Raw genomic sequence first — 72089 nt, forward strand, 5'->3', positions numbered from 1 at the left:
GATGCCCTGGAGTAAAGAAACCTGATTAATTTCGGCAATTGCCAAACTTATTTGACCCCAGCATCTTTTCCCGCCAGTCACGATATTTGCTATTTCACTGAATCAGTGCTCCAAGGAACCCGCTCTGGGAAATACCTGATGAGGGTGTAGCTATTCTTCCCTCCTATTTAGGTAGTTTCTCTGAAACTCCAGTTCTTCTGGCTTGTATGGAGCACTTAGTGCTGGTTTATAATCTGATGTACGTAAATCCAGTCTGGTCTAAGGAGGGCCAGCCTTTTATTCCTCAGTGGCTTGTGAAATTCTTGACAGGCAGGGAGGAAGTCTGGGGCTCTTTCTCTGCCTTTCTCGGTTGCCAACTGCGGCTACAGTGCTGGGCGCTCTGTAAGTTCTCAAAACACGGGGACAGAAGGTGGTGATCTGAGCATCGGAGGAAGAATACCGAGGGCTTTCCTGCAGGAATTTGGCGTTTGGAGTCTTGTGTTCAGGGGTCTCTGGTTGTATCCAGTCTTGTTGGGAATAATATAGAGAACACAGCAGATGCCTGTTTATCAAGTTGGGACCAGGGGACAGACGGCAGTAAGGTTCCTCAGTGATGGTCTACTGGGTTATGGGTGGATCGATCCTGCATTGTGTGGAACTTTCCCGAATATTGCAGGATGCCTAGCATCCCTGGTTCCCGCCCCCAAATGTCAGTCTTGCACCTGCCAAAAGTGCTCTCACGCATTTTCAGATACCCCCGTGTTGTGTACTGCTCTCAGCTGCCACTCAGATATCTCTCGTCCACGGTTAGCGTGGGTCCTAAGCCGAGGGGCCGGTGTGAGCCCGGGTCTGTAAGCCAGTTGGCATTAGCCGTAAGGAGACGGAGTGTACAGAGGCAGGCCTGAGAAGTACAAAATACTTTGGTGGTTGTTTTATTATCAATAAAAATGGAACTTCTTTTCCAGATCTTCCGTGTCATAGTTCATGTAGGGTTGCCTCCGTTCCCCCAGACGTCTCTTCTCTCTTTTCCTTCCTCTCCATTTTATTCTGTTTTCTCCTTTCCGTGATCACCAGCTTTGCCGAAAGTCACCAGCCCTGGTGATTTTCTTTCATGATGTTCGGAAGAGCCGCCTACATGGCCATCCTTTGTCCTGCTCCTTCCCTCCTCTGAACACCCTACACTCGCCTTCCAAAGCCTCCTTTAAAGCTCACCCCCGCTCATGCAGCTCACCAACCACTTAGTGAGCCTTCTGGGGTCCCCACGTGGCAGGTGCTGAAGAGCCGCAGCCAGCCGTGCTGGGACAGTCCTCCAGCTTTATGTCCCCGCTCTACCGGCTAGGATTCTCTCGGTTTCGGGGTATTCGCTCCATCCTCACGCTTGTTTGGGCCACCGCTGTGTCATTAAGGACCAGTTCAGTCCCCTCCCTTTTATGCCTCTACCTCCTTGTAGGAGCCGTTCAGCTGCGCTTGTCTCCATGAATGGGTACGGCATACTGGGAAATATGACAAGATTTCACAACAATTTTTAAACCATCCCATTATTGAAGGTCGGTTTCAAACATAAAAGCGCTTTGTTTCTTGTTCAATGTTTCTTTTCTTGAACCTTAAACTGTCAGGTTCTCTAATATGGAGCTATTATCGGTGATGATGAATTAATCCATGCCAAAAAGCGTTGATGGTCCGCCTGTGGGATTTCTAGCCCAAGAACATTTGATAAAAAAGAGAACTTTGCTGCAATCAGCTGAAAAAAATCTCAGCGGATGGATAGGGGCGCCTGGGTGGCTTCACTGCCTTCAGCTCAGGTCATGATCCCAGCATTCTGGGATCGAATTCCCCCTGCTTCTCTCTCTGACTCCCCCTGCTTGTGCATGTGCGCTCTCTCTCTGACAAATAAATAAAATCTTTAAAAAAAAAAAAAAAAAATCTCAGCAGATGGATAAACCCAGTCTGAACAGCAGAGGGCTCTTATGTACATAACAAAAATTCGAACTGCTTTTGAACAGCCCCACAAGCCCAGGTGTACAAAGCTTATGTCATCTTCTGTGTGCTTCTGCAGGTGTACGTTTCAACAGGTCTGATTCCTGCGCTCCTGGCCGCCATCGCCCACGTCTTTCTGTTTCCTTGTGGCCTTGAAAGGAGCAAAATGGGGGCAGAGACAGCCTGTGGGGAAGTGTTGTAGCAACTCTAAGGAGATACACAAGCGAAATGTGGTTATTAATCAGTTCAACGAGAAATAATAACGACCTCATGAGATTGCTGGGAAATTGAGGAGTCAGGTGCCCTGTGAGCCATGAGATGCGGCACAGCCGTACCATGATGCCCCCTTGCAGGGACATGCTCTGCCCTTCCTCTCTAGAATTTCAGCCTGTCTGCATCCCTAATGCCCTGCGTGGAGTTCCTCCCCAATGCGGAATAGGCATTTCGTAATTAATGAAACAGACCGAACGCTCGATCCACTCCCTACCCCGTTTCTGACAACGCAGAACGAAACAAACCCGATCGCGCCAGCCCTGGTTTTCCTTACTTCCGTAAGTGGCCCCAGTATTCACCCAGCTGCTCAGGCCAAGAATCCAATCCTTGATTCTGCTTTTTCCTGTTGCTCTAATCTAAAGGAGGTCCTGCCTACTCTCCTGCTGAGACTCTGCCCATCTCTCCCGCCCTCTCTGCTTCCAGTCTAGCAGGAGTCCCTGCGCTGGCTGGTCTGGACTTCCGCCAGGAGCCTCCTTCATGGTCTCCCTGGTCCCTCTTTCGTTCTTTTCAGCTTATTCCTCAAATGCAGCAAGTGTTTTTCTCTTAAATCACATCAGTTCCACTCCCCTGCTTAATCCCCTACTTTCCCTTACAGACTTCTTCACTGTGCGCGAACACAAAAGCCAAGACCCTTCCCTGGCTTTGTAGGACCCACCTGGTCACACCTTTCCTGCCTCTGCAGACTCATCTTTCATACACTCCTTCCTACATCCCACGACACCGCTTTCTTTCCATGCTGTGGCCACTGTGCACGCGGGCTCCCCATCCTCTCATGGCTGTCTCCTTTGATGCATCTGATTCTCAGCTTAAATACCATCTCCTCCAGGAAGCCACCCCTGATCCCCTCAATCAAACATGGTGAGCCACTCCCTCTTTTTCAAACCCACCCTACTTCAACTCTGTGAAATACTCACCATTAGCTGATTATCACTTACAAAGCACAGCACGTCCTTAATAAAGCATGCATATTCAAATCCCAACTCCTGACGTAATTCTATTAACCGTATCCACGCAAAAGCATATGCTTTTTTGTAACTGAGATGTCATCCACAAATCCTTCCCATTGTCATCTGCTCAGAGATGCAGTGACTTCAGAATCTGGGGGAGAATCCAGGCGAAATATGGCTACAAATGAGTTACTTAGGGAAGCTAGCGGGTGCTGGCAGTGACGTCACCAATGTTGAGCAGAAATATGCCTGGTATCATTCATGTATTCATCCCTTTAGTTACTTATCAGCAAACACTTACTGAGCATCTCTGCCCTGCCAGTTGCTGAGGAAGTCATGATAAGTAAAATCAGGGCCAGTCTCCCTGCACTGGCTTCTCCTTCCTCCCAACCCTGTCCCCTCTTCCTTTTGTTAAAGCTCAGGATGTGAAAACATAAAATCCTCTAAGCCTATTCCTAAATGCATGTTTTGGTTTTAGGGGGAGGCTGCTGCAGATATTACTAGGTGGATGAAATGACCATGGCAGTGATCTCCGGGGACAGTTGAACCAATGTGTGGTCTTGGGGAAGTGCTATAACCAGCCATTTAAGGAGTGAATCCAAGAGAGTCTGAGAAGAATTAATCAAGGCCATACATGCCACTGGCAGTCTCCTGGGAAATTCACGAGGCGCATAAGCCTCGTGCCTGCAACTCCCCCCACCTTCAGACATCCTATTCCTGACTCAAGTGTGTCTGCTTTCTAGCCAGCTGCTAGAGACAACTACAGCGACTCGCTCCCCCCACACCTCTTTTCCAGTGCCACTCCTCTGTTCCCACCTTCAGGGAGAACTCCCAACTATTTGGAGTAATGTTTGATGCACATGTGTGAATGACGGATAGCCTTCACTTACCAGGTTGTACTTTTCCTTTGAAAGAGAATCTTAATGAAACTCCAAATAGAACTCTTGTTCCTATTTAGGAAAATTTGTTTGTCAATACGTTAGAGCAGGGTGTTGGTGGCCTCTCCATTTCTTTCTTGGCTGTGTTACTTTGGGCAAACAGCATACCCTTTCTGTGCTTCAGTTTCCTCACATTTAAGTGGGGATCATAAAAGTAACTGCCCCGTAGATTAAATTAAGGAATGCATGTAAAGCATTTGTAGTAAAGCCAGGCATAGGGAAGGGTTACATATGTATTACATATGTCTGCCGCCAACATCACCACTACCACCACCACATCATCTCCACCATCATCATCATCACCATCACCATTACCACCACCTTCACCACCACCACCATTACCACCATCACCACCACCTCTATCAACTTCACTATCACCACCATTACCACCACCATCACCATCATCACCGCCACCATTACCACCATCATTGTCATCACTACCACCACCACCATCACCATCACCACCACCATCATCGTCATCACCATCACTACCACCATTTCCACCACTGACATCATCACCATCACCATCACCACCACAATCACATCACCTCCACCACCACCATCATCACCATTACCACCACCATCACCATCTTCACCATCACCACCATCATCAGCTCCACCATCACCACCACCATCACCTCCACCATCACCACCATCACTGCCCCCCCAGCGCTGCCACCATCACCACAACCATCATCACCACCACCATCACCATCATCTGTATCACTACCACCATCATTATTATGACTACCACTTCCACCACCACCATTATCACCTCTGCCACCACCGCTGTCAGCCACAACCACCATCATCATCATCACTGTCATGCCCACTAGCAACCACAGCATTATTATTTTTCCTCCATTATCAGGAGGTCTCGGGGTGGCAACCTGACTCTGCTCCTTTTCCCTCAGTCAATTCAATCCCAGACGAGTTTGCTGCTTGCTAATGTCACCAGAGGGCAGACTATGCATAGAAGGAAAACATGGTCAAAGTTAATAAATACAAGAATTTTATTCAATTCTTGAATTTGGGAGCTTCCTGTGTGTAAATTCCTCCAGACTGCTCCACAAACCATACTCTATGTGTCTCCTAAGCAGTTCCATTTTTTAAAAATTTCTTTGTCACAGGAAGTCTCTCTCATTCAGTGAAATATATTTTGAGTATTTGAGTATTTGAACCCAATGTTTTCCTCTTTGCTCTAAACTCTGAAACATTTTGTGAAATGTGGGAAAATAAAGCTTGGTATGTCCATTGCATTTTCTTTTTTACTGCTAGAAAGCTTTTTTTATTTTAGGCTTCAGTCATAGGAGAAAGATGTCTGGAGTAAGAGGGTTTACATTTCTAGGCACAGGTGGCCCATGGGCCATCCTTCCCTCCTCTCTTGCCCGTGGAAGACACTGCTGATGGATTGTTCTGTTCTTCCTTACTGACTTCAAAGGTCACATTAAATGCTTTCTCAACACAGCCCTCCAGCCACTTCCAGTGGCACTTGAGATAAAACCAATATGGCATCCCTGAGATGTTCTACTTCACACTTCTCTCATCACTCCCCATTCCAAGTACAGGATTGGGCCTCTTGTTTTAAGGAACATATTCATGCAATAATGCTTAATCGGGCAGTTCCACTGGAGTATTTCGGAAGTCTGTGAAGAATGGTTTTTTTTTTTTTTTTTCTAAGATTTAATTTATTTATTTGACAGAGAGAGACACAGTGAGAAAGGGAACACACGCCGGGGAGAGGGGGAGGGAAAAGTGGGCTTCCCGCAGAGCAGGGAGCCTGATGTGGGACTCGATCCCAGGACTCTGGGATCATGACTTGAGCCATAGGCAGCCGCTTAATGACTGAGTCACCCAGGTGCCCTGTGAAGCGTGTTTTTCGGTGGTGTTGATTTTTTTTGTCCTGTTTTCAACTCTTCCAGTTTTTGTGGTTTTTTTTTTGTGGTAAAATATACACACCATGCAATTTACTATTTTGCCATTGTTCAGTGACAGTTCAGTGGCATTCCCATTGTTGAGCTTTCCCCAAAACTTTTCATCATCTCAAACTGAAGCTTTGTATCCATGACACATTAACTCCCTGTTCTACTTCCACAGCCCTTGGTAATCACCATTTGATTTTATGTTTCTATGAATGTGACTACATTTAGACAACTCACGTAAGTGGAATTATATAGTATTTGCCCCTCTGTGAATGGCTTATTTCCCTTAGTATAATCTCTTTAAGGTTTACCCATGTTGTAGCATGTGTCAGAATTTCCTTCCTTTCTAAGCCTGAACAATATTCCAGTGTATGTATGTAGCTTATTTTTTTATCCATTCATCTGTTGGTGGACACTTGGGTTCTTTCTACTTTCTGGTTATTATTAATGATGCTGCTATAAACATGACTGTACAAGGATCTGAGACTCTACTTTCAATTCTTTTGGGTATATACTCAGAAGTAAAATTGCTGGAAATACGGTACTTCCATGTTTAGTATTTTTTGTTTGTTTGTTTTAAAGAGCAGGAATGCGCATGAGTATGTGGGAAGGTGGGGGGCAAGGGGCAGAGGAGAGAGAGAAAGAATGTTAAGTAGGCCCCATACTCTCTGCAGAGCCTAACACAGGGCTCCATCTCATGGCCCTGAGATCATGACCTGAGCCAAAATCAAGAGTAGGACGCTTAACTACCGAATCACCCACGCGTCCCACCATGTTTAATTTTTTTAAGGAACCACCTTATTGTTTTCCATAGCGACGATACCATTCTGCATGGGTTCCAATGTCTTCAGATCTTTGTAGGACAGGTTCTGCAGTCAGAGTAATTACAGGTGGGAGCCTGGATGGCTAGTCATCCCAGTGTGTGGAGTTTTCTCGCACAATGAAGAGGTGGCCCCCGGCCTGCCTTACTTTTGAGTGTCTTGTTGGTCATTCATGTAAGTGAAACATGCATTGATAGTGATCTAATCCTCGACCCACGCTCCACTCTCTATTTTATTATTTTTATAAACTTTTAATATATAATGAACCCCGTTGGGTAACAACCATATACATTGAAACAACATGGTATTCCGTTTTCTGGGAACGTTGCTAAGGGCAAAGGTGCTCATGGGATTTGAGTTGCCAATGCAACACCCCCATTTTAGTCTGAAGTTGTAATTGTCCTGTTGCTGGAGTTTTCCAGGGAAGGCAAGGACGTGATACCCACTGATGTCTTCTATTGTAGTCACACACGAGCATTTACATGCATGTGGTTTGGCCGTGCTATGTATGGATTTCATTTCAGAACAGTAAGGTAGATGACTCAAATATTTGGTGTAAAGATGGTCCACTGCTATGGACAAAGGGTTGCTTTTCTTATCTCTGTGGAAGAGGAGGTTGGAGGCTGCAGTGGACTCAATGTTTGGGTTCTCCCCAAGTTCATATGCTGAAACCTAACCCCAGTGGAATGACATTAGGAGGTGGGGCCTTTGGGAAGTGATGAGTCACAAGGGTGAAGCCCCCTTGAGTGGAATTAGTGCCCTTATAAAAGACACCCCAGAGATCTCTCCCTCTCCCGGCCATATGAGGTTATAATGAAAAGATCTCTGTCTAGGAAGCAGACACTGAATTGGCCCTCACCTTCGTCTTGGACTTCCAGCCTCCGGTACTGTGAGAAATAAATTTCTGTTGTTTATAAGCCACCTAGCTTATGGTATTTTGTCATAGCAGCCTGAATGGGCCGAGACAGAGGCATGATTCGGTGTCCTTGTGTGAAAAGTAGAGCTGGGGTGGGGTGCGTACAGGTGAGTGTGTGTGTTTAGTGTTCAATTTTTTTTCGAATAGTGGCCACTGATTTAGTCTGACCCACTAACACTCTTTTCAAGTGCACACATTATCAAAAGCACAGATTTAAAAATAAATATTTTATTTACTTATTTTATTTATTTGAGAGAGGGAGAGCAAGAGAGAGCATGAGTGGAGGGGAGCAGCAGAGGGGAAGGGAGAAGTAGGCCCCCCTTGAGCAGGGAGCCTGATGCGGGGCTCGATCCCAGGACCCCGAGATCATGACCTGAGCTGAAGGCAGATACCTAGCTGAATGAGCCACCCAGGCGACCCCAAAAAGCACAGATTTTTTAGAATGATGTCACCTGGGAGAGCCATCGCTCTGGTTCAGGTACCAGGGAGGAGCCACTGATGTCCATGCGGTTGAAGGCACCTGTGGGCCCTATTTTTACCATTATCTGGCTCTGCACTCAGCGTGGAGTCTGCTTTCTCCCTTCCTCTTCCTCTGCCCCTCCCCACCATGATCACGTGCTCTTTTTTTCTCTCAAATAAATAAATATTTTTAAAAATAAAATGAAATAATCTATTTATATGCATATATTTTTGCTTGGAAAACATTTTATACATTTAGACAGATTCCCACAATGTCACTGGTGATAGGAAGAAGACCCAAACACATGCCTGGAGAGCAGTTTCTCCCCCCAGTAGTTCACAACTCACAAAGTTTGAACCAAATCATGCTTTCTTCATTTGAAGCCAGCCATTAGCTAATCCACATTTACTGCACGCCCACGGGGTACAGCACATTTTTCTAGGTGTGGGGGTGAATAAAAATAAATAGAAGCTCAACTCATGCCTTGAAGGAGCTTTTTAATTTCTGGGGGACACGGAACATTCCCAGTGAATGAAAACTCACTAATATTGAGGAAGCGTTTCAAGCAGGGTTTCGAGGCCAGCGACCTAACTTACTTTGTGGAGAGTGACATATTTTGTAATTAAGTGACCACAAAATAGCAGGATAAGCTGGGACTTGCCCCTAAGCCTCTTGACTCCCTGCCCAGTATTTTTCCCATCGGATCAGCTGCCACCGACCCCAGTAAGCGCCACCACCTACAGTACAAAATTGTACACTAGATGCCTCAGGGAGTTTTGAGGTAAGAAAACAAAATCAGATGTTGGTATCAGGAAGAGCATTTCCAGTGAGTCTTGGAGGAGGGGAGAGACACTGACCGAAAGGAAAGGAACAGAGGGGCGTCTGGGTGGCTCAGTTAGTTAAGCTTCTGCCTTGGGCTCAGATCGTGATCTCAGGGTCCTGGGATCAAGCCCTGTGTCTGGTTCCCTGCTCCATGGGGAACCTGCTTCTCCCTCTCCCTCTGCCTGAAGCTCCCCCTGCTTTTCCCTGCACAAGCATGTGCTTGCTCTCTCTGACAAATAAATAAATAAAGCCTTTTAAAAAAAGGAAGGAAAGGATCAGGGAGAGTAGTTTTCCGGCCTGGCTATCCTCATGGTCTGAGGGTTTTCTACGTCCAGTGGGAGGGAGATGGGCAAGGCCTGGGAAGGAGAGATTCTCCAGTGGGAGAAGGCAGGGCTGCGTGGAGTCACCACTGGACTGTGACGAGGGAGGCCACGGGTGAGTCTGGCTGAAGTTGGGGTTGTCAGAAGCTCCCCTCACATTCCATGGCTAGTTTCATTGTAAATTCTTTGTTTGTACAGTCAGGAGAGTTAAAGTTTTTTCTTGGGAATGATAAAAAGTCCGTAGATATTACCCCATACAGCCCTGGACTGTTGAATGAATTAGTTCTTTTTCTTTTTTTTTAAAGATTTTATTTATTTATTTGACAGAGAGAGATCAAAAGCAGGCAGAGAGGCAGGCAGAGAGAGAGGAGGAAGCAGGCTCCCTGCTGAGCAGAGAGCCTGATGTGGGGCTCGATCCCAGGACCCTGAGACCATGACCTGAGCCCAAGGCGGAGGCTTTAACTCACCGAGCCACCTAGGAACCCTGAATGAATTAGTTCTTAAAGGCATGTGAGTGCGTGTGTAGGTCTGAGTGAGTGTGCATGTGTGTATGTGAATGTGTGTGACAGTACATGAGTGTGTGTTTTGGTGGACTGAGTGTACGTGTGTGAGTGTGTGTGTCTGGGAAGTGAGTGTTGCTGTATATGTGAGGGTGTGTTTGGGGAGCGAGTGTACATGTGTGAGGGTGTGCATCTGGAGAGTGAGGGTGCATGTGTGTGAGTCTGTGAACGTGTGAGAGAGTATGTGTCAGTGTACGTGTGTGAGTGTACCTGAGTGTGTGTGTCAGAGAGTATGGCTGAGCGAGGGTATGTGCGGGAGTGTGGCCACAGGAGTATGTGAGGCTGTGTGTGAAACAGTGTAAGGGATTGTATGTGAGAGTGAGTGTATGTGTTCCACATTGGCCCCTGAGGTTACTGCATTGGTTTCCTGTTGCTGTTGTCGCAAAATTACCACACGTTTAGTGGCTTGAGACACTACAGATCATTATCTTCTTTTTTTTTTTTTTTAGAATTTATTTATTTATTTGACAGAGAGAGATCACAAGTAGGCAGAGAGGCAGGCAGAGAGAGAGAGGAGGAAGCAGGCTCCCCGCTGAGCAAAGAGCCCAATGTGGGACTCGATCCCAGGACCCTGGGATCATGACCTGAGCCGAAGGCAGTGGCTTAACCAACTGAGCCAGTCAGGCGCCCAGATCATTATCTTCTATTTCTGAAGGTCAGAGATTCCAAATGGGTCGCACTGGGTTCAAATCACGGTGTCAGCAGGGCTCTGCTCCTTCTGGAGGCCCTGGGAGGAAATCTGTTTCTTCCCTCTTCCAGTTTCTAGAAGCTGTCCACGTTCTTGACTTGTGGCCTTTTGCCATCTCCAAAGCCAGCGATGGCAGGTGGAGTCCTCACCTTAGACCTTAGACTGCCCACCCTCCTCTTCTGTCACCCCCTTCCACTTGTAAGGATCCCTGTCATTCTCCTGGCTAATCCAGTATCCTTTATCTTCAGGTCAGCTGGTGAGGAATCTTAATTCTAAATGCAACCTCAATTCCTCTTTCCCCTGAAACCTAACATATTCACAGGTTCCAAGGACTTAGAAGGGGGACAATTTCCTACCACAGTTGCCATCATAATCACTAGACAAGCTTTCATAAGGTCTCCAAATGTCCTGGTGCCCTGGAGGGTCAGCAGGAGGCCAGCTGGAGAAGCAGGTGCATGTCACGAAAGTGCTGCAGGTGATTCGAATTCAGCCCCATTCGCACTGAGAGCCCCTGTGTGAGGTGTGACCCTGCGGCAAACTTTGCCTTTCCCCAAATAGCAGTGATGGGAAGGACTTTTGTGATGACCTGTCTAACCCCCTAGTTTTTATTCATAAGGAAACGGAGAGCCAGGCTGGTGGACTGCCTTCTCCAAAGGCTCCAAGCTGGTGGGGTCAGAGAGAGATCGCTAGCAAGAACTTCGCAGCTCCATCCGCTGCCCTCCGTACCCCCATCCTCATCATTTTCCCCAAGATCATTGCCCTGCATTTTCTAACCCAAAGGGATGTGGCTTTTTGACCTTCGGAAGGTGTTTAATTCTCTTGACTAACAGAGTATATCTGTCTCTGTGTGCGTGTGTCTTGAAAGCAATTACAATAATTGGATAAGATGCTTACATGGTTTTGCTGCATTTGCTGCCTGGGGCACATAATGAGACGAGGAGGTGAAAGCCTACATAAATGCGCCTGGCGTTCAATCCGGAGTGCCGCGGTATCAAGAAGATGCGGATAAATTGGCAGAGGTTCAGGAGAGATCAGCTAAAATGATGAAAAGAGGGAAGATGGAAGCAGCTAAGCAAGGAATGCTTCACTAAGTAGTCAGTCGGCTGGAAGAAAGCAGGCTCCGGGACTTCTGTGAATGTCTTCAAGCTACGGCAGAGAGGGAACATAATTACTTTAGCATTTTGGCAGGTCTAAAAAGATGCTCTGTGTGTAGATACCAAGAAAGAAGACTGCTTTGTGCCAACGTTAAGGGCATTGAATCATTTTTGCCTTAACCTGTGGCCGACCTCAGCTTGTGGACATTCTTGATTTCATGTTGGCTGATTGCTAGGGTGACCAGTTGTCCTGGATTTCCAGAGACTAAGATTTTCCTAGGAGGCTGCACTGTCAGTGCTAAGACCAGAATGGTCCTGGGTGCTATGAACAGGACAGTTTGCCTCCCCACAGACTGTACTGATTGTCTCAGTGCATGTGAGAGTCATAATCTAGGCTCACCTGTCTACCCTTCTGAAGACACGGGGATTCTAGAAGGTTACCAGAAGTCCTGTTTGCACGAGGACTTCAAGTCTGCTTGGAGAAATGGGAAGATCCGTGGGACTCATGGTCGAGCCTCAGAATCCCTAATTGAGCAATTCTGCTCAAATCAGGGGAGCAAAACCTGACCACCTTGGGTTGAATAACCTCTGGCCCAGTAGGAAAGATTGAGGCTACCGTTTGGAGCCCTGGAAATGTATAACCACTGAGGTAGGACAGCACCAGTATGGAGGGCCCTGAGAAGTGTTTGGATGCTAGCACAGGTAAGAGGAGGGATGGCTAGGCACTTTTCAGTAGCAAGAACTGTAGGCATCAAGCCAGGTCATCAGATAATGGGGTAAAACAAGAGTGAAAGAAAGAACAAAAACAGCAAATGCCAGAAAGGGAGGACATTTGGTGGAAACTTAGAAGCACAGTAGTAGGACTTGGTGAGCCTTTTTTTAAGCCAAATACAATCCCTATTTTTACCCAAGTTGTCAGAGTCTAAAAGTCCTATTTTTCCAGGTGCTCTGGGGCCCTGGAATTGGATGAACCTCTGTAAGGATTGGCCAAAGGGGCCTAGCAGAGGCAAGGATCAGCATTGAGACAGGTGGCTGAAATGTGAAAACGAAAAGAAGGGAGAAAGACAGGTTAATTCAAGGCCATCGAGTCATGGGCCTTGGGACTGAGACCTGGGTCAGGTTATAGAATGGGCATTTGATGATCAGTCTCACACGTGCTGAATCAGTTAGTATTCTCAGCTGTGTGCAAGACAGAATGACTGGTGGATTTAAGCAGAAAAGGAATTTGTGGCAAGTTAAAGCAGGTATATCTCATGGAAACTTCTGGAGACTTCAAGAACTAGGCCTGGAGCCAGAAAATGAAGATGGGGGTAGGGTGCCTACAACTACACCACACAGGGGAGAGTGTGGAACTACAGCCTGCCCAGAAGCGTGGCTCCTGTGGCTGACCCAAGACCTCTATGCCTTCAGTCACCGCTCCTTTGGTACTTCCGCTGCTGCTCCCACCTCAACCTTCCTGCCAGGGCAACACACATATCCAGAACTCGCTGCCATTCTAGCCTCAGGGAAGCAGTTATTCCTCGTTGGAGGAATCAGCATGGCTGATGTAACCCTAGGATCTGCACAAGACAGTCTCACTCTCTGACAACATTCTAGATGTGGTTTCAAAGGACTTTATTCCAATGCCTGGTTGGCCAAGAAGGGCATGAACATAAGTAGCAGGTGGATATTTTCCTCTTAAAACAGTAGTAGGATGTCTACTCCCAGTTGGGAACCACAGCAGCCCCTAGTTATTTCAAACAGGTTGAAAGATATTGTATGATTTCTGGGGAAGAAGAGCTTCTTGACAACCAAAAATCATTGAAATTCTATGTGACTCCTTCCTTCGGCTCTCTCTCAGCCCTCAATTGACTTAGGCTTCTTATTTTTCCAGAAGAGCAAGGGGTGTCATTACAAGTCTTCATTTAATGGACTCCCCAGTTCAATGGACATTTCCATAACCTCCAAAACACACACAAGTCAATGCTCAGGGCAAGCTACATGTTCACAGCTGGTTGACCACTCTCTCGCCCACTTGCTGATTTATCTACTGTGCCTACTGAGTCTCATGTGTTAGCTTTGGAGCCTTTTTATGCTGGTTGTACTATTACTGTAATTAATTAGTCTAATTAAATATTATGTTACCATCTTTTTAAAAAAGATTTATTTATTTGAGAAAGAGAGAGAGAACGAGTGGGGAGCGGGGCAGAGGGAAAAGGAGAGAATCTCAAGAAGACTCCACACTGAGCACAGAGCCCAACACAGGGCTTGATCCCACAACACTGAGATCATGACCTGAGCTGAAACCGAGAGTCAGATGCCCAACTGACTGAGCCACCTAGGTGTCCTGTCATGCGTCTTTAAAATAATAATAATAATAATAAAATATATATATATATATATTTTTTAAAGGTTTTTAAAATTTAATTTTATTTTTTCAGTGTTCCAAGACTCATTGTTTATGCACCACACCCAGTGCTCCATGCAATATGTGCCCTCCTTAATATCCACCATCAGGCTCACCCAACCCCCCCACCTGCTTCCCCTCCAAAACCCTCAGTTTGTTTCTCAGGGTCTACAGTCTCTCATGGTTCATCTCCTCCTCTGATTTCCCCCAGTTCACTTCTCCTCTCCTTCTCCTAATGTCCTCCATGTTATTCCTTATGCTCCACAAGGAAGTGAAATCATATGATAATTGACTTGCTCTGCTTATTTCACTTAGCATAATCTCCTCCAGTCCCATCCATGTTGATACAAAAGTTGGGTATTCCTCCTTTCTGATGGAGGCATAATATTCCATTGTATATATGGACCATATCTTCTTTATCCATTCGTCTGTTCAAGGGCATCTTGGCTCTTTCCACAGTTTGGCAGTTGTGGCCATTGCTGCTAAGACATACAGATGGCTAACAGACACACGAAAAAAAGTTTATCATCATTAGCCATCAGGGAAATTCAAATCAAAACCACATCGAGATACCACCTTACACCAGTTAGAATGACCAAAATCAACAAGACAGTAAATGACAAATGTTGGAAAGGATGTGGAGAAAGGGGAACCCTCTTACACTGTTGGTGGGAATGCAAGTTGGTGCAACCACTTTGGAAAACGGCGTGTAGATTCCTTAAGAAATTAAAAATAGAGCTTCCTATGACCCTGCAATTGCACTACTGGGTATTTGCCCCAAAGATACAGATGTCATGAAAAGAAGGGCCATATGTACCTCAATGTTATTATTATACATTTTTTAAGATTTTTAAAATTTATTTGACACAGAGAGAGCATACAAGCAGGCAGAGGGAAAAGCAGGCTCCCTGCTGATCAAAGAACCTGATGTGGGACTCTATCCCAGAACCCTGGGATCATAACCTGAGCCAAAGACAGACACCTAACTGACTGAGCCACCCATGCATCATCTTTTTAAAAACAAATTGAATACTTGCAATGTGCCAGCCTCTGTTCTTCATGCCCAGAATAAACTGGTGAACAAAGTAACAAAGATTTCTTGTTTCATGTAACTCACATTCTGTGCAAAAAGATATAACCTACCTCTTGGAGTTATGTCTCTGAGAACTGAGTTGCATACTGCCATGAGACTCAATGAATGTGAGTTGCTTAAAAGTTTTGCTTAATTTGATATGGCTGCGACAACTGTAAGGAGATTTGAAAAACCATTGCAAGGATCTGGAAGGATTCCACACTCAGAACACTTCACCAGTATCTTTATAGTTTCGTTCTATTTTAAAGAAGTCAAAACTAGAAATGTATGGACGTGATTTATACAAGAAAAATAATGAAGCCATCCAATCAGCAAACCCATACCCAAGAAAGGCTTTAGGCATTCATCAAAAAAATAGAGGAAGGAACGGACATTTACATATTTTAAAGTAAACTGAAGTGTTTAAGTGTTTTCCTTTTTAATGTGGATTTTCACTGTAAGTGGTCTTTTTTGATCAGCAACCCACAGCTAGTCCCACCTGTGTTCAATTAAGGAGTTTCAACTCTTGTTTCTCAAGGGCTGGTGGAATCAAGCACCATCCGGGGAGCTGCAGGAAGAGGCTCTGGAAATCTGTATTACATAAAACTTATAGGGACTGACTGAGAAAGGTTGGCCACTGAGGGCTATCCTACTAATCAGGGCAAAACCCCTAGGTCCTTCTCAGTCTGGACCTTCAGCCTTGACGATCAGGGCTCAAGTCACCATCTGATGGGAAATCTCATCCTGTCTTTAGAGGGGAAAAACTTTTAGGGGTCTTATTTTGAACTGTGTCAAAGCAGAGACCTAGTATTAAAAGAGATGAAGTCAACGGGCAATTCTTGGTGCCTAGATTAAGCATACCGAGGGGATTAATAGAAGACCCTTGACTTGAGTAGTTTATTATCTTGGGACAGACTTAGTCTATATCAGTGGGTTATATTGCTAAACAGTGTACAGTATGATTAAGAGCCAAATCACATGCTACCGATCCTGTAGGGCTATGAGAGACTCAGGGTGGCCGATGGTCTCCGATAGCCCAGGATTAAGGGGTTTCCTTACATGTAGCACTTTCAGTGCTGAAATGGAGACAGCCCCAGGCCAACCGGGAGATCTGGTCCCTAAAGAGAAGGATCCGAAGGATCCCTTTGCTGGCAAGCACAGCTGGGGAAGGCTTTGCAGAGGAGGAAGATAGCTGAGTGGTGTTGGAGACTAGAAGAATGCATGATAGCCCCGATCTGGGTGGGGGGTAGGGAGAGGGAGAAAGCTCTTGCAGATGCATGGACGGCTCAGAGGTCCCAGTGCTGTTGGTTTAAATCCGGGTATTTTAGACCCAGTGTGTGGTTAGCAATTACCTGGCATGTTGCCACAAGAGGTGTGACATGTTGCTACAAGAGGGGATCTGCAAAGCTCAAGTGTTAACAGTTCCTATGTGCACCCACCTCCGAGTTCAGGTTAATTAGCTCATGTCTGCAGAAGCTTCGAGTGTGTGCAGCACACCCCGAAAACCCGATATTATTAGCTGGTTAGCACCAGCTAAAAAAAAAAAATTAAAAAAAAAATTAAAAACGTAAAATTTAAAAATTAAAAAATCAAAATTAAAAAAAAATGAAAAATTAAAAAAAAATCACATTTCTGCTGTTCCATCATCCGTTATTTCTTCTCAGTTCCTTGGAAAGAGCTGGACGCCTGCGGGTTTCAGCACGAGGCTCTCACTGGAACAACAGGGGCCGCAGGGCCTGACGCTGGGGGCAGTGGGACCACACAGCAGCCCGGGGCCCAGGCCGGTTAGCGGTTGGCTGGTGGGTCTGTTTCTGAAGTAGGTGGTCGCCCTCCTCTTAGAGTGCTTTGCATTCCTCCTCCCCGCCTCTTCTCTGGTTGTTGGCCTCTCCGCAGATCTCTCTCTGCAGGTGCCATCAGCCTTGTCTATACCAGAGCTGCAACATCACAGACCATAAGATGTTCTAGCCACAGATATGATGTATCTTAATGAGAGCTGGGCTCATGTGGCAGGTACAGCAAAAACACTGAACCACGGGCCTCTCTCCACACTGAGCTCAGGCCAGTAGCTCCCACCCTCCTGGGTGTCCAGGCAAAAGCGCTCTGATGAAGGCTGAACTCTCAGAAGTACATATATGTGTATATGTGCATGTGGTATGTATGTGAGTGTGTGTGTTTTCTGTGTGTGTGTCATATGTCGTCCATGTGTGGGGTGAGTGGGTGTATATGTGGCTGGGTGTGTGTGTGTGTGTGGGAAGGGTGTATGTCGTATGTGTGAGTGTGAATGCGTGTGTGTGAAGGTTGTGTGTGCATGTCCGTGTCCGTGTCTGTGTGTGCACACACGAGCATGCATACAGCCTTCTTGGGGGATCCGTGGGAGTCGGTGGTGAACGAGCACGCCAGCTCCCGAATGTGGGTGCAGAGACGTTCCCCTGCTCCTCATTCTGGTGAGAGGGTAGTGACAGCGCAGGGAGAGGCGGGCAGGGGAAGTCAGCAGGAGCAGCGCCCAGGCGGGCGAGAGGATACCCATATCCAAGCCTGGGCTCCAGCGCCGTCATTGTCCCTCTCCTGGGCAGAGTTAGGGCAGCAGGATTTACAGGTGGATTTCGGCAGGGACAATAACCAGCCTCAGGCAGCCTGGCAGTCTGTGGATCTCCTGGATACAGTTAGCCAGGCCATTGTTGCTAAGCAGTCAGTACAATACCTGCCTTCTTGGTAACCGCCCTTGGCTAGGATTTCATGAATGGTCGGGTCTCACTCCCGTGAGCGGTCCTGCTGGCTTCCAGATCTTTTTTGGGTAATTCCACACTTTGGCCAGCCCACCACACAGGGTGGCTGGAGTGAGGAGTCTGCAAAGCTGATTTGATTTGCTTCAGATGTTTTGTAAAGCCCAGAAGTCAGGGCTACTCCTGCAGGATGGCTGTTAAGAGGTCTTGAAAAATCCACGTGGTGGTAGAATGCACACTGGGCGCTTTCTACGCGACCGTGGAGAAAAGAATAAAGTCTTATTGAACGGAGCAATGGTTTTAAAACCCGGAGACACAGCCTGGGAAGCAGAGAAGCCAAGAACATGGACGTGCTTTCATTGTCATAAGCCCCAGAATCCAAATACCGCTGCCTTGTTGGGATTGCAGACCTCTGGGCTTTCTGTCCCAACAGGCTTAGGCAGGTGCAGCCTGTTCCCTAGCGGGTGAATGCAGGCAGGCATCCAACATACTCTGAAGAAAAGGAAGCCCTGGGGGCTGCCTGGGGGGCTCAACTGGTTAAGGTTCTACCTTTGCTCAAGTCCTGATCCTGGGCCTGGCATCGGGTCCCAGTCCTGGAGTTGGGCTCCCTGCTCAGCTCTACTTTTCCTCTCCCCTGCTCCTGTGTTCTCTCTCTCTCTCAAATAAATAAATAAAATCTTAAAAAAAAAAAAAAAAAGGAAAGAAAAGAAAGAAAAGGAAGTACTACGTGAATAGGGGTTAGGTGCTGTCTAAAGGTGACATCAGGAGTGCCTGGGTGGTTTAGTTGTTAAGCGTCTGCCTTTGGCTCAGGTCATGGTCTCAGGGTCCTGGGATCGAGCCCCACATCAGGCTCTGTGCTCGGCAGGAGGCCTCCTTCTCAAGCTCTCACTCCCTCTGCTTGTGTTCCTGCTCTTGCTTTCTCTGTCAAATAAGTAAATAAAATCTTTAGAAAAAATAAATAAAGTTGACATCATTCTCCTCTTTCATATTGGGTCTTTTAAAACACCACATCAAACGCCTACGAGACGCGTGACCCATGACCCGAGTCTGTAGGATGACACAGAGACATTCGAAGCCACCTTTTCAGATGGGAGAGTGAGTGCCACCTCCCGACAGGACTTCAAACAAGTTGGCCTCTGGCCACTGGCTCTCTCAGGCTGGAAACACGGTGGGGTCTCTTGATCTCTCTGATCTGCAGGGACACTCCTTAGCACTGGTAACCGTCTGACTGTGACTCACTGGTAACCGACTGACTGGGACTCCTTTCTTCTCTCTGCCTTTCATTCTTTTGTCTCCAGAGAAAAATCATGCTTCTGGCAGTCACCAAAGTTCACTCCCGCTTTCCCAACAGTCATTTCAGCAGGAGGAACTTCACGTTGTGGTATTCCTTGTAAATAGGACTTAGCATTTACGTCAGAGCTGGGGCAAAGAACTTTCCGCGAGGACAGACACGTTCTCTGTCTGCGCCATCCAATACCGTAGCCACTACATGGGCCTTTGAGCCCTTCAAATGCGATTTCCGTGACAGAAGAACCTTTTATGTAATTTCAATTGATTGAAATTTACCTCGCTCCCAGGGACTGTGGGCTACACTACGAACCAGCGCCCTTACAGAGCTGATCTGTATACCTCCTGGGCTTTCCACCTCCTTGGGACCCTTCAAATCCAAGTTCAGTATTTTTATTTTTAATTTTTTTTGACCATAAGTGATCCAGGCATGCTTCAGCACCCTTCTCTAGGCTCCTTGACGTGAGAGGAAGTAAGGAAACACTCAGCTCCTTGCCCTGTAATTTCTGCAGCTCTCAGACTCTTTCACGCAGAGGGTGGGGGGGGGGGGTGTGCTGGGCAAGGCTTACTGAAATGTCAGGAGTGTGGTGAGGAAATTTCAGTTCTTTGCCAAGCATTTTGTTTGTTGACGTGACAGGTTTCTTTTTCTTTTCTTTCTTTCTTTTTTTTCCTGCATCCGTGGAAGGAGAGCCATGGCTGACCCCGAAACGGGGAGCCTGAAGTCTCAGGTGGGTGATATTTTTCATTTCAGCTTATATATGTTCGAACTCATCTGAGCGACTAGAGTTAGGTAAGCGTGAAGGTATTGCATTATGAACGTCTTAGGAGAGAGCCTGTGGAAATTGCAGTTACGTAACCCGAGAAGAATCCGAAGAGTCCCGGGTTTGCACGAAGGAAGGCAGCTCCGGCTGGAGCGACGTCTCCAGCCGAAGAAGCATCACGGCTCCAGGACAGAATGATCTGCCATCGGGGAGGTGCTGGCAAGGAGCCGGCTCGAGGGAGATGATTGGCAAGGCTGGATTTGCTCAAAGAGGCTCCTGGGAAAAGAAAGGGACGAGGAATTTCCAGGGAGGAAAAAAGTAAATTTCACTCTTTTTAGCAAAAGTCCAAGGCAATCGTTGGGCCCTGGAAGGAGAAAGGGGGTGGACAGAGGATAGAGCCCGGATGATGGCGCGCACCTGGAAAAGGTCTGTGGTCCAGAGGCAGCTCATCAGTGTCAGGAGAACAAGACAGACGGCCTGGCCTGTCCACAACGGGTGTTGCGCAGACACCACGTGAGGGAACAGCGGCCAGGTCTGGGGAAGAGTCTTTGGTTACAATAGTGGAAGGTGTCCCCTTCATTTAACAGCCGTCCAGCCCTTTGAATCTGCTCAGGCTGCTGTAACCAGATGCCACAGCCTGGCCAGTTTACACAACAGTTGTGTATTTTTCCCACAGTCCTGGAGGCTGGGCGCTGGCTGATTGTGTTGCTAGCGACAGCTCTCTTCTGGCTTGTAGGTAGGTCCCTTCTGGCTGTGTCCTCACGGGGCAGGGTGGGGCGAGCGAAGGAGGGAGCGGAGAGATGGAGAGGGAAGGGGAGGAGCAAGAAGTGCAAGGGAGTGAAGGGGAGGGGGAGGGAAAAGAGAGAAGGAAGGAGAGAGGAAGAGGACTCTCCGTCCTCCCCTTATAAGGGAAGACCAAAGTGGTACCCTCATGATCTCATCTGACCCTCATGACCTCCCAAAGGCCCCACCTCCTAATATGGGGCTTAGCACTTCAACATATGAATTTGGAGGGAAAGACAAATAGTAAGTACATAATATCAGCTAGTCAACAAATATTTATCGAGCACCTACTAAGTGCTACAGTCGTATTGAATGAAACACTGTCTCTACCTCAAGGAACTCAGTGCAAACACACACCACCTAAAGGTCTAAGTGTTCTAGTAGAGAACATGCTGCGAGTGAACAGAGAATGAGGACAGGCTCGGCCTGGGAGGGTATGGGTTAGGGTTATGTGACCTTTGAGGGACTTTTTTTTTCCTTTTCTATTCCCTTTTCCTTTCTTTCTTTCCTTCCCTCCTTCCTTCATCTTTCTTTCTCTTTCTTTCTTTCTTCTTTCATACTTCACTCATCCAATCAAAAAAGTTTATCCAGTGTCTATAAGTACAAAGTCCTATTCTACTGCCCAAGGTTATGATGCTCAATGAGTCAGACAAAAATACTTGACTTTTGGTGATTACATTCTAGAGGAATAAGATAATAAATAATAAGCAACTAGGTAAACTATTACACAGTTTATCATGTTATTATTTCTTTGCCTCAGGTTTATTTTTAAAAAGATTTATTACTGAAGTAGAGTTAACATGTGATGTTCAGGTGCACAACATAGTAATTCAACAATTGTGTACATTACAAGCATCTCTTGAAGGACGAGGGAGGCACAGAGAGGGTGATTCCCAGACAGCTGATAGTCTGCCAAGTCAGGGAGGTGGTCGAGGCACAGTGCGTTCTGATGTTTATGCTGGTATGTTGCGTCATGAGATTAGGAATGATGGCACGGGCTAGGACAGGTCAGCAGGAGACGACAGCAGAGAGGCAGGTTGGGTTTGGAAGAAGATCCAGATATGCCGTGCTAAGGATTCTGAACCTGATCCCATGGGAAATGCAGAGTCTGAGAGCTAGAGCCGAGTTTTAAACAGGATCTATGGGCAGATGTCTGTGTAGGGCACTAATGCACACTGCATTAGTCGGCAAGGGTGGCCATGACAAAGTACTCCAGGCTGGGGCGCCTGGGTGGCTCAGTGTGTTAAGCTGCTGCCTTTGGCTCAGGTCATGATCTCAGGGTCCTGGGATTGAGTCCCGCATCGGGCTCTCTGCTCAGCAGGGAGCCTGCTTCCTCCTCTCTCTCTCTGTCTGCCTCTCTGTCCACTTGTGATCTCTCTCTGTCAAATAAATAAATAGAATCTTTAAAAAAAAAAAAAAGTACTCCAGGCTGGGTGACTGAAACCACAGACATTTATTTTCTTACTGTCCTGGAGGCTAGAAGTCCAAGATCAAGGTGTTGGCAGGTTCAGTCTCTTCTGAGGCCTCCCTCCTTAGTTAGTAGATGGCCGTCTTCTCCCAGTGTCTTCACACGGTCTTCCCTCCAGTGTGTGTGCATGTCTGTGTCCAGATTTCCTCTTCTAGTGAAGACACCTGTCCTATTGGATTAAGGCCCCCTCTAATGACCTCATTAAAAACCTTATCTCCAAATACAGTTCCATTCTGAGGTACCATAGGTTAAGGCTTCAATATATGGCATGGGGCACAATTCAGCCCGTAACAGGTGTCTGTGCTGAAGGTAGTCTGATAACAGACTGGTAAGTAGTGAACCAGTTTAAACTCTTACGTACAAATCCACTTAAGTGATGGTGGAGACCTGATGGAGGGGTGGGGACAGAGAGGAGGTGGTAGACTGGGGAGACATTTGAGAGGAGGGTTGATGGGTAAAAGTAAGGTGGAGAATTTACTAGAAGGGAGAAGTTTGGAGCCCTTAACTCGGCATTCCCATCTCGTGTCAATCAATATTTGACACTCAAATGGGTCTGTATGGAAGCTGGTGTGTTCTGGATATAACAGATCCCCCAACCTCAGGGGTCCCAAGGTAGAAGTCTGACAGTTTTTGTCATCATTTCTTATCCCAGAACTCTTCACCCTGTTAATACATTCTGCTTCTCTATGTGCGCAAGGGCTGGAAATACACCTTCATCAGGGCCAAACCCAGGGACCGGTAATATATCCTCATGTCCCAAAGAAGTGGTTGGTGACAGCTCTCAATTTTGGAAACAGAGTTTTCTAGAAAAAATCATTGGAGGGACCTAGATGCAATGAGAGTAATCCTTTGTTTCCTCTTAAACCCCATCCTTTCTACGTTGTATGTTCTCAGCATTACCGAGACAATTACTTTACGACATTACTTATGTGATCTACTAGTTTTGGACCCATGCCAGAGGAAACCAGACCAGAGAGGTCCCCAGCTTTGTTGAGAAATAGCTTCCAAGCCCGAGCAGCTTCGAAAGTGGAACTTCTAAAGTTTTCCCTTTGAGCCATTGCCCTAGAGTTGAATTCTTCTGCCTTTTCCTCCCCAGAACTCTGTCATGTTGCTGGGCTACCACCATGGTGGTCTTCCTCCAAACCACCGCCAGGCTCCTGGAGCATGGTGACACTAAGCACCAGGGGAGAGGACAGAAGGCAATGAGGGGGAGTATGGCAGGGTTCCTGCTTCCAGGAGCATATGGTCTCATGAGAGAAAAGACAAGCATAGGATGTTGAAATGGGACTCGTGTCTCCATTTTGGCTGAAGCTCCAAGTCAACAGATATACAAAAAAGACATCACAAAGTGAGGCATGTGGTTTCCCAGGCAGGACTGCAAAGGGCGTCATTGGAGGCCAGCTTTGAGGCCCCTGCTGACCACCAGCTGTAGCTGATATAAAACACTTGAGAGGGGCGCCTGGGTGGCTCAGTGGGTTAAGTGTCTGTCTCTTGATCTCAGCTTAGGTCTTGATCTCAGGGTCATGTGTTCAAGCCCTACGTTGGGCTCCATGCTGGGCGTGGAACCTACTTCAAACAAAACCAAAACATTGGAGGGGCTGAGAGAGGGGCTGGAGGTTAGCTAGAAGACTCCTTTGAAGAGAAATAGGCATTGCACTGACTCTTCTCCCTCCATGCAGGGGGGTGGGAGGGTGACTTCAAAAGCACCTTTTGTAGGGAATGTCAGGTTAATGTCAGGTATTCCCAGGAACTTGGGGACCTCAGGGCACCAGAGTCGGATTCTCATGGGCAAGAGGCTGGCTGAGGCCACAGGGAAGAGGGCTGTGTGCCCAAGCTTGCAATGACCGAAGGCCAAAGACACATGTTCCCAGTGGACCCGAGGTGAGTGTGTGACAGAGCCCTGGGCCTCTCTGAACACAGCTCTCTGAGAAGAGCAAGAGCACAGAGAAGCTAGAGGCATTGCTAGGTGATCAGGGGCTAAGGGAGGGCTTTTAAGTGACCATCTGGATGGGACTCTACTGCCTGAGTTACAGGCATGACGGGTGGGAAATATCCCCAGTTTGGGGGAGAGGGAGTAGAGGGAGGCTCAGAGAAGGAGTTGGCTTCACACAGGAACGTGGCCAATGGCTGTTTCCTCTGCCCTCCTCCCTGATTCTAACCTTGGCAAGGTCCACAGTGCAGCCCGCAAGGTGAGAGAAAGAGAGAAGAAACCAACCACATGGTTCCAGGGGCCTGCCAGAGGAGGCCTAAACCAATGGGGAAGGACTTTACTGTTAAATGGAGATTGGACTATGATGTTGGCTGGATGTTGTGAATGTATTATCTGAGAGAAGCAGGAGGCCATAGGGCCTGCCTGAGATTCGTACAGGGGTAGGGAAAGAGCCAGTCCCTCCAGCAGGTTGAACCCATTCAAGCATGGTGTTCTGATTGTACCTAGTGAGCTCCCTGCTTCCCAGTATTGGGTTATAGACACACATCATGATGATCTTGCCAGAACAACATGCGTGTCTCTTGTTCCCTCAGCGCTCACTCATGGGACACCTACTATGTGTGGGATTCAGCTGACTCTGGGGAGCAAGAGAGAACCAACCAGACAGGGCCTTGACCCTTTACAGAACTGACAGCCCAGTGGGGGAGATCCTAGACCCTATGAAGTGAACACACACAGCTCATATTGAGAATTTGGCAAGGGGAGAATCACGAGGGAGTGGAGTAGGAAAGAGGAAAGCCTTCCTGGAAGAGAGAGGACAGGGTTGGGTCCTGCAGAAGCCTTCAGCCTCCAGGGTTGGCAGCAATGGCCAGCAAAGCTCTCCAGATGGAGTGACCAGTGCTTGGGCACATCACGGGAGAAGAGTGGCCCAATTTTGTGACAGCTCAGAATGTGCAAATGGTCAAATGAGTGAGTCTGTTTTATGAACTAGAATACAATAGGTAAATGTGTAGGGACAGAAAATAGATTGGTGATTGCCTAGGGTGCAAGGGGGTGCTAACGAGCACAGGGGTTCTTGCTGGGGGATAAAATTTTCGAAAATTTGATTGAGATGATGGTTACCTTAAATACATGAAACCTACCGAAACCATTGAATTAGACACTTGAAATGGGTGAATTGTATGGTATGTGAATTCTATCTCCAAAAAGCTGTTAAAAAAAAGAAGCTAGTCACGGCATAATAAATATGGATGGTACAATCTGTAGAGAATTCAGAATCCGGCAACCCTAGACAGCATGTCATTTAAGAATAAGTGGCAGAACTATAAAGAAATCAGGGGAATACAGTCCATAATATTGCAATAATTCTTTGTGGTGACCGATGATAATTAGACTTAATGTGAGGATACTATAGGATACTGTATATCAGTTGTACTTCAGTAATAAAGAAAAAAATCAAGGGAATGATCCTACAAATGTCAGGGAGAGTATTCATTCTTGGAGGCAGAAGGGAAACAGGTAAATGGGGGGCCACAGAAATCACTGGCCATCTATCACACGCGGCATAACTGAGTCTTACTGCAACTGGTGTTTTCACAGGCACGATCTTTATAAAAATAATTGTACGTCTCTTAGGAACAATCTTTTGAATGTATGACATGTTTTAAAATAAAGAAAGAAAAAAGGGAGGATGAGGAAGCCAAATGAGAGACAGGACCAAACGTTACCTGGCACTCAGGGTCCAGGGTCCAGCGCACCAGGTGAGACATTGCACTTAACGAAGGAGATGATGGGGAGTCAGTGAAGGTGCTTGAGGAGGCAGCGGAGGGGATGGGAGGGGTAGTTTAGGAAGGTATTCAGGATCTGTGAGCAGGGAATGCCTGGGGTGGGGAGAAGCCCCCCCCGGAAGTGACAACAGGGTCTGAGCATGCGCGGTGAGCCATTGGAGGGGTGGGGCCATGGGAATAGTGTGAGGACCACCGTGCAGGTGACGGGAGAGTCAGGGATGAAGGGTGTGGGGGACGGTGAATGACAACATCATGGGCAGAGACAGGGAGTCAGGGAGGAGGAGCTGGAAGGAAGGAAAAGAAGATGAACGGTTTAGCTTTGGACATGCATGAAGTATAAGAAACGACTTTATTATAAAATGAGGCATCTCAGGAGATAGCAATTATAACTCTTGGGAAATTGTAGGTTCCCTGGTAATTACGGGGTCTTTCCAAGTTCAGTTTGGGCCAGGTTCCTTGAGGAACTTGCCTGTCCTTTGTAGTTCCAGCCCTCTCCGCATCTCACGCTGATCCCCGCTCCTACTTCCCAAGATGCAGAACAAGATGAATCCTGTTGGTTTAGCCTGCGGGCTTGGCAGTGCTGATTTGAGAAGATGCTTTTTTGCTTCCCAGCTCTGAAATCTCTCCCTGAATAAATTCTTCTTGGATGTCCCAACTCCCTGCTGCCCTGGGAACCTTATCTGGCATAGCTTGTGAGAAGAGCAGAAATGAAGATCCCCAGAGGAAAAGTCTCCTAAGGCTTCCTAAGGAAGGAAGAACAGGCTCATCCAGTTCCAGGTGGGAGGAGCAGGTGTGCCGATGACAGACAGCGTGAGTGAAGCTGACAGGGAGGGTCCCAAGAGGAAGCCAAAGGCCAGATTGTACAAGCCGTTTGGACTTGATCATTTACCCCAAGGGTAACCAAAGCTACTGAAGGTTTTGAAGTAGGGAAGTGATATGATCAGTTTCTACTTGTGTCTAATGAGCATTTACTATGTGCCAGGAATCTTTCAGTCTTTTCATATACACCATCTAATTTAATCTTTTCAGGGGCTCTGTGGGGCTGGATATGAACCATCTATCCAATCATCCATCCACCCGTCCATCCACCCATCCAACCATCCATCCGTCCATCTGTCCGTTTATCCATCCATCCATCCATCCATCCATCCATCCATCCATGTATCCATCCATCCAACAATTTTTTAAAAACTGAAGACAGGATGTGAAGGCAATCTGGCTGTGACATCTGTCACCCAATTGATTGCCAGGAGTTGGCTGATCTGGTTGGCAAGGCAGGTGTCTCCTTCCTCTCTCATCACTCCATGTGTGTCCCTCCTGAAGCTGTGCACTCAGTCGAAGAGGATGACTTTCCCCCATAAAGGAGGACTGTTCTTCGGTCAAGGGTATACCAGTAGCTGCGCTCCTCTGCTAGAACCTCCAGACAAGCTCTCACGGTCCGTTTGTAGGAGAACGTAGGGCAGTCAAGCTTCTAGGATGCCAGATACATCCAGATGAGGTGCTGCAGGTGTCAGTATGCCTTTCTTTTAAAAAATAAGTTAACAATATTAATAAAAAAATTAAAAATTGAAGACAGCTTTGTGCTAGCTGTTGTACTCATGTTCTTTGAACAGATGAGGATATTGAAGGGTCCTCACTCTTAAAAGGCCAAATCAATTCCTGAAAGACTGCAACTAAAAGGGGCTTGGCCAGAATTCACATCTGGGAAAACAGACTCCAGGGCCTGGGCTTTTCCCCCTGCAGGTCCTGGGTGAGTCTTAAAAGTAAGGTTACCTGGGGTCTTAAAATATGAATTGATCTTCAGCAAGAGGAGGCGGTTGGTGAGGTCACTATAAGTGAGATGAATAGAATAAAAGACATATGTGTGGGGGCACCTGGGTGGTTCAGTCATTAAGCATCTGCCTTTGGTTCAGATCATGATCCCAGGGTCCTGGGATCGAGCCCTGAATCGGGCTCCCTGCTCTGTGGGAGGCTTGCTTCTCCCTCTCCCACTCCCTCAGCTTGTGTTTTCTCTCTCTCTGTGTCTCTCTCTGTCAAATAAATAAATAAATCTTAAAAAAAAAAAAAAAGACACATGTGTGAATGAGTTTGGTAGACCTGTTACAGTTTCTCTGCTTTCTTTCTTGCTAACAGAACTCTGGTTTTGGGGGTAGAGAAAGCAAAGTGTGGGGGAACCACATTGTATCCAGTTTCTAGGGACAACTTGTGATTGGTTTTAAGCCAATCATGGCTAAGATAATACTGTTGGGCAGAGACTCACTTTTGTCGCCCCCTTTGCAGCTAGTTGGGAGACATGTGACTGAGTTTTGGTCAGTGAAACAAAGAAGAGGTCTGCTGAAGCCTTGTGAAAAATAGTTTTGATTACCCTGATGGAAAGCAAGAACATCAGCTCTCTTTCTGGCTGCCTTAGTGCATCCTTACTTTGAAAGCAGCCATGGTTCCTGGAGCTGTGGCAGCCATTTTGTGACAAAAAGCCAACAGAGGGTGGCAGGATGCAAAGAGCTGGGTTCTTAATACGCTTGAGGAGCTAACCTAATGGCAGCAAAGCCTTCCCTCCAGACTTCTTAATAAGTGAAAAAAAAAAAAAAAAAAAAACCCGAGGAGTTGCCATTTTTTTCCCATTACCTGTCGTTGACCACGTGCTGACTAAATGGTAAGCACAGTGAGGAGCAGGCAGGAAGGTAAGAACTTATTTGGAGTGCAGGGCGATGTAAGGGCACCAATGGGAATGTGGTTTTGTTTTCTAATTATTTTATATGTTGTAAATCTTGAAGACAGACTCATTTTTTCTTTCCTGTTTTTATTCTTTCCCACATGTACTCACCCAGCTTCCCCTCCTTTCCTTCAGCCCACACCGAGCCCACATGTGCCACGACTACTGGCTTGGAATGAAGGGGATTCCCCCTTGTTGATCCTCACTGTATCTTTGTCAAGCTATCAAAAAATTGCCAGGGCACAGGGCAGAGAACAAAACTCTTTCATTGTACTCATGAAAACTTTTACAGATGCTTTGCTTATTATTTTGTTTGGTGCCACAAGGGAAGCAGATCATTTAGAAACTTACATGGTCCTTTGAGAAGAAAAAAGACCTCAAGCAAAAAAAAAAAAAAAAAAAAAAAAAAGTCATAAAAGAATTTGGAGGGGAGAGAAGGACAGAGACAATGGAAGAAAAGGAAAGAAAAGAGACAAAGGAGTCTTTTGTCTCACTGGCATTTTAATGCCCTCACAAGTTAGCCTCAGCAAAGCCTCCATGACCCCTTACCCCCACCCAACACACACTTTCTGCCTAAATCCCAGCAGTGGACTGATGTCTCTTCTATCACTGAAGACATATATCTGAGATACCTAATTCAAATAGCCCCATGGCAACACTGGCAACCTTGCAAATAGCCATTACCCCAACTTCCCTTATTCCAAGTGAACATAATCCCACTTTTTAATTACCTTCCAAAGTGTGGCAGTGCTATTCAGATAAGGATGGCCTTGCAGTGGCTCAGACCCAGAGCCACTGCAAGGAATCTTGTTTTCCCGCCCCAGGGACTGGTTTGTGAATGGGCTTGTGACACGGTTGTGGCCATTGAGACGAGAGGGGAAGTGGTAGGGATCTTATGGGGAATTTTCCTTAGCTTTTAGAAAAGCTGGGCATTTTTTTTTTTTTTTCAGCTTCTGGTGTGGATATGTGAAGAGGGGATGCCTGGAACTATGGCAGCCTTTTTAGGATCATTGGAAGAGCCCACTCAAAGGATAAGGCAGCATATTAGGAATTGAACAAAGAAAAACAAAAATAGTCTGGGCTCTTGGTTTTGTTTAGCCTCCATATTAACTGAATCTGGAAATAGTCCTTTTTTGAACTTACTTATTATTTTTAGACAGACTTATCAGAAGAAAGACTGAAGTAAGATGAATATGGAGCATCCTGTGGTGCCAGAGAATAAGGAAGTGCTTAACTGCTGCCCCCATAAGGATGTGTCCAAGGGACACAGCTGAAAGACCTTCCAGTGGCCAAAACTGGAACAATTCGAGCAACAAAATAATTGAAGTGTACTGGATTATAACCCAGGGTATAAAATAAATATCCGTGAGTCCATACTAATATAAAAAAGTATGCAAATCAATGAGTAAGAATAGAAGACTCTCCTGTGCAGAAAAATTCCAATTAATTCGTGTAGATACTATATCTTCAAGAAGGAGGAGCCTAACTGCCCACTCCCTAAGTGTGGAATGCACATAGTGACTTCCTTTTAAAGAGTATACTATGGAAAGTGGGGAGAAAAGGATCACTCACAGTGGAGAGTCCTAAAAACATGACCCTAGCCAGGGATCAGGGTCAACATCAACAGTGGTAAGTCGTATTGATATGTTCTCCTGATAGAGTATGATGAGAATGGCATTTTATCTCTCTAAACTCTTATCTCTGGCCTTCCTTCCCCAAACCTGTAACCTCTTTCTAATCATGAGACAAACGTCAGACAAACACGAATTGAGGTATGTTCTAAAAAATTCGTTATTACTCCTTAAAACGATCAAAATCATCAAAAACAAGGAAAATCTGAGAAACTGTCATGGCAAAAGGAGTCCAAGGGGAAATGGTGACTAAACATAATGTGGGATCCTGGATGGGATCCTGGAACAGGAAGAGGATATGAGGTAAAAACAAAGAAAATCTGAATAAAGTATGGACTTTAGTTAATAATAATGTATCAACATTCGTTCATAAATCGTGACAAATTTACCATACTAATGTGAGATGTTAATAATAGGGAAAGTGGGTGGAGGTACTCAGGAATTCTCTGTTCTATCTTCACAAATTTTCTGTAAACCTGAAACTATTTTAAAATTCAAAGTTGATTTAAAAAAAGATTGAGACCAATATTAAGAATGAGAAAGATCCCAATCATTACAGATTCTGCAGATATTATAAGGATAACATCATGAATAACTTAATGCCAATTCATTCGACAACCTAGATGAAAAGGACACAATTGTTAAAGACACAAACCACTATAGCTCACCCAGGAAGAAACTTAATATAACTTAGATAACTTAAATAGCCCATGGCTATTAAGGAAATTTAATATTTAGTTTAAAACTTTTCTATAGAGAGAACATCAGGCTCATTTAACTTCATTGGGAAATTCTATCAAATATTTAAGGAAAAACTATTACCAATTCTACACGAAAATCTTCCAAAGAATTAAAGAGAGAGGAACATTCCCCAACTCATTCTGTAAGTCTAGCATTACTCTGATATCAAAACCAGTAAAAGATATTATAAGGAAACTATTCCCCCCAATACTTCACAAACATGAATCCAAAAATGCTGAACAAAATTTTAGCAAACTGAATCCAACAATATGTAAAGGGGGTAATAGATCATGACTAAATGGGGTTTTTCCTAGGAACTCAAGTTTGATTTGACATTTCAGTGTCAGTTCATGTAATTTATATTAACAAATTAGTAAAATAACAATGAAATAAAGAAAGTGAATAATAATATACATTAACAGAATAAAAAAAGAAAAACCATATGACCATCTCAATAAATGCAGAAAAAGCATTGAGAAAATTCAACAGCCATTCCTGATAAAACTCTCAGCAACTAGAAATAAAAAGGAAGTCCTTCAACCTTTGATAACAGCACCTGTGAAATTCCACAGCTAACACAATATTAACAGGAAGGAGAATGCTTCCCTCCTAAGATCCGGAATGAGACAAAGATGCCTACCACTCTATCCAACATTGTACTGGAGGTTCTATATAGTGCAATAAGGCAAGAAAAAGAAATACATTTAAATTGTTAGGGAAGAAGTAAATCTGGTTTTATTTACAGATGACATGATCATCTTTGTGTAAAACTATATGAAATCTATAGAAAAGATACCACAACAATAAGTGAGTTTAGCAAGATTGCAGGATCAATACATAAGACCAATATATAAACTCAATAGAATTTCTATGTATTAGTGATAAAAAAAAATCAGAAATTGAAGATGTTTAAATATACCAATGACAAGACCATAACAAATATGAAATACTTGGAAGTCAAAGGTAGGGAAGACCTGTCACTGAAAAACGATGTAACATTGTTGAAATAAATGAAAGAAGACCTAAGCAGATGGGAAATATACCAAGTTGATGAATTGGAAGACTCAGTATTGTTAGAATGTTAATGATCTCCAAAGTAATCTACAGATTTAGTGTAATACATTCAAAATCCCACCAGGCTATTTTGAGAATAGCAATTGATTAAACTATTTATAAAAATCCACATGGAAGTGCAAAGAACCCAAAATAACAGCTTCAAAAAATCTGCACTGTTGGAGGACTTACACCACCTCAATTCAAACTAATTATAAAGTTACAGTAACCAAGATACAGTGTGTTACTAACTAAAAACTAGACTAACATAGAAACAGAATAGACTGGAAAGTTCATAAATAGAGCATTTATATGTTTATATGTGTTTATATATATATTTTGGACAAAGTTACAAAGGCATTCAGTGGAAGGGAAAGCATAGTCTTTTCAACAGGTGGTGCTAGAGTAATTAAGTAAATAAGTTAAAAAATTAACTTCAGTCAGTATTATCAGGTACAAAAACAACTCAAAATAGGTCATAGACCTAAAAGTAATACAACTTTTAGAATAAAACATATTTTTGTGATGAATCTTTGTGACTCTGAGTTAGGTGGAAATTTGTTAGATACAACAAAAAGCATGATCCATAAGGGGAAAAAATTGTCAAGATACACTTCATTGAAATTAAGTACTTTTTAGTCTCTTCAGCAAATGGTGTTGGGAAAACTGGATATCCACATGCAAATGCAAGAAGCTGAACTCTTACACCACACACAAAAATCAACCCAAAATGGATTAAAAAATTAGCAATAAGATCCAAAATTGTTAAACTCCCAGACAAAAACAGGGGAGGATGCCCGGGTAGCTCAGTCAGTTAAACGTCTGCCTTCTGTTCAGGTCATGATCCTAGGGTCCTGCGATCGAGTCCCATGTCAGGCTCCCTGCTCGGCCGGGAGCCTGCTTCTCCTTCTGCCTGCTTATCCCCCTGTTTGTGCGCTCTCTCTCTCTCTCTCTCTCTCTCTCTCGCAAATACAATGAATAAAATCTTAAAAAAAGAATTGTTAAAACTGGGGAGAATCTTCAAGATGCAGGTATTGGCAACAATTTCATCAATATGGCACCCAAAGCACAGGTAATAAAAATAAGTGAGACTACATCAAACTAAAAAGTTTCCATGCAGCAAAAGGAACAAGCAACAGGATGAAAAGGCAGCCTATGGAGTGGGGACAAACATTTGCAAACCTTATATCTGATAGGTGCTTAATCTCCATGTATAAGGAACTGCTAGAACTGAACGGTAAAACAACTAATCACTCAATTGAAAAATAGGCTGATGGAACTGGAAGGACTATGTTAAGTGAAATAAGTCGAGCAGAGAAAGACAATTAGCATATGGTTTCACTTATATGTGGAGCATAAGGAATAGCACGTAGGACCATAGGGAAAGGGAGGGAAAGCTGAAGTGGGGGAGGGGATCAGAGAGGGAGACAAACCATAAGAGACTCTGGACTCCAGGAAACAAACTGAGAGTTTCAGAGGGGGAGGGGGGGAGGAGGATGGGGTAGCTGGGTGATGGGTATTAAGGAGAGCACGTGTTGTGATGAGCACTGGGTGTTATATGCAACTATTGAATCACTGAGCACCGCGTCAAAAACTAATGATGAAATATATGGTGGCTAACTGAACATAATAAAAAGAAAATGGGCTGAGGACTTGCACAGATGATTTTCTAAAGAAGACATACAAATGACCAACAGGTATATGATAAAGTACTCAATGTCATTAATTATCAGGGAAAAACAAATCAAAACCACAGGAGATACCACCCCATACCTGTTGGTATATAATAAGATTAATAGAATGGCTATTATGTTTGTATGTATATATGTATATATATAATGTATGCATGTGTGTGTATTATATAAAACCAAACCAAAAGATGACAAATTGGAATCCTTGCACACTGGCAGGGGAATGCAAAATAGGGCAACTGCTATGGAAAACAGCATGGAGTTTCCCCCAAAAATTGAAAGTAGAAGTACCATATGATCTAACAATCCCACTTCTGGGTTTTTTCCCCAAAGAACTGAAATCAGGATCTCTGAGAGGTAATAGCATGCCTATGTTCACTGCAGCACTATTCACAATAGTCTAGCTGTGGAAACAACCGAGTCCAATAGATGAATGATACAGAAAATGTGGCATATACTTACAACGAAATACTATCCAGCCTTTAAGAAGGATATTCTGCAAGATGTGACAACATGGGTGATCGAGGACATTATATTAAGTGAAAGAGGCCAGGCACAGAAAGATAAATAACACAAATCCACATATATGAGATATCGAAAATAGTCAAACTCAAAAAATCAAAGAGTGGAATGGTGGTTATCAGGGGTTGGGGAGAAGGAAAAATGGGGAGATACTAAGCAAGGGGCAGGAAGATTCAGTCAAGCAAGATGAGTAAGTTTTAGAGATCTGCTCTATAACATTGTGCTTATGGTCAACGACAATGCATTATACACTTAAAAATTTGTTTAAAGTGTAGATATTACATTAAGTATTCTTACCACATTAAATTTAAAAAATAATGAAATTTTGCTCTTTATAAAGAGCATTCCTATAAGAGAATGAAAAGATAAGAGATATGATGTTTTCAAATCATATCTCAAATAAAGTTCTTGTATACAAAATATATACGAAATGTCAAATTCAATAGTAAGAAAATGATCTATTTTTTTTAAATTGGCCAAAAAAATCGAACAGATACTTCAACCCAGAAGATATATGGATGGCAGATAAACACATTAGAAGATACTCAGTATCATTAGTCATCAAGCAAGTCCAAATTAAAACCACACTGAGATATTAATACATATTTATCACAATGGTAACATGTGTGAGTTGCTAAGTAATTATGTGAGTGATAGAAGCCAGACAAAAAAGTACACACTGTATGATTCTAATTTTTATAAAATTTTAGAAAAAGCAAATTTATCTGCAGTGGCAGGAAACTTTTTAATAGGTTGAGTAGGGTGGGGGGAAGTAAAAGGGAGGGATCACAAAGATGCAAAAGGAAACTTCTGGAGGTGATGGATATATCATTATCCATTATCACTTGTGGTGATGGTCTCATTCATGTATACATATGTCAACACTAATCAAATTGCGCACTTTATATGTAGCTTACTATACCACAATTATAACTCAATAAATCTTCTCTTTAGGAAATAATCACAGATATTTAGAAAATAATCCTTAAGAAATAATCAACCATAAAAATGTATTTATAAAGATGTTCATTGCAGAAATATTTACAGTAGCATAAAAATTCAGAGGTGGTTTCAATGTCCAATCATAGGAAGATGTAAATTTTTCTTCTACATTACAAAAATAAGTATTACACATTTATATAATGTGAGTTTTGTGATGGAATTTTACTGACATGAGGAAAGGCATGCAATATGTTAATGAAGAAAAGCAGAATACAAAACCTTGAAATGTAATCACAATTTAACTACCCTCTCCCCCTCACACCCACTTGTAGATAAAATTCCTGAAGGAGATGTACCAAAATTGTCTCTGGGTAGTGATATTACAGATTTTTTTTGCTCTTTTATTTTTATTTTACCTCCATATTTCCCAAGCTTTTTATAATAACCACAATTAACTTTTTTGTTTTTTTGTTTTTTTTTTTTTTTTTACCCAGAAAATAATATCTTTTCAAAGACAAAGCATTACCCAGATTGGTGGAAAGATTGATGGATTAATCATCAGCTACAAGATGTCGGCTCCTGTGTGTTGCCGGTCGCCTGCCTGTGCCCACACATTTGTTTGTTGTGGTTTATTTTTGGTTACAACTATTTATTCCCTCCCTGTAGGTGGAGTATATCCACAGACTCAGCCAAGTGTTTGCTTTGGTCAATGGAGTGTGAGCGAACATAATGGTGGTCACATCAGAGCAGAAGCTTTAAATGATGTTCTGTGATTTGCCTTGGCCACTTGGGCTGCTGCTCTCTGCCAGAGAACAGTGTGAGGAAGAGGGGCTGTTCCTTCATTCTGGGTTCCAGAGTGGAGGGTTCCATGGGGAGCAGACCTGAAATCATCCTGTCACCTGGAGCAAAGCCAGAGCTGCCCAACAGCCCTCATATAATGAGCCAAGAAAAAAAGGTTCATTGCTGGAAGCCTCTGAGATTTGGGGATTGTTTGTTACCCAGCAAAAGCTGACCAGTACTGATTGCCCATTATGGATTTTAAGCTCTCAGATGGCAAGGACCAAAGTGTAGCAAAGCACACTTTAGTGGTGTGTATCACCAAATCTAGAATTGAGGTCAACAGCCTTTTCTGCCCTAAATTCCACGTTGTGGGGTGGAGGCGTATGGAAGGGGGTGGGGGCTTAGGTGTGGAGTAAGGGAATGCCTGACCAGGCTGCTAAAGGTGGGGGAAAAAAAAAGAGAAGAAAGAAGTAAAAAAGAAAACTCTGGAACCAGGGTAGTGGGATGAGAGAATGGAGCGAGACTGTGGGGAGGGAAAGAAGCAGGTGAGAAAGATGAAGAGGGAGGGATGTGTATAGTCAAGAAGCTGCACAGATGATACGTTGTTGCAGTGCTGTTGGGGGGGGGGGGGAGCCAGTTGCCAGGCTCCTGGAGAATGCGGGAGTAAATCGCTGTGTCCTACACCTGAAACTTAAAAAAAGAAAAAAAAAGAGTGGAGCATGGTTTTCATCTCAGTCCCCATAGGTGGTATCCTTCCTGCTCTTAAAAATGGCGCTGGTGTGATCTCTTCCTCAAATGCACCTTTCACCTAATTTCCTTAACAAGAAAGTGGAAAATGGCCCATGTTGGGTTTGATAGAAGTACCTGCTGTCCTAGCTGCTCGGGACCCTCCAAGGGCCCATGTTCCTATTGTATCTGAAGGAGGGCATCCCTTCAGGTGTTCTCGTGGAGTGATTCTTTCTGGGCACTTGCCTCTGATTTTTCCTTTTTCTCTTAACCTGCCTGTCTCCAACCTCCAGGTCAACTCTTTTCCCTTCCATGTGCTAATTTCTCCCAGGAAATGTACTAACATCTTCAACTTTGTGCACAGCCCCTTTTTTCCCACGTTGGAAAGCAGGATCATTCGATGCCCTTGGCCCAAGAAATTTCACTGAACATTGAGATGTAGGTGGAGAGAATTTAAATTCATATTTAATAACCAGCTTGCCTTTTTTATACTTAAACTTTTTTTCAAAAGAAAAAAATCTAATTATGCATAAGAGAAATTCACTTAGAATTAATTCACTAAGAATTAAATTGAAAAAAGGTAAGGATGTTAACAATCTCTTTTAAAAAATAATTCAAATTAGAAACACTAATTATAGGAACTCCTTTATATAACATGAAACACAGTTCTCTGAGGCAGGGGGAAGAGGGCTGGCTATAAAGCAGATTCACGAAGAACAGTATCTGATTTCTGGGAGAATTTGTGTGAGTGAGGCATAAAATTTCACCTGAGAAGGGACTGCCCAGTTCTGTGGATACAGAGTGTGATCGTTTCTGGGGAGACCGAAGGACATAATATGACCCACATTTGATTCTGGGATTAGGACCCATGGGTTTAGCATCTTGGACTTCCAAAGTCTGGAAGGAAAGAAGCAGGAATGCTTGACTAGTCCCTTACAGATCAGGAACACACAGTGAGTGAGTGATACAGCTGGGATTTCTGACTGGGTGTGTCCTGCCCAAGATTTTGCTTTTTGTTCTTCCCTGATCTCTCTGAAGACAGGCAGGAATCTCATGAGGATTTGGGGGTTGCTGCTTTCTGGCACCTTATCAAGGTCATCTTGGCCAATCACCAGATAGAAGGGTAAAGACAAGGCATTGAACACTGTTTTTCAAACCATGGATGGTGTTCCATTCTCAGACCGGAATTCAAATTTTAGAGCATCTCGATATGAATTTTTAAATGAACAGAAGAGAAAATACTAGGCTTCATTGGATGCATGCAGAGGGAGTGTTATGGGCTGAACTGAACCCTCCCTCTCCCCCTAATTCAAATGCTGAAGTTCTCAGCGCCACTACCTCAGAACATGACTGTATTTGGAGACAGGGTCTTGAAAGACATAATTTAGGTCGAATGTCATCATCAGAATGGGCCCTAATCCAGTATGACTGCTGTCCCTAGAAGAAGGGATTAGGACGCACACACAGAAGGAAGACCATGTGAGGACACAGGGAGAAGGAAGTCATCTACACACCAAGGAACGAGGCTTTGGAAGAAGCCAAACTTGCCTACACTTTGATCTGAACTTCTGGCTTTAAGAACTGTGAGAAAACATCTGTTGAAACCACCTAGTCTGTGGGACTTTGTTATGGCCGCTCTAGCAAATTAATACAAAGGGTAAGTATTATTCTGTGGACTTTTAATTTCAATTATACACACACACACACACACGCACACTATTACTCTAGAATTATAGACTAAAATTACTGACAAACCCTGGGTTACAATGAGGCCACCAGATTTCCGTATTCAGGAAGCAAGCCTTACACCCCATCTGTAGGTGTGGAGGTTAGGACAGTGGTGATGGGACACTGACCCTTTCAGCCAGAGCAAGCAAAGTCTACCTGTGGCATCTTTTGTGGCAAGAAAGAGGAGCCCTTGACTTGGCAGAAGGAAACTCCTCTTCTGTAGGTGAAATCCAAGGTTTCTCTTTTATCAGGGCAAAAATAATGTGTTAGAACAAAGCAACACTGTCTAAGTGGAAACTATTTTTATGTATATATGTATGTATTTTTTAGAGCAAGCAGCTCATTACCTAGTGAGTTCAGCCATTTGGAGTTTACCCAGGAGCAGAGAAGAAAGTCAGAAAGTTTAAAAGTCAGTAAGCCTCCATGTCATAAAAATCCATGACCTGAAGTTCACCAGCTGTATTCACAGGAAAGCTCTTCTGGCCCTCATACAATTTCTTTATTCTCATTTTAGACCTTAGCAGTTGAAAAAGGAGTGTTACTTTAAAACGTTTTGCATGATACCATATTTATTGGCCCAAGTCAGGGGTGGATTTTCTCCTTAGGTCAAGCCTAACTTTGGGTGCTGGGGTAAATATGTCAGGACATCTAGAAGCCCAGAATTCTCCAAGAGTCATTTTTGTTTCTCTTTTATTTTCTATCTAAAAAATATGATGTGATTTGTAGATACAATCATGCAGATTTCTGCTGTGTTGGCAAGATGATTTACTTTTCGCATGGGTCTGAGCAGACAAGATCACGCTCCCAACTTGTAAGGAGCCTGCTGTTGGAGTCCACTTAGAAGGAGGACCAAGTACTGGGCCTTTCTGGGACCTCTAGCTTGGGGAAAATTTGACTTACAGCAACAGGGTCCAGTCATATTCCCATTAACTGAATGGGCCGGCTCAAGAGACTTGCCCCATTCTGTTTTTTGAAACCGATTTCTCTCAAAAGCTTTACAAGCATACATGTGTTTCATTTGTTGCAATACTGTGAAATTTACATTTCCGCAGGAAGTACACCAGCTTTCATTTCTTGGATACAACACTTAGTGGTATTAATTTAATTTGGCTTTTTTCCCCCAGAAAGAAAGATAAAAATTATAAATGGTGAGGATGAGTAGTGCCAGGCTTTTAAAGGGGGGAATTCAACCAAGGCCTCCCAAGACTCATCAACCAGCATTCTAGGATCTTAGTTAATACGATTCAAATTAGGCATGAAAGACCCCTCCCCTAGAAGATAGATAGGATAACTAACCGCTTGTTTGCTTTTCTGTGAACCGCTGGCTTTTAGGCGTAAATTAGGTTATTAATTGCTTATTAATTGCTCCTTTGCCCTTCTGTAACTGCTTGGCTTATAGAAATAATAGAAGACGCCATGATGGCATTCCTACCTTCCCCCTTCTTGTTCCTCCTCCCTGCCTCTCTCCTCCCGCCCTCAGAACCAATCAGCTTGTTCCCCCTTCCCGCCTCTCTCTTCGCGCGCAGGTCCCCAAAGCCAATCAGCAAACTCCACGTATGCCTTTTTCAAAAGTTCTAACTGTCAACCAATCAGTTGCGCCCCACCCAAAACTTGTTTGTACCTGTCTATAAAAACCCGGCACCACCCCAGCCTGGTGTGCTCAGCTTGCAGGAGCTGCTGACCACCCGCAGGCGCCTGCATAACAATAAAGAACCTCTTGCTGATTGCATCCAGTGGCAGTGTTGGATTCTTGGGTAAGGGGATCCGCGGGTCTTTCAGGCATATTTCACTCAAGCCCAGCAGTCTGGTTCCTAGTTCATGGCAAACTGGAGACAGCAAATTGGAAAGACAGGTGTGCTGACAAGAGTAAAGATGACAGCTAACAGATTAATAAGATCATGACAACCAAAACATTAGAGCCAGACTTGGGAATTTGGGAAGACTTTTGGTGAAGGAACAACCCACCCAGCATACCTTAGTAGCTCCCCGAGGGCATGGCTGATTCAGCTCAGAATGTCACCCTTGAGTAATCAAGAAGACAAATGCTGATGTCATCAATTAATGACAAACAGTCTCTCCCTAAGAAAACTTTAACCAAGCTCCTCTGAATCCCTTTCTTGATGACACCACCACATTGGTCCTGTCCTTTCCAGGTCTGCAAAGCCAAGTTGTAGCAAGAATCCTGCTAAGTTGGTTTAGAGAGAATCCCTCCACTCTTGATTCCTTGGTCATCTTCAATATCTGATCAAATTCCTCATCCCCTACCCTTGACACCTGCTTACTCTGGCCAGCCTTCAGCAAGAATCCTCCCACCTTTATTATTATTATTACTATTACTTATTTGACAGACAGAAATCACAAGTAGGCAGAGAGGCAGGCAGAGAGAGGAGGAAGCAGGCAACCAGCCGAGGAGAGAGCCTGATGCAGGGCTCCATCCTAGGACTCCGGGACCACAACCTGAGCCGAAGGCAGAGGCCCTAACCCACTGAGGCACCCAGGTGCGCCGAGAACCCTCCTACCTTTGACATCTCTTCTTTTTTTGGGGGGGGGGTATTATTTTTAATTAATTTATTTTTTTCAGCGTAACAGTATTCATTGTTTTTTGCACCACACCCAGTGCTCCATGCAATCCGTGCCCTCTCTAATACCCACCACCTGGTTCCCCCAACCTCCCACGCCCCCACCCCTTCTTCTTGATAACGTTAACTCTTCTTGATAACTTTCCACCCACTGGCCATCTCACCTTGCCTCTTGGCCATCAGTTCCCACCCATTCTTGTATTAGGAATTGAACCCCATCTTTCTCCCCTATTGGGATCGTCTTGACGCCTAGTACAATAGTCCTAAATAAAGTCTTCCTTGGTGTTTTAACAAATGTCAGAATACTTTCTTCTTTCTTCTTTGAGAAGAGGAACCTGTCTCAGAGACTTGAATGTAGATGTTTGCCAGGCTGGTTCCAGGAACTTTAGGCACTAGCTCCTACCCCACTTCTGAGGAGCACAAATCTGAGAGAGGGGGGCTAAGATGACTCTATTTTGAGCTGGTTTATACCAAAGGCAGGGATGTATAAGTTTTTTACTGACAAGAGTTCCCAGGTGAACCCCAGCCCATGATCACTTGGCAAGTGTCTTGTCATGGAGTGGGGCTGTATCCCCAGAGTTAGGGATGAGTTTTTCTAATTGTCACAGAGGTACTATCAGTTCACTAAATTGTGTATCTATGGGGCTCATCCTCCCTAAGGGTCATGTTTAAACACTTGTCAGAGGTGTGGTTTGGAAAAGTTTGAATGAAGATTTGGGTTGGATAACAGGGCAAAAGATAAATTTGCCCAAACACATTCAGTAGCAAATTGGCTATGGAAAGAAAAGGTTGAGTCACCATGTAATGCCAGTGGTTCTCAAACATCAGTGTGCACCAGAATCACTGGGGGGGGTAGATTCCCAGGAACCCCCCTACCACCAGTGATTGGACTCACAAGTGCTGGACTGGGATCTGAGAGGCAGGCAGAGAGAGAGAGGAGGAGGAAGCAGGCTCCCTGCTGAGCACAGAGCCCGATGCGGGACTCGATCCCAGGACCCTGAGATCATGACCTGAGCCGAAGGCAGCAACTTAACCCACTGAGCCACCCAGGCGCTCCTGGGATCTGTGTTTTAAATATGTGCTTATATGATTCTGGACCCCACACTTTCAGGGTCATCATTTGGGAAGCTTGCATAATCTGCTTAAGGAAGGAACTGATTTTTAGTTTATAGAAGGTCCTTACTTTAGATTTTGGTTGTCAAAGGCAAAACCTGTGAATAGAGTCTGGAAGAAGACATGATCAAATATAGTGTAGTGCTTGTCATTATGCATAATCAAGTAGCAGGAATCTAGAAATTGTTGGATGCCTGTGAAGGAGGAGATGCTAAGAAGATGAAGAGAGGAGAGACCTAGCAACTTGGTAGGGAGCCAAGGCTTGAGGAGAAGATGGGCTCAGCAAAGTTCCCAGGGATGGGAATAAACAAGAAGCTTTCTGGAATGGTAATGTTGGATATTTGAATTTGCTTACTATTATGAGTTATGATCTCTTTCTTTTGCCCTGGAACTCTCAGTAGGTCTGTCTTCCAAACTGGTCTTGTGCCATTAGTTATTTATGGATAAAGAAGAGGCCCAGCCTAGGAACCAATGTGGAAACGGACCTGAGGACTTTAGTTAGGACGCAGGAATAGGCAGAGAAGCTGGCCATAGTATGTCCCAATTCAGAGGGGGTGAGCCATGAATCCCGTTTCTCCCTGAAGGCCCTAAAGCAGGTCTTAAGATTAAGTACCTCGATCAGTAAAGAAAAATTTAAGGCATGGAGCACCCCCCCATATATGTATATTTTTAATTAATTAATTAATTAATTAATATTTAATGTTACAAAACACATGTCAAAATCGAGGTTAAAAAAAGAAGGGATGGGACATCAACACGGGAGTTCTAACAATTTATGCTTGTGTCCCAGGGGACTGGGCTGAGTAACCCCTGGAGCATGTGGGTTTCATCTTGGAAAGCCTGACCTTAAGGAAGGTGACCCTTTAAGCAGAGGAAGGATGCCTTTGCTGCTCTGTGGACAGGACCTGTTTAGTTAGCAGACACTAGGATTATAGGTGAACTCTCACCTATATTATAGGTGAAGGGTATGGAAGGAAATAAGGTCTACGCTCAGGCCAAAGGATGGTGCTGTATGTATCTCTCAGACTTTGTTCTGTAGCACTTCCATCAGTCCACGGAAGAATACTTCCATCACACCACTTGTAATCACTAATTAAAAGGGAGGAAAACCCCTCGAATTCCTAAGGGCACCAATCTTAAGACATTCAATTCTTGGCTGCTTAGCATGTGCTTTGGGGCTTTTGACCAGAAATCTCTGGGTTCTGGGGCACCCGGGTGGCTCAGTCATTAAATGTCTGCCTTTGCCTCAGGTCATGATCCCAGGGTCTTGGGATCAAGCCCCACATTGAGCTCCCTGCTTGTCAAAGGCCTGCTACTCCTTCTCCCACTTCCCCTGCTTGTTTTCCCTCTCTCGCTGTCTCATTCTGTCAAATAAATAAATAAAAACTTAAGAAGAAAAAAAAATAAATCTCTGGGTTCTTATAGAGACAAGAGCAGTTTGGTTATGGTCCCCTTCACCGGGACTTTGGGCCCTAGCTTTTACTTTTCTTTAATTTTTTTATTGTGGTAAAGTTCGTATAACATAAAATACGCCTTTTTAATAACCACTGTAAAGTGGCATTAAGCACATTCACAATGTTGTACAACCATCACTATGTCTGGTTCCAAAACTTTTCATCATCCCGAACAGAAGCTTCATAACTATTAAGCAATAAGTCTCCTTTCTCTCCTTCCTCCGGTCATTAGGAACTTTGAATCTACTCTCTCTCTCTATGGAGTTGCCTACTCTAGGTTACTGCATACAAGTGGAATCATACAGTATTTGTCCATTTGTGGACATTTCACTAAGAATGATGTTTTCGAGGTTCCGGTATGTTGTAGCATGTTCTAGAATTTTCTTCCTTTTTATGGCTCAGTAATATCCCATTGTATGGACAGACTGTATTTTGTCCATCCGTTCATCTGTTGATGAACACTTGGGTTATTTCCACCTTTTGGACTATTGTGAATAATTCCACAATGAATACGAGTGTACATGTATCTGTTTGAATGTCTGTTTTAAGTTCTTTTAGGGGTAAGAATAGAATTTCTGGGTCATGCTGGGTCATATGACAATTCTATGTTTAGTTTTTTGAGAAAGTACTAATTTGTTTTCCACAATGGCCCCACCATTGTACATTCCGAATAGTAAGTATGAGGCTTGCAATTTCTCCACATCTTTGCCAATATACTTTTTATTTCCACTAAAAATTATTATAGTCATTCAATTAGGTATGAAGTAGTATCTCATTGTAATTTCTATTTGCATTTCCTAATGACTAATGACGCTGAGCATCCTTTCATGCCTTTATTGGCCATTTGTATCTTCTTTAGAGAAATGTCTATGCAAGGCCCTTTGTCCTTTAAAAAAAAATGGATTGTTTGTTGTTGTTGAACATAGGTGTTCTATATATATTCTGGATATTAAACCTTTATCAGGTAGATAACTTGCAAATATTTTCTCCCATTTTGTAGGTTGTCTTTTGTCTTTTGATGGATAAAATGTTTTCATTTTAGTCAAGTCCGGTTTTTGTTTTCTTTAATGGCTTGTACTTTGGTGTCATGACTAAGAATCCATTGCAAATCCAAGGTCAGGAAGATTTGGCCCTATGTTTTCTTCCAAGGATTTTATGGTTTTAGCTCTTATATTTAGATCACTGTTTCATTCTGAGTTAGTTTTGTATATGGTGTAAGGATCCAACTTTATTCCTTTGCATGTGGGAATCCAGTGGTCCCAGAACCATGTGTTGAAGAGATTGCTCTTTTTCCCATTGAATGGTCTTGGAATCTTGGACCCTTTGCCAAAAATCAATGATTGATATATATATCGTCATATATATACATGTATGTATATATATCCCCCCACCTGGACTCTCAGTTCTACTCCGTTGGTTGATCTCTATGTCTATCCTTATGCCAATCCCACACTGTTGGATTACCTTAGCTTTGTAGGTGAACTTTTGGAATTGGGAAGTCTGAGTCTTCTCAGACTTTTTTTTTTTTTTTTCCAAGATTGTTGGGCTCTTCAGAGCCCCTAGTAATTCCATATAAATTCAAGGACTAGATTCTCCATATTTTTTTTTTAAAGGTTGTTGGAATTACAACGGGGTTGTGTTAAATTTGTACATCACTGTGGATCTAGCTCTTGCTTTTCTCCTGGACTCTTAGGACCATCAAGAAGCCTTCTCACCTCATTCCTGAGGGGCTAAACTTGAAACTTCTTAGCCAGAAGGCTTGTAACTGCCCAGCACTCTGTCCATGGGGAGTTTGAAGCAGTTAGCCAGTCAGAACATTCAGTGCTTATCTTTTCTCCCAGTACTGACTGAGTGCATCATTCAAAACACCAACACATCTCTTTCTCCATTTGTTCCAGCCTGGAGATTACACTTTAGAACCCACTGTCTTAGTAGGCTGATGAATCATCACCCAATTGAGGAACTGAAATTGAACCAGCTGGATGTTTTGAGGCTAATTGGGAAGCACTGAACTAACTCTTAGCTTTCCAGTAACTCTTCCCCTCCTGTAAATGTATTTTCGTACTTTTGTAGTTAAATATATTCTGTAATTCATATATGTATTGACTAGGAATGCATTCAGCTGCATGTAACAGAGAGGGAATATTCCCATATAATAAGATGTCCGAAGGTAGGTGTTTCCTGGCATGAGTTCAGGAACTCAGAGATTTCTAGGCTAGCATCTTTGTAGTTCTTTTTGCTTCTCTCTTATGATCTCAGGATGGCTTCGCCACTCCAAATATCACGCCCACTTCATAATAGGAAAGGGTGGGAGGGGCACCCCAGAGCTTATATTAAGACAGATGCTTTCCTAGAAGCTCACAGAAATCTCCCCATTATATTTTGTTCTTTAGAATTGTGTCTCATGGCTATGTGTAGTTGCAAAGGAGATGAGAATTTAGGGAACAGGATTGTCATGACTGTCGGCCAATCCTGATCCATTGCTTGGAGCTGGGCCCATTACTTTCCTAAACAAAATTGGGATTCTGTGGGCGAGGACTAAGAAGAAATAGGATGTCAGGATATACTAGTAGATGCATATACATATTTATACATATTCTTTTATTATATGTTTCCCTAAGACTTTCTACGTCTTGTGGACTTGTTCCCATCTCTGATATTCTAAGACTACCAGAAGTCATCTTCTCTTTATTTTCCTTTTGGACCTACATAGTGGTTTGGACACATAGTGAGAACCCAATAAATATGGGGTGATCTCACCAACAGACAGACCAGAAAGTTGACTTCTTCGGGAGAGTATGTGCAGGAAAGTGCTGGAAGGTGGTATTCACCTTCTGTTGATAAAAGTCTGATTAGGTTAGTGTAGAGAAGTAGGGCATGGCCATTCTATCGGGCTATAAACAGATCTGAGTAGGGTTACAGGCTCTGTGTCTTTAAAACCTCAGTTCACACCATCCATGATATGCTTCCTAATTGTATCCTTTAAATGTTAAAACACTCTTTTCTTGCCCTTTAGGAAAAAATGCCATGTTTCAAAAAGCATCTCATCAATGATTCAATCAAAGAAATGTCTTAATGAGAACATAAATAGAAAAAAATTCCCCAACATTGTATTTGGGTAGATTTCAACAGCTAATTTATATTTAAAATATGAATATAAATCAAAAGGCTAAATACTGGAAAGTCAAAAATATTCCACATTTGACATTAAAGTCAGGGAATTGATCACATTTGCTGAGTGTAGCTTATAAAAAGTGCTAATTTATGGTGAAGTAATTAAACAGGGAGACAGATGGAGAATCAAATGAGTTTTCCCCACATCCAAATTTGCATACTGTTTCTGACGGTGCATACTCTCATTGCTCTATAAGGTGGGCTCCAGTATTGGAAGAGCATGAAGAGCTATTTATGTCAGTTTTGTTCAAACATCCCCAAAGAAAGAAAAGGGGAATTATACAGAACTGCAGACAGAGATGAAATACAGAGCTCAGTTAGAGATGTCCTCTCTTGGTCCTTACTCATTCATTCCTTTTGGTTCCATTTCATGGTGAAAAGAACAGGCCACTGTGGAATAATGCAACGCTCTCTTTTCTCCATTGTGTAGTAGAAAATGCGCTGGTCTAGGAAATGGAAGATTATTTAATTTCAGTTTTGGCAGTAGCCAGCTATGTGACATTGGGCAACTCTCTCGTTGAGTTCAAGAACCATTGTCTTATTAGACGTTGAGTTTAGTGTTGGCTAGACAATCTCTAAGCAGTATTGAATAGTGAAGAAAGCAAGGGCTCTTTTGATCTTGGATCAACCACATGCTAGCTGAGGAATCTTAGACCAATGGCTTTAACCACCACTGTGTGCTCCAGTTTCTTATCTGACTAGATCATCTCTAAGCAGTATAGAATGTTGGAGAAAGCAAGGGTTCCTTTGATCTTGGATTAACCACATACTACTTGAGGTATCATCAACAAATTGCTTTAACCACCACTGTGTGCTCTAGTTCGTTATCAGCAAAATGGGGCTGTTGGGTGGTTTCATGCAAAACCCTTCGAGAGTGCCTGACCTATAATAAGTACCCCTCAAATGTTAGGTGTTTAGTATCTCTAAGACTGTCTCCTACACTAAGATTCCATGAGTCCATATATCTGTCTATTCTCTGAGTTGTGAAGGAAGGTAATTTAATGATAGCCACGCCAGCCTGCTCCCACCCTGTACCAGACTTAGCAATTTCTGGAAACCACTACCAGAGCTTATTTAACTATCTGAACTTTATTTACCCTGCCCTTGATGGCACAGTACCACCAGAGAGAAAGATTGCAAGCTCTCCCAGTTCAGACCAGTGCTCATACCCACCAGAATTGTGCTCAGAGTGGCCAGTGGAGCTTGCAGAAGGAAACCTTAACTGTCTTCTCCATCTTCCCTGCCCTTTCCCTCACACTTGGCAGAAAGGATCTGGGTGTCTACATCCCTGGAATAGCATGAAGTGCAACTCTGTGATCTAGACTTGGGCTGTCAGATGCCTCCCCTCAACCCACACACACTCCAACACAGAGGGTCCCTAGGAGAGAAGCAAATCCTTCCTTGATGTTTGCAGAGATCACTTTGCAGACAGTGATGATCAGAGTGAGCAGAAGCCAGTTGGTTTTACCATCCATTTCACTTTCATTCTTGTGTGGTAGTCCATTGATAGGGATGACAGAAGTACCAATGTCTTTAAAACAAAGTTCTAGAAGATGTCCATGGTGGACATCACTGTCCAGCAACCCGTTTGTCTTGCTTTCCTAAAGTTATCTTCACTTTTTTAAAAAAAAAAAAAGATGTAGCTTTTTTTTTTTAAGATTTTATTTATTTATTTGACAGACAGAGATCACAAGTAGGAAGAGAGGCAGAGGCAGACAGAGAGAGAGAGAGAGGGAGAAACAGGCTCCCGATGGGGGGCTTGATCTCTGGACCCTGAGATCATGACCTGAGCTGAAGACAGAGGTTTAACCCACTGAGCCACCCAAGTACCCCTTCACTTACTTCCTGATGTCTTACTGAGATAGCAGATCAAGTGGTCCTGCCCTTCCCTGCCCAATCCAGGTCCAATCCAGGCAACTTGATTCTCCTCTGACTTTAAATCCTATGCAAAATGATAAGAATGGGTGCTGGGAATCCTTCATTGGTCTCTCCAGTTCCACTCTCTAGCCATCCATTTGCCCAATGTCTCAGAAAGTTGATCTTCACAGCCTACATCAGTGGACGTCCTTGACTTCTGTATTCCATCTAGGTTTGGCCGGTGGAATGCACTAGCAGGAGGTCAGTGGGTGGAAGAAGAGTGAACTTGGGATTCTTTTTCACCTTCCTCCCTCCCTGCCAGGCACTGTGGTTTGGCTGTTCCTCTCTACGAAGGCCTCCGTTCCATAGAGCAGCCCCAGAGATTAATCATTTCCTTCCAGTTTAGTACCAGCACAGAGTGGCAGTCCTGATGATCACTCTTAAAAAAAAAAAAAAAGTGTCAACGTGAGTTCAAAACTGGTCCGGAAGCTCTGCAATTGTTGTTGTTTTGTTTTTAAACATCAGAACTAATTTATAACCTCTTTCTTTTCTTTGTTTTATAGTCAAAGCATTATCATATTTAGGGTTGTCTCTTTCCCCATTTAGACCTTAAAGTCTTTTTTTTTTTAATAATTGCGATATAATTATCACAAAATTCACCCTTTAAAGAATACAATTCTGTAGATTAAGGCCTATTTCCAGAATTGTGCAATGATCTCCACTATCTAATTTCCAAACATTCTGTCATCCCATCAAAAAGAATCATACCCCTTAAACAGTCCCTCCCCATTCTTTCCTTCCCCCCAGCCACTGGCAACCACGAATCGGTTTTCCTCCCTCCCTCGCTCGCTCCTGCCTTCTTTCCTTCCTTCCTCTTTTCTTTCTTGCTTTATAAGATTTTATTTTTTATTTGATAGAGAGACAGAGAGAGAGAAAAAGAGCACAAGCCGGGGGGATGGGGTAGGGGAGAGAAGCAGATTCCTTGCTGAGCAGGAAGCCCGATATGGGGCTCCATCCCAGGACCCTGGGATCATGACCTGAGCTAAAGGCAAATGCTTAACTGACTGAGCCACCCAGTAGGTGCCCCATGAATTGATTTTCTGTCTATCAGTGTGCCTAATTTGGACATTTCATGTAAACTGAATCATACAATAAGTGGTGTTTGTGACTGGCTTCATTCACATGGTGCAATATTTTCAGTGTTCATCTGTGTTGGTAACACATATCAGTATGTCTTTCCTTTCTATGGCCAAATAATATCCAATTGTAGGCATATCCTGCATTTTTCGAATCCTTTCTTTGGATGATGGATATTTTATTTATTTTCACTTCTCAGTTACTATGAATGATGGTGCTATGAGTATTCAGGCACTAACTTTTGTCTGAACATGAGCTTTCAGTTCTTTTGGGTATATACCTAGGAATGGAATGACTAGATCGTATGGTAATTCTGGCTTGGCTTTTTGAGGAATCATCAAACTGTTTTCCAAAATGGCTGCACCATTTTACATTCCCACCAGCAACATGTGAGGGTTCCAGTTTCTCCACATCCTCATCAAGACTTGTTATTGTCTATCTTTTGATTATAGTCATCTGAGTAGGTGTATCTCATTGTGGTTTTGATTTACATTTTTCTAATGACTACTGCTCTTGAACATCTTTTCACGTGTGTATTAGTCATTTGTATGTCTATATGTTTATGTTTTTATTGGGAGAAACATCTCTTCAAATGGTTTGCCCACATTTTAACTGAGCTTATTTATTTTTATTGTTGAGTTATAAGAGTTTTTTTAAATTTTAGGTGCAAAACCCTTATTAGATATATGAATTGCAAATATTTTCTTCCATCTTGTGGCTTGTCTTTTCACTTTCTTGAGTGGTTGTTCTTTGAGAAACAATAGCTTTTAATTTTGATGAACTCCAATTTATCTATTTTTTTCTTGGATTGCTTATGCTTTTAGTGTTGTATCTAAGATAAGATCTTGTATCCTAAGATCCTAGGAAATTCTTACTCATTTTATATTCCATATTTCTACTCTTCCATGAAATTCTGAGGAGCTATATTAGATATTCTGACTTCATTTTCCAAATCTCCTTATTTTTAATATTTATTTATTTATTTATTTGAGAGAGACAGAGAGAGAAAGCATGAATGAGAGGGAGAGGGAGAAAAAGACTCCCCGCTGAGCAGGAAGCCTGATGTGGGGCTCAATCCCAGGACCCTGAGATCATGACCTGAGCTGAAGGCTGGTGTTTAACTGACTGAGCCACTCAGGTTCCCCTTTTTTCCAAATCTCATAACAACCTTCTGTTTTTCTTTCTGTTTAACATTCTGAGCAATTCTTTCACATCTATCTTCTATTTCCTCAAGTCTTTTTTCAGCAGCATCTGATCTGTTGCTTTTCTATTGAGATTTAATGTCACTGAATATATTTTGCATTTCTAGAATTTCTACTTGTCTTCTTCTCAAATCTACTCATTTTCTTTTATAATTATTTGTTTGCTTCTTAGGTTTTCATTTCTCCCGTTTAATTCTTTACTTGTTTTTAGCCTACTTAATTCGTATTATTTTCCAGATTGTTGATTATCTATCTATTTATTTTTACATATTTTATTTATTTATTTGACAGAGATCACAAGCAGGCAGAGAGAGAGGAGGAAGCAGGCTCCCTGCTGAGCAGAGAGCCCGATGTGGGGCTCGATCCCAGGACCCTGAGATTATGACCTGAGCTGAAGGCAGAGGCTTTAATCCACTGAGCCACTCAGTCACCCCAGATTGTTGATTTTTAAAATCTTCAACTTTTAGGGTCCTCTAATCCTCTTGTTTCTTTTGTCTCACGATACCTGGAGGTCGTATATGTATACGCATGTGTGTGCATAAAATACATATTTGTAAGTTCATCTTTAGCCAGGCTTCTGTTTTGTGGAAGTCTACAGAGGTTTCCTTGCAGAGCATCTGAGAGAGCATATTTCATTTTCTTCTGCCATGTTTTCTTTTTCTAGCCCAGAACGAATTTTTTTTTTTTTTAAAGATTTTATTTATTTATTTGACAGAGAGAAATCACAAGTAGGCAGAGAGCCAGGCAGAGAGAGAGAGAGAGGAGGAAGCAGGCTCCCTGCCGAGCAGAGAGCCCGATGCGGGACTCGATCCCAGGACCCTGAGATCATGACCTGAGCCGAAGGCAGCGGCTTAACCACTGAGCCACCCAGGCGCCCCAGAACGAATTTTTATATTAATTTCCAGCATTGATGTTTCCTGGCCTCTACAATTACCATAAATTAAAATCTCAGATGCATGAGGCAATGACCTAAGGTTTTTACTTCTTTTTATTTTTGACCCAGAGACCAAGAAGAAAACAGACGAGCTTTCTGTCTAAGCTACCGGCTGGACTGATGGATGAAGTCTTTCTGGTCTACCCTTTGGCTGACACTACAGCTATTTGCCAATCCCGCTGCATATAAGGGGTTTGGCTCCCCACTCTTCATCCTGTCCCAGACCTCAGCACCTAGCCCCACATGAACACCGAAATCCACGTCCCTTCATTATTTGGACCAACAACTACCTTCCATTCTGTTAGAGCGTCTGTTCCCTGGGCAGTTTTCAGCTCTGTCTCCCATGTGGCCCACTGGGATTTCTACTTTCTTGTCAGTACAACTATATATTTGTAAGAGTTGTTTTTGTTTTTTTTTTTTTAAAACTATGTTTTAAAAAGGCGGCATATCTCGGATTTCACTGAGGGAGGTTTGTGTTATTTTGGCTTGCCATCTTGTCCCTCTCCATCCCTGTTTTGTTTTGTTTTTTAAAGATTTTATTTATTTATTTGACAGGCAGAGATTACAAGTAGGCAGAGAGAGAGAGGAGGAAGCAGGCTCCCCACCGAGCAGAGAGCCCGACGTGGGGCTCGATCCCAGGACCCTGGGATCATGACCTGAGCCGAAGGCAGAGGCTTTAACCCACTGAGCCACCCAGGAGCCCCCATCCCTGTTTTTAAAACCTTTTTGCTAACAGACCACTGTTACTGGAATAATCTAAGTGTTAAGCTTACCATGTCTAGCAGGCTACACTGATGGGAAGAGAGAGAGATAATGAGGAGAATTCTTGTTACAGTGAAGGTATCATTTGAGCTGGTTCACTAGGGCTTATTGGTGCTTTAGTCTTCTCAAACAAAGAGTCCAAACACCGGGGGCTGACTTATTGTTCTAGGATTAATTACTTGATGGATGAATTACTAGATCTTTTGTCTTCATTCCTCTTCTCTATTTGTTAACATCTCTACTGTTGGCTGGACCATGGAAAAAGCAGTCATTGGAAACATTTAACAAAACTATTTAATAACAGGGCGCCTGGGTGGCTCAGTGGGTTAAGCCGCTGCCTTCGGCTCAGGTCATGATCTCAGGGTCCTGGGATTGAGTCCCGCATCGGGCTCTCTGCTCAGCGGGGAGCCTGCTTCCTCCTCTCTCTCTCTCTGTCTGCCTCTCTGCCCACTTGTGATCTCTCTCTGTCAAATAAATAAATAGAATCTTAAAAAAACTATTTAATAACAATCATTACCATTAAGAAATTATTTTATTTTATTTTAATTCCAGTGTAGTTAACATACAGCATTGTATTAGTTTCAGGTCCATCATCAAGATCTTTTTTTTTTTTTTTTTGAAGATTTATTTATTTGAGAGAGAGAGAGAGAGAGAGAGAGCAAGCACACAAGCAGGGGGGAGGGGCAGAGGGAGAGGAAGAGATCCTCAAGCGGGCTCCCACCTCCTGCTGAGGCTGGAGTCTGATGCAGGGCTTGATCTCACAACCCTGAGAACATGACCTGGGTTGAACTCACAGGCACCCAGTCATGAAAATCTTTTATGGAACCGTAATTGGAAAGACACAGGAACAACAGGCCAAAATAGGATGTGAATCTTCACCATCTCTGCTCTTGTCCTCTCCGTCTGTACATGTGAATTTGATAAGTGAACCCAAAACCTCCGACCGGACTCTTCTATTACTATGGGAACTTTACACTCTGTTCTACAGAACTATGGCATTCTCCAGAGAGTCCTTAAAGAATCCTGGAGGAAATAATCTATCTGTTTATTTATTCTACAAATATTCACTGAGGGCTGGCCAGATGTCTGGCACTGAGTTGAGTATGGTCTTTGGGGAGATAGAACCGCCAAGTTTCTGGCCTTCACTCTTTCAGTCAGAGCAGCCCTGCTGTATCTGTTTTATAGTTGGCGTTCTGGGGAAGGAGGTTCTGCTGTTCAAAGAAAGTTCGAAATCTTCTGTGACTGACTGAGTACACTTATTTAAAAGAAGTTTCTATTAAGCAGCGCTATTTTGGGACCATGGCCTCATAGTTATATGTATAAATAAACTGTACATCTAGCACAATGACGAGCACATTGTGGGTGTGTGTGTTAATTCGGGGTGGCTATCTTCCTCTGGCATGAAAAAGTGACCCCAAACACAAAAGGTTTATTACTTGTTGACGTTATATGTCCCTTGCACATCTGTGGCTCGTTTTCACATGTCATCCTACTTTGAGACTCAAGGTGACACAGCAGCCTCTGTCTGGAACTTTGCTGGCCCATGGCAGAGGGGAAGGAACATGGCAGAGCTTAACACTGGCTCTGAGAGCTTCTGCCTGGAGACCACATTTACCACCGTTATGGTCTTCCCACTGGTTGAAACAAATTATACAACTTTGCCTTATGTCATTGGCACAAGGAAATATAATCTTCCTGTAGGGAGGGGCAGCAAATATTTGAGAGTGATAATGCAAAGTGCCATGGTACTCAGTAAATATTTGTTGATTAAACAACTCTATGCAATAAATAATCAATCAGGTACCAATGTATTCTCAAATCCCAGCCACAGAAGTCAGTCTCTCTGAGTAGAAGTCCACGACTGTGTGCTTTTGTGAATCGTGAGAAGAGCTGAAATTAGGTTAAAAATCATCTCGAGACTTTCATGACCACAACACAGTCAGAGCTACTCTTCCACACTAAGGTAACAAAACTGTAACATCCATTCCCCCAATGAGACATCCCTTCTGTAAATATTAGAGGGAAAAAGGCCAGGGACTTCTTAGGATTAAGAAGAAATTTGCATCAGCAGAAGGTCAGTCTGTAAGCCCCAAGGAGTTGAAGAGCTTAGTTCGAGAGCCAGATTGTATAAACCAGGGCTTAAAAAGTAATCTGGAGCCATCCTATGTAAAACAAATTGTCCGCCAAGAGGAAGCCTCAAAGGGCGGCAAAATATGAAGGAATGAAATGGTTTCCAGATGACCATGAGCATTTTCTTGATTGAACCAAGACCAATTTATGAAATCATGTTTTCTGCAAATCTATGATTTTCCACTTTCATGCAAAAATATGAAGGAAAGCATCCAGAAAATTTCGATGTCGCCTGGATAACACAGAGGAAGCACGCTTCTCTGTGTGAAGAGTACGTGAAGGAAAGCTATGGTTGGGCTCAGGAGTGAAAGCGATTGAAATCTGACTCGCGTTATCTTTAGCAAAAGGGACTAATAGTGGTTCTCAAAGCTGAGGAATGCAGAGATGGATTTGGCCTTAGGTACGGCTGGGTGCAGGAGTCCGTGCAATGATGTGTGGTCTTTGTCTCTGTCTCCCTGTCGTCCTTGGTGCTGTTTGGCTTTATTCCGCAGGCTGGGTCCATCCATCCAGGTTTTCCGCACCTGGGCCTTGATCTTTGCACAACTTACCCGCCTTGGCTGAGCATTCCAACATTTCTAGAGCTACTTGCAGCAGAATCAGGTCTCAGCCTGCTGGCCTGTGTCTGTCTTTCCTTTGCAGCTGATATGGGCCTTTTTGTGAGCTCCCACCAAAGCCCTCTGGCTTTTGCCATCTGCTATCTGCTGCGGGTGACCAGCTATCTGTTTCCTATTCTCTTTCTGTGGGGACACCAGCATGACTTAGCACCACCCAGGCACCTACCCTGCTCTTGCTGTAGGCTTTGTCCCCCTATTTTTTAAAGATTTTATTTACTTGTTTGGTGGGAGAGGGAGAATTTTTTTTTTTTAAGATTTTATTTATTCACTTGAGAGAGAGAGAGAGAGAAAGAGAACGAGCAGTGAAAGAAGCAGGTTGAGCAAGGAGCCCGATGTGGGGCTTGATCCGACAATCCTGGGATAATGACCTGAGCCAAAGGTAGATGCTTGACTGAGCCACCCAGGGTGTCCCTTTCTGCAGCACTCTTGACCTTCAGGCTTTCCTGGTTGAGGGAAACACCAGCCTGCTGTGTCTCTCCAGCTGTGGGAGATATAGAGCAAGCTCTTAGAGTGGTCCCAGGGGAGGCCCTTTCCTTAGCCTTGGCGGGAGGCACAAGCTCCCCATCACCCTTGTAGGGGAGAGAGACTCCAGACTTACCAAACTCCTCTCGGAAAATCCTCCTCTAGCTGCAATCTTTTTTTTTTTAATTTATTTTTTATTTATTTTCAGCATAACAGTATTCATTATTTTTGCACCACACCCAGTGCTCCATGCAATCCGGGCCCTCTATAACACCCACCACCTGGTACCCCGACCTCCCACCCCCTGCCCCTTCAAAACCCTCAGGTTGTTTTTCAGAGTCCATAGTCTCTCATGGTTCACCTCCCCTTCCAATTTCCCTCAACTCCCTTCTCCTTTCTAACTCCCCATGTCCTCCATGCTATTTGTTATGCTCCACAAATAAGTGAAACCATATGATAATTGACTTTCTCTGCTTGACTTATTTCACCAGCATAATCTCTTCCAGTCCCGTCCATGTTGCTACAAAAGTTGGGTATTCATCCTTTCTGATGGAGGCATAATACTCCATAGTGTATTTGGACCACATCTTCCTTATCCATTTGTCCGTTGAAGGGCATCTTGGTTCTTTATACAGTTTGGTGACCGTGGCCATTGCTGCTATAAACATTGAGGTACAGATGGCCCTTCTTTTCACTACATCTGTATCTTCAGGGTAAATACCCAGGAGTGCAATTGCAGGGTCATAGGGAAGTTCTATTTTTAATTTCTTGAGGAATCTCCACACTGTCCTCCAAAGTGGCTGCACCAACTTGCATTCCCACCAACAGTGGAAGAGGGTTCCCCTTTCTCCACATCCTCTCCAACTCATGTTGTTTCCTGTCTTGCTAATTTTGGCCATTCTAACTGGTGTAAGGTGATATCTCAATGTGGTTTTAATTTGAATCTCCCTGAGGGCTAGTGATGATGAACATTTTTTCATGTGTCTGATAGCCATTTGTATGTCTTCATTGGAGAAGTGTCTGTTCATGTCTTCTGCTGCGATCTTACTCCTTCACACATCCTATGCTGTAGAGAGGACAAGGGTCACAACCCCATCTTGAGTCACCCTTCTGCCAACCCTTCATGGCGTTCCCACGTGGTGCAGGAGATGTGACATCTGCTTTCTTGAAGACCGTGTCACAATAAGACAAAACAGCTCCACTGTCACTTCCTGTCCCCTATTTATGGTTGGGGATTTAATATCTGACACAGTGGGTATTTAAATCAGAAGGGGAAAGAGCAGCCATTCAAGAAACGGTCATGGGACACACGGTTATCACCTACAGGGAAAAATTAAATCCGTCTTCACACCATTAATACGAATAAATTGTGTCAGGCTTAAAGCCCTGGTTTTAAAGTATTAGCTAGAAATGGAGGCTAATACGTTCATCCTCAGCACTCTTAAGAGACAAAAAGCAAAACCCACATACACACACACGCACACACACACGCGCGCACGCACACACACGCACACACAGACACCCACACACGGTTTGACCACATCTGTGGAGGCTGGGAAAATATGCCTCACGGACCCCCAATTACGGGGATCCTGACCAACCCAGGGCCGCATTGTTGAGCTCTGAAAAATCCATCATAAATGGAGCTGATGCCACCCTTCCCAAGGGCTGCTCTGGGGGAAGTGACAGAGCACAGAGGGGACACTAAGACAGCCAGTTCCTGGGAGCAGGGCTGGCTTCCTGGGCACAAGACCTATGCCATCCCCTGGGACCCCACACTCAGAAGGGTCCTGTGCTTGGTTAACCATCCCACTGTTAACAACTTTCAACAACGACAACAACAACAAAAAGAGAACGCCTAGGAGAGCTGGCTGCTCTTCCCCTCCAAGGCTGCCTGGACACCCCCCGCCCCCGCATTCCCCGCCCTCCTTGGGGCACCTTGAAGGGCTCTGCCTGGTTCCTTACCCCCTGCATCCCCACTGGGTGTGGGCATCAGGAGGCCCAGCCAGAGCTGAGAGTGGCTGAGAGGGACGGGGTGGGCATGGCCTCCCCCAGCTGCCTCTTGGATGGGGGCTGTTGGCCGAAGGGTTGCTGGTCTCCGCCTGTGGCCGCCTCCTGATGACGCCCCTTGGAGCCCAGGGCCAAGAGCTGTGCCACCTTCCCGAGCCCGGTGGGGACGTCCCTTCCTCGAAGCCCTCCCGCCTCCCTGCCCACACTCCTTGTATTGTCTGTTCTCCCTTCGCGGACTCACCTTCCATTCTCCGTCCCGGTGTGCCAGCTGTTTCTAACGGGAAGGAACCTCCGCGTGACACACTTTGATATTTTAGAAGATGATATTTATCCCTTGTTTCCCCTAATCCAAACTGTAATTTATACTACGGGCACAAAACTTGGAAGTGGGAGCCCAGGGCAGAAATGCAGGAGGGCTTGTCCTGGCTCTTCTTCCTTTCTGGGCGCTACCCCCAGTTCCTAGGGGATCCCGACTTGGCTCGGAACTCCAAATGCATCCATGTGCTGACCCCCCAATTTACATCCTCCTCTAGTTCTTCTCTTCTGAGCTCGGGGTTTGCATGTCCAAAAGCCTATTGACATCCACCCGGGGTCTGATGGAGCTCCCGATCTCTGCACCCCACAGTCCAGGCTACCCTCCCCCATGACACTCTGCTCTCTTCACCAAGCTGGCCTGTGTGGTGGTCAGGCACCCCCCCCCCCCCCCCCCCCCCCCCCCCCCCCCCCACCCCTGGCTGCCAGAGCCCCACACGTGGTCACGGTTGACCATGCTCCACCTCTCCCCAGACCCCCCTCCCTGTCTACACGGAATCTATCACCAAATCCCGTCAGCCCAACTGCCAGGGTAGACATCAAATCTGTCCCCCTCTCCTTGCTCTGTGGCCATGCCCCTCACCTAAGGGACCTTTATCGCTCATCTGCATGAAAGTCTTTTTCGGGTCTTCCAGCTTCTGTCCTTTTCCAAAAAGTCAGACTTGCATGTATAGGTTTTAATCCTGACTCAATGTATTTGTATACATGTGTGCAGTGGGGATTTAATTTTATTCTCTTAGGTGATAACCGTATGTCCCAGGAGCATTTCTTGAATGGCTGGTCTCCTGGGTCCCAGCATAAAAATCGTCGCTCTCACTGGTGTTAGAACCAAGTTCAAACTACTTCCCGTGAGCTGTAAGCGGAGCCGCTGGGCACAGCCGGGCGGGTTGAGTCCTGCTGCGTGGTCAACGGGGCGGGCTGGCTGACGTCCAGTCTCGTCTCAGCTTTGGGTCCTGCTTCAGGGTGGACCTCCGCTCCGAGGTCGGGGTGCCTTTCTCTAATTTGTGCCCGGTGCCCTGGCTGCCATGTCTTAATGGCTCAGCCTCTTCTGCTCTCTCTCCGGCCTCATCTCTCACTTCTCTGCCCCTTGTTTCCAGGGCTCCTGCCCCAGTGCTCCTGCCCTAGTGCTCATTCCTACCTCTGTGCTAGGGCAGCTGTGGGTCTCTTCATCTTGACTGCTCTTCACAGGACTTACTCATTCTCAGTCTTTGGGTGTTGGTCCAGAAATTGCCTCCTCTGAGGTCTCCCCTAACCACCTAATAAAGTGACCGTCCTAGTGTGCACACTTACTCCACACACCTGCTTCGTGATTCCATCAATATTTAATAAATGCCCACCACGTGCTAGGCATGGTCTATGTTGAAACAGTGAATCCAACAGACAAGAATTGCTGCCCACATGCATGTTCCTTTGTAGTGGTTAAGAGTCAAACAGCAGATGTGACAGTTAATTTTGTGTCACTTTGGTGAGGCCGTGATGCCCCAATTTTTGATCAATCACCAGTTTAGATGTTGCTGGGATAATATTTTTCAGACATGATTGGCATGGACATCTGTAGGCTTTCAGTAAAGCAGAGGATACCTCTCTTGTTGGTGGGCCTTGTCTAATCAGTTGAAGAACTTAAAAGAAAAGACTAACCTCCGTCTGGGGAGAAGGATTTCTGCCTCCAACCTGCCTTAAGACTTCAGGCAGGCATTGACTCTTCCCTGGGTCTCCAGCCTGCTGCAGATATTGGACATGCCACACCTCTACAATTATGTGAGTCAATTATTATTATTTTTTAAAGATTTATTCATTTATTTGATAGAGAGAGAGAGAGGGGCAGAGACAGGCTGATCAGGGGAGGAGCAGAGGGAAAGGGAGAGAGAATCCCCAAGCAGACTCCCCACCGTGGGGCTCAATCCCAGGCCTTGAGATCATGACCTGAGCCCAAATCAAGAGTTGGATATCCAACCAACTGAGCCACCTAGGTGCCCCATGTGAGCCAATTCCTTAAAATAAACCTCTTTCTCTCTCTCTCTGTCTCTCTCTGTCACACACACACACACACACACACACACACACACACACATTGTATTTGTTCTGTTTCTCTGGAGAATCCTGATGAATACAACAGACAAGATAAATCAGAAAAATAAATGATCTAGGACACAGATCGTAATAAATGCAATGGAGAACCCCCTCATCTTCTCCGCTTCCTTCTCTGCAAGGATCTGTAACTGTCTCTTTGATGTCTTTCTTGTTGCCTACCTTGTCTATTAGAGTATCGTTCACGGTTACGTGCTGTTCTGGTTATCTCTGCTGTTGAATGGACCAAGTGGATTATAACAGTACCCACTTGATTGTGCTCATACATTCTGTGAGTGAGGAATTTGGGAAAAGCACATGGGGATGAGTGTTCTCTGCTCTAGCAAGTGTTAGACTCAGTTGGCAAGACTCAGGGCTGGGGGCTGAAAGGGCAGAGGCTCAGGAGACGTTTCTCAGGGGGCTTCTTCATTCATCCGCCTAGTCCCTGGGCTGGGAGAATAGGTCCAACTGAAACTTTGCCAGCAGCACCTACACATGGTTTCCCATGTGACCTGGGTGTCTCCTAGTATGGTAACTAGGAGGGGATTTTCTCCTTCCTTCCTTCCTTCTTTCCCTCTTTCTCTCTTTTTTACAGATTTTATTTATTTATTTGAGAGAGAGAGAGCATGAGTGGAGGGAGGGGCTGAGGGAAAAGCAGACTCCCCGTGGAGCAGGGAGCCCAACACAGGGCTTGATCCCACAACCCTGGGATCTGGACCTGAGCCAAAGTCAGACGCTTAATGGACTGAGCCACCGAGGCACCCCGAGAACGAGTTTCTAAGGGCAGTCTTCAGACAGTTTGGATTCAGAGAGAACCAGAGAGAAGTGCCTTGGCCTTTTACAACCTAATTTCCAAACTCACAGCATGCCACCTCTGCTGTATTCCAAAGGGGGAAGCAGTCTTCAGCCCAGATTCAACCGGAGGGGACACAGATCTCTCCATCAGAAAAGATTTAAAAAATGGATTAAAAAATGTGGCGTGTACACAACAGAATGGTATTCAGCCATTTAAAAAAAAAAAAAAAAGGAAATTCTGCCATCTGGGGACAACATGAATGGACCTCATGAGCATGATGCTAGGTGAAATAAACCAGACGGAGAAAGAAAATACTCTATCTCATTTATTATGGAATCAGAAAAAAATCCAAACTCATCCAAAAAGAGAATTGATCGGTGACTGTTGCCAGGGGTTTAGGGTTGGAGAAAATGGGGGGTTGTGGTCAAAGCACACAAACTTCTAGTTCTAAGAGAACTGAAAAGAAATATTGGGAGGCTTTTTGAAGAGATCTGGGGACCTCATGTGCATCATGATGATGAGAGTTCACAATACTGTACCGTATACTTGAAAGTTGCTAAAAAAGGAGTGCTTGGGTGGCTCAGTTGGTTAAGTGACCGTCTTCTGCTCAGGTCATGATCCCAGGGTCCTGGGATCGAGTCCCGAATCGGGCTCCCTGCTCAGCAGAGAGCCTGCTTCTCCCTCTCCCTCTGCCTGCCGCTCCCCTGCTTGTGCATTCGCTCACTCTCTCTCTGCCAAATAAAACTTAAAAAAAAAAAAAGTTGCTAAAAGAATCCATCTTAAGGGTTCTCAACACACACACACACACACACACACTCTCAAGGTAACCGTTTGATGATGGAGGTATTAAATAACCTTATTGTGGTCATTATTTCACTATTATATGTATACCAAATCATCACATTGTACACCTTAAACTTGCACAATGTTATATGTCCAGTCTACCAACAAAGCTGGAAAATTTTCGGGTGATGTTTTCAGACTCTCTCACGTGCTTGGCACCTAACTCAGTTCCTAGCACATAGAGGATGCTCAACAAATGGTTGTTGACTACACACACAGAAAAGCCCAAGCCAAACAAAGTAAATGTTACTTATTCTCCTCCCTAGAGATACCCACTATTAAAATATGATTCCATTATATTTTTAGCAAATGGACTATAACGGCACATGTTCTTTTTGCTTGATTGCTTCTGTAAATACCATTGACATTATAATATTTTCCACTTAATAGTATGACTTTCCCATGGCCGCAAATTTTCTTCTACCTCACTATAAGGCTTTGTAGTTAGCTGCACATTTTGGGGGGTACTGTATTTTATTGATTTGATCTGCCAATGTGAGGCAAATGGATTTTTCCCAGTATTTTGTGATTAGTAAATACTGCAATGAATGTATTTGTTGCGGGGCTTTGAACTTTTCTAGGAAATCTTTTAAGGATAAATTCCTAGAAGTAAAATTCCTGGGTCAAAAGGCATGTATGTTTCCGAGATCTCTGACATATATTCATACAATATGATTTTCTCATTTCTGAGGAGTCAAAACTGAACATTCAACAAAAGTCATGTTGGATGTTTTGAAATAAACTTATTTTCTTCAGAACAATAAAGCATAAATGTGTTTTCATCTATTCTAAATGTTTATCTTTATGGCTTTTGCTTTTATTACAGTTGGTATTGCAATAAATTCAGAAGTGCTTCTGAAAAGAAATATCAGGAGGCTTTCTAAAAATATCACATCTTTGCAAAAATGTTCAGATTTAAGATGGAGTGTGTCCCAAGCAATTCAATCCCACTGCAAACCAATTCATCTCACTTCTAAGGAGCAAAGAAAATTGCGTGGTGAGAGGCGTGACTGTAGCACATTACCAATAACGGCAAACTTGCTTGAACAAGACCCGAGAGTCTAGATGTACACGAAGAGAAAATTCACATTTTTAGCTTCATGATGGTGGTATGATGCCATACCATGATGGTGGTGTGACTGAACCTGGTAGTAGTCCATGAGTTTTAATCTTATCAGAGATCATCCAGTTTCTTTCATTTGTGCACACATTTAATTATATTAATGGTGGGTGTTATACTGATGCATAGTCTAATTTTTATAGTCTCACTAAAGTTGCAGAGTAAAGAAGCATGCTTCCAAATATTGTATCATACCATATGTCATATATCGTATCACACAACTGTACCTGCATTTACGATTTGTGATCTATGTGTAATCAAGCTTTCCTTAAACTTATATTTTAAATTCTACATGCTTAAAATTTGCACATTCTATGAATTGGTTCATTTCACAATATGTCAAATTTAGCTTAGCTAGTGTGGTGCCTGACTTCTTTAATGTACCTAGAAGATGGCCTCTAATATGTACATCTATATATTTCTATATCTATCTGTCTCCTTTAGAGCAAATGCTATTAGTGGATAAAATACTAAAGGGTCCAAGTTTTATATTAAAAATAAAATGATTTATAGTAATTTTCTTTTTCCTAAGTTCTAATGAAATGTAATTAACATATAACAATGTATTAATTTAAGGTGTACAATGTAACAATTTGACATATGTATATATTGTGAAATGGTTACTACAATGAGTCTGGTTAATATCCAGTACTTCATATACATAGGGTGACTTTTTTTTCTAGGGATGAGAAGTCTTAAGAGCTACTGTCTCAGCAAGTTTCAAATATACAATATAGTCCTGTTAACTATTTTGTACTTTTGATCATGTTTGTACTTTTGATCATCTTCAGCCATCTCCTGCTGACTCTCTCCCTGCCTCTGACAACTACCAATCTCTTTGCTTTTATGAATTTGTTTGTTTGTTTGTTTTTTAGATCTCACATAAGTGCATCATATAGTATTTGTCTTTCTCTGACTTATTTCACTTAGCATAATGCCCTCAGGGTCCATCCATGTTGTCCCAAATGGCAGGATTTCCTTCTTCTTTTTATGGTGAATAATATAATATATTATTATATAATGTGTTATATAATATGTAATCTCCTTATTTATTCATTCATCTGTTGGTGGACACTTAGGTTGTTCCCATGTCTTAGATATTATAGATAATGCTGCAATGAACATGGGAACACAAATATCTCTTAAGATAGTTGGTTTCACTTCCTTCAGAAGTAGAGCCAGGAGGAGATTTGCTGGATCATAGGGTGTTTCTAGTTTTCATCTTTTGAGATACCACCATACTGTTTTCCAGGGTGGCTACACAAGTTTACATTCCCACCAACAGCATGCAAGGCTCCTTTTTCTCCACATCTTTACCCACATTCATTATCCCTTGCATTTTTGATGATAACCACTTCTAACAGATGTGAAGTGATATCTCACTGTAGTTTTGATTTGCATTTCTGGATGATGAGTGATGCTGGGCTTTGTTTCACCTACCTGTTGGCCATTTGCATATCTTCTTTGGAAAAAAAAAGTCTGTTCAGTTCCTTTGCCCATTTTCAAGTCAGTTGTGTTTTTTTGTTGTGTTTTGTTTTGCTATTCAGTTGTATGAGTTCTTTCCATATTTTGTATATTAGCCCCTTGTCAGTTATATTGTTTGCAAATATTTTCTCCCATTCTTTAGGTTGCCTTTTTGTTTTGTTGATGGTTTCCTTTGCTGTATAAAACCTTTTTTTAGAATGATGTAGTCCTATTTATCTATTATTGCCCTTGTTGCCTTTGCTTTTGGTGTCAAATCCAAAAAATCATTGCCAAGACCGTTGTCAAGGACCTTACTGCCTATCTTTTCTTCTCGGATTTTTATGGTTTCTTATCTTCAAGTCTTTGATCCATCTTGAGTCGATTTTTGTGTATGGTGTAAGGTCGTGGTCTGGTTGCCTTTTTGTGTGTAGCTATACAGCTTACCCAACACCATTTATTGAAGAAGCTATCCTTTCGCCATTGTATATCCTCTCCTTTTTCATAAATTAATTGATCATATATGTAAGGGTTTATGTCTGGGCTCTATTTTGTTCCACAGATCTATGTGTCCATTTTTATGCAAATACCATACTGTTTTGATTGCTATAGTTATGCAATATACTTTGAAATCTGAGTACATGATTCTTCTAGCTTTTTTCTTCTTTGTCAAGATTACTTTAGCTATTTAGAGTCTTTTTGCAGTTCCATACAAATTTTAGAATTGTTTTTTCCATTTTTGTGAAAATTACCCTTGGAATTTTGAAAGGGTTTATATTGAATCTGTAGATTGTGTGTTAATAATTTTAACAATACTAATTCTTCCAATTCATGAATGTGGAATATCTTTCCATTTATTTATGTCTTCTTCAATTTCTTTCATCAATATCTTTTTTTTAAAACCAACTTTTGTCGCTCTCGCCAGCAAGAACAACCCGGAGACACAGAGTGACAAGCTTGCGAATCTTTATTGTTCTCCCCTTACCCGGATCTTTACCCCTATTTATATCCCCTCTCCTCCCATCAGCAGACTGTACATGTGAAAGGAAGCCTGATCAACGCTTAGCATGATAAAAAGCACGCAGTGTCCTGGGCTACCTGTTCTGGGCATAGCCAATCATCTTTCAGGTGGTGCGCAGGTCCTCTGTCTGGCGGCAGGAGCAAGCGCCATGTTGCGTATTATGTACATAGCTGCCCCCGACAAACTTTGTGATTTTTTTATTGATGAGCAACAACTTCCATACTCCTAGAGATCACTAAACTGTGTATAATTAGAGATGAAGCATTATGGAGGATCAGACAGTAGAATTAAACAGAGCAACTTAGGGAAATATCAATCTTCATTATTTTGCCCATTTTTCATTACATGTATGCAGAAGCATGAATGCAGTTTGAAATCTCTTAATGGCAATAAAGTTTGCAATCACCCATCTATGTGGATCTTTCATCAGTACCTTAGGGTTTCCAGTATACAAATCTTTCACCTCTGGTTAAATTGATTTCTAAATATATATTTTTTATATGTAGTTGTAAATGGGATTGTTTTCTTAATTTCTCTTTCTGACAGTTTGTTGTTAGTGTATAAAAACACAACTGATTTGTATACATTAATTCTGCATCCTTGACTTTATTGAATTTTTTGAGTTCTAAAGTTTTTGGTGGAGCCTTTAGAGTTTTCCATATATAATATATCATCTATATATAATCATCTGCAAATAAAGTTTTGTTCTTCTTTCCTGCTTTGGATGCCTTCTATTTCTTTTTTCCTTTCCTGTCTCTCTCTCTCTCTTCTTTCTTTCTTTCTCTTTTCTTTCTTTCTTTCATTCATTCTTTCTTTCTTGTTTATTGCTCTGTCTAGTACTATGGTGAGTGGAGGTTTTTGTCTTGCTCCTGATCTTAAAGTAAAAGCTTTCAGTTTTTCACTGTTGAGTGTGATGTCAGCTGTGGGCTTGTCATACATAGTCTTTATTATGTAGAGATATGTTCCCTCTATCCCCGGTTTGACAGAAGCTTTTATCACGAAAAGATGTTGAATTGTGTCAAATGCTTTTTCTGCATTCATCGAGATGATCTACAGTCATTTTCTTTGGCAGGATTATTGCAGTAGCAGATGATTCTTTTGTACCTGGGTTCTTTTTCAGTGACACTGTCACTGTTCCTGATGCCAGCCTTGAATAGATAGCACTGAGATCTTCATTGAGTAGGGGTTTCCTGCTATGTCTTTCTAAGATCTTGCCCTTTAAACGTGTCCTCTTTCTGTGTCAGTTATGTGATTTTTGGCATCATGAAGAACCCTTTGACATAGTTTGAATGTTGGTTTAGCTACAGCTTTCCACACCTGAGTTTGTTACTATGGGCTCAAATCTTGCTTTCTCATTTTCCTCACCAGTACCTGAGGGAAATTGGCACTTTCTCCCAGTTACTTCTCTGGGCTCTGGGAAGAAGGTGAAAATCTTTGCACGAAGGGGGTATAAATTGAGTTGAAAAGGTAAAATAACTATGAGTGAGGGGTTTTTTTTTTGAGTCACTAAATTCTACCACTGGAACTAATAAAAATATATTTAGCTAGCATAAATACATAAATAAGATTAATAGAAAAGATTTGAAAGCATAAGAATAGAGACAAAAATAGATGCATTCTTTTTGTCCGTTAGTAAAGTCATTAATAAAATAGGTCAGTGAAAGATGAAATAAAAAATAAAAAATAAACAACTTTTTTTCAGATCAATTCAAATTAGTTCACTTACGTTCATTCAACAGTTTCATTCAACTTTTTTTTTTTTTTTAAGTCAGACCAAGCAAATTTCTGTAATACCAAGGTATATGTCCTTTGTATCAGGGAGGACTTTGGGACCAGAATAATTCAAGGAGTATGCATTTGAAACAGGTGTCCTAGCTGGGTGAGGTCAGCAAGGTTGGTTTCTGGGATGTTTGAGCTCTGAGGGATAACCTTGGACACTTAGGAATGTTTGTATTACTTCCTGTCATTTTTATAGGATTCAGAAGGTCCTTGGCAAAGAAATTTCCCTACGTAGTGATAATGGCTTATATCCATAACTCATGATTCCGTGAAACCCTGGAATTGAGCACGCCTCCTGCCCCCTGTGAAGAGTTCCACATGTTTCCAAGGTCCCCACACCACGTTTCAGGCCCGTGTCATAGTTGTCTGATCCTACTTACAGTTTGTAAAAATTATGAAAAATATTTCCAAAATATCTTTATGCTTTTTTTTAAAGAAAGACTTTATTTATTTGTTTGACAGAGATGTAGGAGAGAGCACAAGTAGACAGAGAGGCAGACAGAGAGAGAGGGAGAAGCAGGCTCCCCACTGAGCAGGGAGAATGATGCAGGGCTTGATCCCAAAACCTTGGGATCATGACCTTAACTGAAGGCAGACACTTGCCTACTGAGCCACCCAGGCGCCCCCAAAATAACTTTATTCTTAATTATAGTTTCAGGAAGCCCAGAAACTTATGGATGGCATAAATAAATTGAAATAGAAATACTCCACTGTCTCAACTCCTGAATGACAGCTCCTTCTCACATTTCTTTTTCCTGAGGATGAAATGGGGGGAGAACACCCAGTGTTTCCTCTCAGCCTATTTCCATTGAGTTTTTGCTTTATTCTTGGTGCTGGGGTATTTCTTCCCTGAAATATCTTCAGCCTTCTCTTAGAGGCAAATGCACACCATCGGTAAGTCACCAAAGCTTTATTTTATGTCTATTTCCAATAGTACTGTGTACTGTATCACCGAAAAGCTGTAATTTTGACTTTAAGCAAGGTAGACCTTTCAAGGTAGACCTTGAAATCTTTAATACATTTTTTGCTACAAGTCTGGACTCAGAACTGGCTATTGTGCATTTAGACTTGTTTCTATGTTATAAGCATCAACGTGCCTATTTTCATGGCTTCTCTTTTGAGATTGGTTGATATGTTGAATTTTATGCTTTTGGTCTAAAAACGGCATGTAGTTTCCAGATTTCTCTTACTTTTCATGTCCATCTTGGCACTGGAGCTCATTTATCTTTACTGTTGTAGTTTCATCTCCCTGTTAAGGCTTAGAGCCTCTCCCTCTTGCTTGAGGATAACACAGAGCCTTGGTCTAATCTCCCCTCCTGGCCAAGAGGCCAAAAACTAGGGGATAAGTCACAGCATAACAAAGCCAGTGAAGTGCTGGTCTGAATATGGGAGCAATGTGATCATATGTTGAAGAAGCTGTAGGACCTAGCCAACATGTGCTGGCAGAAGCCAAACAAGAATGGAAAGAACTGGATTTGCAGGTGCTGGAACAGAAAATTGGATAAGGAAGATCTCATCAATTTGGGAACACTGTCCTGGGATACTGGGTCGAACAAGCTGGGAAATGTTTTTGTTTTTGTTTTTGATCTGACATCAAAGGCATAGACAACAAAAGTACAAATAGGCAGATGGGATGCCTCAAACAAAAGCTTCTACAAAGCAAAGGAAACAATTAACAAAATGAAAAATCCACCTATGGAATGGGAGAAAATATGGTTTATGTATCCAATAAGGGGTTAATTTTTGCAACATAAGAAACTCATGCAACCCAACAGCAAGGAAACAGATCATCTGATTTGAAAATCAGTGCCTAGGTGGTGCCTAGGTGGCTCAGTCGGTTGAGCATCTGAATCTTAGTTTCAGCTCAGGTCATGATCTCAGGATGGTGAGATCAAGCCCTGCATCAGGCTCTGGGCTCAGCACAGAGTCTGCTCAAGATTCTCTCTCCCTCTCCCTCTGTTCCTCTTCCTGCTTGTGCGTGAGCTCTCTCTCTCTTTCTCAAATAAATAAATAAATAAATAAATATTTTAAGAAATGAGCAAAGGACCTGAATAGACATTTCTCAAAAGAAGATGTACAAATAGCTAAAAGGTACATGAAAAAGCGTTCAGTTTCACTCATCATCAGGGAAATGCAACTTGAAATCACAATGAGATACCATCTCACCCCTGTTAGAATGGCTATTTTCAGTAAAACAAAAACTAACAATTGTTGGGGAGGATGTGGAGAAAAGGGAACCTCGTGCAGTGTTTGTAGGAATGCAAATTGGTGCAGCTGTGATGGAAAACAGTATGGGGGCTCCTCAAAAAATAAAAAAAATGAACAGAAGTACCTTACGATCCAGCAATACCACTTCTGGTTATGTATCTGAAGGAAATGAAATGACTATCTTGAAGAGATATCTGCCCTCCCATGTTCATTTCAACAATACTCACAATAACCAAGATATGGAAACAACCCAGGGATGAATTCAGAAAGAGAAGTGCATATAGGCAGCGGAATTTATTTAGCCATAAACAAAAAGGAAATCCCGGCATTTGCAACAATATAGGTGAACGTGGAAGACATTATTTTAAGGAAAATAAGCTAGAGGCAGAAAGACAAATATTGCATGTTGTCATTTACTTATAAATCTAAAATTTAGATTTTGAAATCTAAAATTGCCTATCTCGTAGACACAGAGAGTGGAATGTAGTTACCAGGGGCTGGGGAGGGGCATATGAGGAGAAGTTGGTCAAAGGGTACAAAATTTTGTTTACACCGTATAAATAAGTTCCAGAGATCTGACGGCCACGATGTAATGAGAGTTAACAATGTTGTATTGTAGACTTGAAATTTGCTAAAAGGGAAGATCTTAACCACACATGTACAGAGACAAGTATGTGTGGTGATGGGTGTGTTCGTTAACTTGATTGTCCTTAACACTTCAGAGTTCAATATATAAAACCATCAAGTGGTAGTCCTTAAATAGATGCAATTTTAAATTGTTAATTAAAACAACAAAATAGGAGGAAAAGATATTAAGGCTCCCACCTTTCCCTTTCTTAAATATCACTGCATTTGGGGGAAGCCAGCTGTCTTGGCAGGAGGAGAGTTGAACTGCCCTTTGGAGAGGTCCTATGTGACCAGGGGCCGAAGCCTCCTGCCAGATACCACATGAACTTTTCAGCCGTGCATCTCAGGACTGGATTTTCCAGCCCCAGTCAAGCCTTCAGCTGACTGTGGCCCCAGCCCACATCTTGTCTACAACCTAAAGAGAAATCCTGGTCTGGAATCTCCCATGTAAATCACTCTCAGATTCCTTCTCCACAGAAACTCTACAAGATCAGGAGTGTTTATTGTTGTTTTAAGCTACTAAGTTTGGGGGGCAGTTTGTTACACAGTAGTATATAGTTAATACAGGGAAATGCCCAAATATTTCAATGACTCTTTAGGTCTGAATTGCTATCCAGACACTTAGATCCTCATCGTGGGTCCTTCCTCTGTTAGACTGGAGGCATATGGGAGTAAGATAATAAATGGGGTCTTGGGGCACCTGGGTGGCTCAGTGGGTTAAGCCTCTGCCCTCAGCTCAGGTCATGATCCCAGTATCCTGGGATCGAGCCCTGCATTGGGCTCTCTGCTCGGCTGGGAGCCTGCTTCGTCCTCTCTCTCTCTCTCTGCCTCACTGCTGGCTTGTGATCTCTGTCTGTCAAATAAATAAATAAAATCTTAAAATAAATAAATAATAAATAAATAAATAGATAGATAGATAAATAAATAAATGGAGTCTTGACCCACATCCAGTGCGTTGTGGGTTCACCATATCCATGGACTCATGTGGTGATGCTTCCAGTTTCCACATGTACAATTGGAATGGGTGTATGTAGTAACTGCCACAACCACTACCTTGATTATTTGGCTTGTGGGGTAAAAGGTCTTGTAGCGGGAAAGGCCAAGACAGCTGGGCATCCCAAGAAGAACAGAAGAACACAAGAGATTAGTTCCATCCTGAAGGACTTAAAGGATGCAGGTACAATGGCCCCAGCATATCTCATTTCATTCATGAGCCTGGCCCCGGCAGGAGCCACTAGATCCCGGACCATGACAGTGGATCGCTGCAGACCTAGCCAGAAGTAGCACAAATCAGTGATACTATGTCTGGTTTGACATAGTCGATGTCTGACAAAGTAGATGAGTGTAGTCTTCAATGCATGGTATGTGGCCCTTGGTCTGGTGAATGTATTCTTTTCCATCACTATGGGAAAGGACAAAAAAACCCCACAATTTTCATTCATTTAGAACAGATAATCATATCTATTTATTGTTTTCCTTCGGGTTAAGTTAACTGTCTCATTTTCTGTCATATATAGTCTGAACAGGACTCCCTGAAGAGGACTATAGCAATGCCTCCTGCTGATCCAATAGAAGCAAGAAGTAGCAAGTGTAGTGGGAGCATTGATGAGTCATGTGAGCTCCGGATCATGGAAAATAAACTTGTTTCAGAGGACTGCTACATCACTGTACGAATCCAGAGGTCTGAGGATGGCTGCAATGAGCCCTCCATGAAAAAGGACACATGACTGCCTCTCCCATCTCCCACCACAAAGAAGGAAGCACAGTGTTTGTAGGTCCTATAATTCCTGGAGGTGGCGTTTTCCATGCCTGGGAATATTCTTCCAACCCATAGACTGGGTTACACGAAAGGCTGCCCACTGCCAGGCCCAGTGGAAGGATCTGGAGGAGATCCAGAATATAGAGCCAGTGTGTGGTCTTGCTTGGGCCATTGGAGCCAGCAGATCCTAGGTTCCTAGGGACATTAGTCCCTAGGCTAAGATCCTA

Source organism: Mustela nigripes, chromosome 2, assembly GCF_022355385.1.
Source record: "Mustela nigripes isolate SB6536 chromosome 2, MUSNIG.SB6536, whole genome shotgun sequence".
Classification (NCBI taxonomy): domain Eukaryota; kingdom Metazoa; phylum Chordata; class Mammalia; order Carnivora; family Mustelidae; genus Mustela; species Mustela nigripes.